This window comes from Dasypus novemcinctus, chromosome 22 (assembly GCF_030445035.2).
Source record: "Dasypus novemcinctus isolate mDasNov1 chromosome 22, mDasNov1.1.hap2, whole genome shotgun sequence".
NCBI lineage: Eukaryota > Metazoa > Chordata > Mammalia > Cingulata > Dasypodidae > Dasypus > Dasypus novemcinctus.
Window position 1 is genome coordinate 58,729,405 of NC_080694.1, and position 72,089 is coordinate 58,801,493.

Sequence of the window (72,089 nt, forward strand, 5' to 3'; positions counted from 1 at the left end):
CCCCTCCTTAAAGTCAGTGGTTGCTATAGACTATCTCCTCTCTCCTTCCCTCTAGTTGCTGAGACCAGCAGGGCCTCTGTCCCCTGCGGCCACTCACTTCTAGATTGCTCTTGAGGAGAGCAATGAATTTCTACTTTGTTTGATACATTTATCCTGGAGACCCTCACCACAGTTTAGCTTTGTGCTATAGCTAACAAACTGCCAAAGTATTTAGAGAAAAGTAGAGAAGCAAAACTGAAAGTAAATGAACTGGACATCCAACTCCAGAAAGTAGAGGAAATTAACAATTTTAAAGTCATAAAAATGAATGAAGCAGGTAGAAAAGAAATAAGGAACTGATACAAGTAAGAATTTTTTGAAAAACTAGGAAATAGATATGGTTTGCACCAGTCTTAGTAAGAAGAAAGAAATCACAAATAAAAAGAGTTTGGAATAATAGAGGGACTGCAGGAAGAAAAAATGATTAGAGATTTCAAGACAAATAAGAATGGCACTAATAATAAAAATAGATGCAAATGTAGGGAAATAAAGTTGAAGTTTGAAAGGATATGAATGACAAAAAAAATGTAAATTACTTGAGAAGCAGCAGGAAATCACTGAGTCCAATGACAAGAAAGAGACATGAAAATGAGGGATCTGGAAGGCCTCACCAAAAATATTTTTACATGTACAAATCACATGCCCTTTCTATCTTTCTCTTTTTTTAAAGCAGTAATCCTTTTGATAATAAGCATGAATGCAATGCAATAGGGCGAATGCAATGGAGATTTGCCTCCCTGGCAGGGAAAAAGAAGGAGTGGAGTGTTTAGGAGAGTTGGAGTCCTCCCGCTCCCTGAGGGACACAGTGAGCCGCACCCACTGAGGGCCTACTGGACGTGTCTGGACCAAGGGGGAACTGACATATACAAGAGGCTTGAAATACTCCTGTGGGTGCCTTCCTGATTTTGTCACATTGGTCTAGATTTTCTTTATGCTTTCATCTTTTGTGTTCTTTTTCCAAACACTAGAGCTATGTTTGCCTATTTGTGGTTTATGTAAATGGCATTTTACTGTACTTTTTTGGGGGGGTCTTTCCTTCAACATTATATGTGTGATATTGATTCATGATGATGTGAGTAATTACAAAGAAAGTAACTCTAATGCATTCTTTTTCATAGTAGCTTGAATGTACCACAGTTTATCTTTTCTATATTTGGTAAGCATGTGGACATATTTATTTCATAGTAGATTTTGGTGCTCATGAGTAATCCCACTAAGAATGTTCTTTTACTTGCATCCTGGTACACACACAGAAGTATTTCTCAAGGTTTTGTATTGAATAGTGGAATTTGTGGATCAGCCAGCATGTGTACTTTCCACTTTATCAGAAAATGTCAGACCTTGACCTGAAGTAATTATACCAATTTGCAATTCCATCAGCCACATGAGCGTTTCCTTTTGATGTACATGATACAGTAGTTTTGACAGATTTTTTAACTTGTCAATCTGACTAGTGCAGTTTGCATTCTTTGCTTACTAGTGGATTTAAGATGGTTTCACATAGTGCGTGGGCATTTAGATTTCTTCTTAAGTGTCATATGAAGTCTTTGCCCATTTTCTATTTCATCACTTGTCTGACATTTTTAAAATTCTTCTGCAGAAGTTCTTATATATTCTGGATACCGATCTTTAGTTAATTTTACATAAGTAAATATCTTCTGATATCCTCTCCCAATGTGTCTCTATTAATGGTAAAATTATCATTTTTAAAAATCTCAAATATAATTTAATTCATCAATCTTTTTAAATGCAGTTTTAGAAGGGATATTTTTCTGTATTAACTACTAAAAACTTTATACTCTGTCTTTCACAATTGCATGTTTATTCTTTAGTCCAAGTAAAATTGGTTTCTGAGGATGCTGTAAGGTAGGAAAGTCAAATTTGCTGATGATAATGATGACGATGATGATTGTGTGTTTTCTGTGTCAATGCCAAAATACTTTGGTGCTGTTCTGAAAACTTCCATGTTTTCTCAAGTTTGAAGTACTGGCAAATAGTTTTCCAAAATAATTGTACCAATATGCACTCACACCTGCAATATGAGAATTCAGTTTGCTACACCTTGCCGTATTTCCTATCTTTTTCATTTTAACCATTCTGCCTATCTGAATGCAACATTTCTTTTTTCTTCTGGTTGCTTAATTTTGAGAGTTTTCACTGTCTTTGGTTCTCAGCAGATATACTATCAGTATTTTAAATCTTCATATTATCATGCTTGAGTCTCACAGAGTTTTTTCTATGTGTGGTTTACTGTCATTTGTTTTCAGGATATTTAGGGCTGTTGTCTCTTAAAATGTTTTTTATGTTCCTTTTCCTCTCTACTTTCTTTCTGGTATCCTGATTTCAGATATGTTAGCCTTTTAACTGTGTTCCATATTTCTCTTATTCTCTTTATTTTCTGTTCTCTCCTCTCTATATACTTCAATTTGGATGTTTCTTTATGATGTGTTTTCTGGTTTTCCAATACTATCTTCTGTTATGACTAATTTGTATTTATGCCTATACTAAGACCCTTATTTGGGGCATTTTATTTTTCAGTTCTAGAACTTCCATTAGATTGTTGTTAGATATTCCAATGGTTGTCAAAATGTACCTTATGTATTTTCATCAGAGTGCCCAGGTTTCTTGGGTATAATTAAATCACAGCTCTTTTAGAGTTCATGTTTAACTCTAATATCTGTATCAGTCATGGGGTTATGACTTACGTAACTTTGTTGGTAAAGTTATTTGGCTTTTGATGACATGGCCTGGACCTTTGGCATGCCTAGTAATTTTTAGTAATGTTTGACATTGTGAATTTAAAAAGCTATAGAAACTACAGAAAAATTTGTTATTTTTTGCCTGAAAACAAATGACACTTTTCTCTAATAGATTTGAAGATGAGGGGTCTGACATTTTAATCTAATTATGGAATGAGTTGAGAAAAGCCTAACATTTAACTTTGGTAAGACTCCATTTTCTGGTTCTCCCAGCTCTTTCGAAGAATCTCTCCATGGATCACCTGGGTCCCTCCAGGTCCTGGTGGCTCTTATCACCACAACAGAAAATAGTATGGGAAATTCTGCCATGCTTCTCAGTGGTTCTCAGCTGAGTTTTTTAATTCATTTCTGTTTCTGGCCTCTTACCCCATTGACCTCCAATCCAACAACTATCTCAAGGAGAAACTGACATTGTTTAAGGTCACTCAAGTTTTCAGTTTTATCACTCTAACCCTGCACAATTACCAAATGTTTGCTGATTTCTCTCTCCACACCAGCAGCTTTCTTCCAGGGCCTAAACTATATCATCAGCTTCCTGCCAACCCTTATGATTGGCAAAGTAACAAAGGAAGTCCTGGTGGGGATTGTCAGCTCATCTCAGGTGATGCTACCTTCAGGAGTCCTGGCTGCCTCTGCTGCTCCCAATGCTTGTTGCTGGATACTTTGGGATTTTATCTGGCCTTTCCTAATTGTTGTTCTTTGTAAAATCAGTTGGCCACAAACTGCCCCATCCTATCTGGAGGTTCAATACTGATGTGACTCTGGGAAAGGATTTGATCTTTTATTTTTACAAAAAGAAAGGCTTTCATTCCAAGGTCAGAGAAGTTAGCAGAATCCCCAGTGTCAAGAATCCTGAGCGCCATGACAATTCCTCTGAAAACATCCACAGGATGCTGCAGCTCACTGCTCTTAGGATAATAAGGTAAGAACTTTCTATGCCAGATCCTCCCTACAATCGATATATGAAATAGACATAGAAACAGCCTTGAAGTTGTTCTAATGCAGTACAGTTCTATATATAAAACTTACCTGAAATTGCGTATTCAGCTACAACAGACTATGGTAATATATTTGGTTCCTTATTTTAGTGGAACTCAGACGTCTGAATGTAGCTCAGTCCCATATGGAAGAAAATTCAGGTATCTACAACCCATCATTCACAATCATTCAAAGCAATCTAAATCTCTAGTGAAGCCTCCCTGTAAGAATGTCAAGGAGGTAACAGTGCCTTCCTAATTACCACTGACCATGTTGAGAAGCCAGTGTTTTTCCAGTCTTCATATACCGGTGATGCTGTCCACTTCACCCCATGCTTTCTCTATCTCACTCATTCTCTTCCCCAAAATTTTCACAAAGTCATGCTTGACTCTTCTTCCTTCCACTTTCTTGCCACTTCTGTTTTGCTCCAGCAGGTGCCATCCCTTTGTCCCACTATTAAGTTCTAACAAAGACCCAATTCCCCAAGGAGGACATTTTAAAAATTTGACCCCAAAGGCATAAGGCCAGAATTCCCTTTAGTAGGCAAGAGAGGTATATAAGGAACATTCATTCTTAAAGATGTTTTGTCTCCATTCACTAATAAAAACTAGTTTGAGCTTGAGAAATCAATATACTTGAGGCAACACATAATGCCCTAAAGACTGACATTAAATTAGCTTCAGAGAAGAAGAATTTTTTCCAACTTGTACATATACTGTCTCTGACTCTTGAAAAGTACCTGGCAATAGTGTCTTTGGGCTACTACTATGATGCAGCTCAGGTCAAGTCAGATGTTTGCAACACCTCTGCTGGCAGAGGTATTTCACATCCTACTGAGCAGGTGCTAGTAGGTATCACCAGTAGTGAGGAAGGAACTACAGCTAGTCAGCATTGGCGGCAGGCATACCTACACATGAGCCATCAATCGTCTTACTGCTGGCCATGCGACTTTACATCAATTAACTTCCTGGGACTTTGCTTCCTTGCCCATCATATGGGGACAATAGTCTCACACTCAAACTGGGGCATCCCAGGCACATAAAAAGTACCCCATAAATGTTAGAATTTATAATTTCCCTTATCTATTTGTTTATAGTCCCTTATATGACTTGATTTTTGCAGGAAATGTGCCTCGCTGGTATTGTGTAGTCTTTTCAAATAATCAGAACCCCTGCAGACATTTGTAAGGAGGGCCTGTGAACAGAATACATCTAATCTATTCATGTCCTCGTTGCCTTGGCACTCACCTTGCATACATCTGGTGGGCAGTATTCTTTACAGAATTATGAGAAAGAGCATAATGCTTGGTTGACTTGGGTTCTCTAGCCCAGGGCCACTACTTAACACAAATTCAGAGAATACTGTACATATTGAATTTGTGTTCCTTATGGAGTGCCAGCCCCCAAATTAAAATGTGCACAGCCTCACCTGGGGTTGTAGAAATGCCAGGGCTACATCCATTAGTCACCCTTCTTACCTCTTTAAACAAGGTGAAGCAGACTGGAAAGAATTAAGTCAAACAAACCTGGATTCAGATCCCAAGGAAAATCCAAACCAGGGGTCAGATCTTGGGTTGACAAGTATCTGAACCACAGTTTCCTTATGTGTAAAGAAAAAATAACTAACATTGCTAGGTTGACATGATGAAATTATGACTTAATCATACATACAATGGAGAAGCCAAAACTTGGAAAAAGCTTGCTGAGTGGCAAACACAACTCCATGTACTTGAAGTGAACTCTTTAATTTTCATAGCCCTACGAGGGAAGGATTTTCTTCTTCCTTTCATTTTACAGGCAAGAGGGCAGGCACAAAGAGGGAAGTAACTTGCCAGAGATAAATGGCTGTGGTGATGCTGAAACCCAACAGCAAGCTGTGCTCTTGATTCCTAAACTGTACATGTTCATAAGTACTTGAGAGGCTCATACATGTACACGTACTAATATATACAGAATTAATTCCTCCATTATGTGCCTGACCTGCAGAGATGCTGCTCCAGAAGTTTTGACCTGCTGGCCTTAAACTTCAAAGTGAATTAAATCTTCAGTCTGTCTTGAGAGTTTGCATGGAAGAAAGAAAGGGACTTTTACAGACCCTACATGAGAGCGATATCCAAGGCATTCAGCTGTGTTCCAACCATACTGAAGCTTCCTTTTGCAGTAATCAATATCAGGAAAATAATAGTGCTGAGAAAGCTTGAGCTCAAATAAAGGAGGCACACACTGAAGGGGGCAGGAAGGAGAAGTCCTGGGGAGAGGAGCAGAAGACACAGTCAGGAGAATCCCCCTGATGGGGTAAAGTGACTCCCTCCATCCTGTGTTGAAAGTCCTGGCTGGTCCTTACCTAGAGTGGTGAAGAGTTTCTGAATGGTGAGTAGGCTGAGAATATTCCTGGACTGGAAGAAGTCTGACATCTGGCCTGTGAAGATGCCAAAGATCCAGGCAAACAAGTGGGGGAGGTCAGATAGCCACCCATTCTGGCGAGGAAGCATGTAAGAGTGCATATGACAGGAAAAATAGCACTGATACACTAATTCCTGCACTGAAATTCAGTATTTAAAGCTGACACACTCTTCCAGGAATCTATCAACATGCAACCCCAGAATTACATTGGAACTGCACCACCCAAGAGAGAAAAATAGTTTTGAGGTCAATTACAGTTGTCAAAATCTGTCTAATATCTATTTTAGCTCCAGGGACCTGATAGCACTGGGCAGCAGGGAGGAAGAGGGTGTTGGGAGTGGGAAGTGCTGGCCCTGGAAACACAGAAGAGACAGCAATAACCTTTGCAAAGTGCCTGCTGTTCATCTTTCCAACAATTCCATGGTTTCATGGAAGAGAAAATGGGTCAGAGAGAGCTCAGATGATCAAACTGTTATACTGGGCTTAGGCTGGGTGACTGGAAGTACATTGCAGAGTGCCCCAAATTGCAAACCCAGATTTCATTTCTAAAGGTTCTCTCTTTTACCCTTCACAATGCAACAGAAGGGCCCATGTGTCAGTGCTTCTCCAAGTCACAACGGCAATGGGGTTGTGATATGAGATGTCGGTCCTTGGAGAACAAGAACCGAGTCAGGGCTTGGTTTACTAAGAGGTGGGAAGCGTGACAAAGCTATTGATGGGGTTTTCAGGAAAGGAGCCCAGAACCAGCAGGGAATGGTGGTGTCGAGCCTTCAGTAATGTGCAAGAACAGTCAGAGTGAAAGGTGGCAGTGATTGCGGGGCACAAAGGGGTGGGATGTCAAGCATGGTATGTGGACACCTGTGCCTTTTTTCCAGGCTGTGCTGGTTACAAAACTGGAAATGATGAATCTCGAGGTAAAGACCATCAGCTAAACAGTACCGCTGTGACTCCAGTACCAAAGGCAGAGAAAGCAGCACAGATACAGGTAAAGGGAGAACAGAAGTTTTACTCACCTCTCTTACATTAACTTGAAACATGGAGTTGATAAACGTTGGGATGTACAGACTCATGAGGTTAATTCTCCAGAAACAGGCAAAATTCCCAATGGAAATGGCACAGAGTGGAAGAGACTTAAGCATAGCCTTGATGGGCAGAGTTTGTCTCCTTGATTTGAACTGGAAAGGAATCCATGAAGAATTAGCACAAACAAACCTGCCATAAGATGTATGGAGCAGAACCGGGGATGGTGTGTGACTCAGAGAATCTGGGTTCTACCTGCTGGACAGTGGAGGAGGTGAGGTACTCCTTCTCAAGTATGCTCATGCAGGGATGGTCCTTTGGGTCATTGTAAACCAAGACGACCCACAGAAGACACAGAGCACAGCCACAAGTGCCTGTCAAAGTGGGACAGTTAGAATTGGAATCATTTCAGTCTGTGGTAGGACTCTTTCCTAAATGACATTTTTCAGTGTATGATCTGAGAGCTTGACTTCTTTCTTTTTTGAAACTTTGTGAAAAAGCTCTCACTTTTCACAGGTGTCCTGCATCCAGCTGTCCATCCCTGCAAGATGAATTTTATGGAAATGGTGCTAAGCGCCTGGCCTCACCAAGCCTTCATTCATGACAGCTCAGCTTCCCACCCTCAGCCCTCGTCTCTAGACTCCTACACCTTCCATCACACCAAGTCCAGGCCAGCCACACAGCTGATCCCATGGGCTGCCCAATCAGCATCTCTGGCAGGGGGTTGCCTTGTTCCTGAGATCCAGCCCAGGCCTTGAGCATTGCTCAAATGTTAAAAGATTTGGCTTGCTTATTATTTTTGTTTTTGTTTTTACTTCAACTGCTTTTATTCAACAGGTTTTTTGATAATATACTATGTCCTGGCAAGGCCAATTGATAAACACATTAAAAAGTGTATAAGATATTTATACATAAAAACTTGTGTAGAATGACAAAAATATAATCAAATATAAACAATGATATGACAATACTTCATAAAATAAGTCTGAAAATTAAACAACTTTGAAACAGAATACAAATAAAATGACGAAAACAAACCAGAATCAAAGCATAAAGAGAATGAAAAACTAGATAGATCAGTTTAATGCCATTGAGATCTATAAAACATAATTGAAAGTAATTGTATTTTTTGCATAATTCTTAAGAATAATATGATTGGCCCTTAAGTTTGGAATTTGTGTTCCTGAGTGTGATAGACTTGGACTCAGATGTGATCTCTCTACACAAACTTTTTTCTGTCACTTTTACTGAACCTATGGTTGGTGCTGGGGTTGGTTATGCTCAGGAGACTCGAATCTCTGGACCGTCCATGTGCCAGCTGGGCCCTGAGCCTCAGCAAAGTTGTAACACCTATAATCCAGTTCATTGGATTTACCCAGGTCAGCTAACAGGGAGGTGAGGATGGTCAATCACCACACCAGTTAACCAAGACAGTCTATAACTGCTAGCAGGAGAATCCCATCCATCAGTCATTTGGGCTCTAAATCCCCATCTCGATTTAGAGGTGGTATGGTCATCACTATCCCAGGGTCCACAGGATAGAGGAATAAAATATGGATTAGGGTGGACTTACTCTTATTCCACTATGGAATTACTATGACTCTAGCAATGGAAGAAATTGTGTCATTGATGTAGAGATAGTGGCCACGGGAGTTGCTGAGGGCAGGGAGAAGGAGGAAAAGGTGTGATATGCGGGCATTTTTGGGACTTGGAGTTGATAATGCAGGGACAGATGCAGGTCATTATGTATCCTGCCACAGCCCACTGAACAGACTGGGAGAGAATGTAAAATACAATGTAAACTATAATCCATGCAGTGCGGCTGTACTCCAAAATGTATTCACCAAATGCAATGAATGTGCCACCTTGATGAAGAGGTTGTTGATGTGGGAGGTTTAGGGAGTTTAGGGAGTGGAGTCTATGGTAACCTCTTATATTTTTTAATGTAACATTTTGTGTGATTTATGTATCTTTAAAAAAAAAGACAATAAAGATTTTTAAAAAAATTTTCCTTTATATATTCTTTTATGTGATGATGGTTTGAATGCTTATTTAACTCTCAGTCTTCTGTATTATTATTGACCTTAGTGGATGGCAACATACTGGCTAGATTGCAGCCATCCCAGACCAGCTCTCACAGATCACCTAGATAATAAGTCTCTACTGTCTTCCATCTTATGGTTCCAAATAGGTGGTGTTGAGTAGTGATGAATAGTTTATAGTTTATAGCTGAGGCAACATGACTACAGTGCTTAATGACTTACTACACTGATCTGGCAAGTCAGCCGGAGAAGCAATAAATGAAACACTAAAAGGAGCAAACATTCATGCTTACATTTGTGTGTCTGTTTGTGTACAGTCCTTTCTTGATAACAGCCTTAAGATTTTGTCTTATTTCTGTGTTTCCTGTACAAAATACCTGGGCTTAGGGAACTCTGGCTTAGGGCATGGTGTAGGTGGAGTTCATTGGTCAGTATTCCGGAAATCCTTTCATTTGTATAACAAATATTGATTCAACACCCATTATATGCCATGCTCTATTATAGGTTCTGGGAATACTGCTATGGATAAAACAGTCAAAAATCCCTGCCTTCAAGGAGTTTGTGTTTTAGTGGAAAAGAGAGAGAGACAATTAAAAAAATGAGTGAAATGTATTAAATGTTGGACGGTCGAGGAGGTAAGCTAAAGGGGAAAGAGAGTGATGATGGGTGCCTTGATTGGGGAAGTGGGGACACAGCTTTGGCCCTTGGATCAAGGGCCCTTCAGGCAGGGTGAGGAACAAGCGCCAAGGCCCTGAGCCGGGGGCAGTGTAAGGGGTGGAGGGTGGGAGCAGGTTGGGATTAGAGAGAACAGCGTCAGACAAGGAGGAAAGGTGGAGCATGTTGTCAGATTTTAGGCTTTAAGACACCCTTTATCAATGGTCAAAGGAAACTATGATTATATACTCTTTTTTTTTTAATATACATAGATCACACAAAATGTTGCATTAAAGAGCATAAAAGGGAAGAACCAGCAAGATTGCAGCAGAGAACGAAACTCCTAGAGTCATCTCCTGCTACAGAGCAGTTAGTAAACACCCCAAGCTATCTGGAGGTAGCTGAAGCACCTATTTGGAGGCTTCAGCAGGCCAAAAGAGCATCCTGCAACATCCTTAAAGGAATGGAAGGAGGAGACTGCCCATCTGCAGAGAAGATTTGTAAGTAGAGTGTTCCACTCCACAGAGGCCGGTGCCCATCCTCCTCTGGAGGCACAAAACCTCCTTGGGAGCTCTTCTGCAGCTGGAATTGAAAGCTCCACTTCCCAAATGGGGAAGGAAGAGATGGTTGGGCACCAACTTCAGCTACTGATGAGTAAATTCAGAGGGCTAAACTATGATCCTAAGAAAAGCTAAAATTTGAGCCTGTCCAAGTCAGAAAGAGACCTGTAGCTGCCATCTTAACTCCATGCCTGGCCGGAAGGGAAATAAGATGGATTGGAAATGACAGTGCTGGTGGGGACCAGCTTCATTCCATCCAGATAGGCCTCTAGCCCAGGCCCCAGCCCCACCTACAGCAGGAAGCAAGCTGCAGGGTCCTGCTCCAACCTCTCCAGGAAGTTGCCAGCAAAGCCATGGAGGTCTGTGATTATCCCACTCTGGCAGCACAAATTGCCCCAGGAGCTATTCTGTGGCTGGAATTGGAAAATCCATTTCCCAAAAACAGGAGCAGAGGAGATGGTTGGCAACCAATTTTTGCTATTGATTAGTAGACTCAACTGGCTAAGACATAACCCTAGGAACAGTTAGGGTTGAATCTGTTCAAACTGGAAAGAGACTGGTGGCCACCATTGAGACTCCACCCCCAGCATGAGGGGTAACCAGGCTGACCAAAAATCACAGTCATAGTAGGAAGCAGTTTCTTTCACCCAGATCAGCCTGCAGGCCTAGACTAGGCTTCAGCCTCACCTCTGGCAGAGGGGAGGCTAGAATGCCCTGCACCAGCCTATCCAGGTAACAGCAAAAATAGTCTAGGCCTGCATGACTTGGATTATTACACACAGCTGTGTCTCTGTCCCTACTCCTGGCAAAGAAGAAAGTGGGAGAAGCTTCAGTGGTCCCTGGGGCATTGAGTGCAGCTTCTAGTGCCAACAACATCCTTCACTCCTACTATACAACCAACAAGGGAGAAAGGGCAGGAAGCCCTACACTAAAGAGAAAATCTGCACCCAGAATAGATACTCTAGTAATCCAGATGCCAAGACACCAACAAAAAATTACAATCCACACCAAGAAACAGGAAGCTATTGTACAGTTAAAGGAACAAGGTAAGCCTCCAGTTGACATAAAGGAGTTGAGACAACTATTCATAGATGTTCAAGCAAATTTCCTAAATAAATTCAATGAGATGACTAAAGAGATTAAGGGTATTAAGATGACACTAGATGAACACAAAGAAGAATTTGAAAGCATACATAGAAAAATAGCAGATTTTATGGGATTGAAATGTGCAGTAAATGAAATTTTAAAAACTTTGGAATCATATAATAGCAAATTTGAGGAGGCAGAAGAAAGGACTGGTGAGCTTGAAGAAATGGCCTCTGAAAGTGAATGGACAAAAGAACAGATGAAGAATGGATATGTGTCATGGGTGTCCCAGAAGGAGAAGAGAAGGGAAATGGAACAGAAGGAATATTTGAAGAAATAATGGTAGAAAATTTCCCAACCCAATTGAACCACATGGATATCCATGTGCAAAAAGCATAATGTGCTCCCATCAGAAAAAATCCAAATAGACCTACTCCAAGACACATACTCAGCAAGATGTCAAATGCCAAAGACAAAGAGAGAACTCTGAGAACAGCAAGAGAAAAGCAATGCGTAATATATAAGGGATACCCAATATGATTAAGAACTGCTTTTTCACCAAAAACATGGAGGCAAGAATACAATGGTTTAATATATTTAAGATACTACAAGAGAAAAACTTCCAGGGAAGGATTTTATATCCAGCAAGACTGTCTTTCAAAAATGAGGGTGAGATTAGAATATTCACACATAAAAAGAAACTGAGAACATTTCTAAGAGACCAGAATTTCAGGAAATATTAAAGGGTGTGCTAGAGCCTGAAAAGAAAAGACAGGCGAGAGGAGCCCAGAAGAGGGTCTAGAAGTGAAGATGGTATCAATAAAAGTAACTAAAAATGTCAAAAGAGTGGTGAAAATAAAATATGACAGATAAAATCAAATAGTCAGGAATAAACGTATCCAACAATGTAAAGCACTTATATTTAGAAAACTGCATCTCAATGTTAAAATAAATCAAATAAGTCCTAAATAAGTGGAAAAAATTCCATGCTCATGGATTAGAAGACTAAATATCATTAAGATGTCAGTCTACTCAATTTGATATAGAGATTCAATGCAACTGTGAGAAAAAGTACCCCGGTATTTTTTTTATTGAAAACATGGTTATCAAATATATTTGGAAGGTTGTGGGGTCCTGAATAGCTAGAAACATCTTAAAAAGGAAAATCAAACTCTCATGTCCAGACTTTAAATCATGTTACCTAGCTATAGTGGTAAATACAGCATGGTACTAACATAAAGACAGATACATAGACCAATGGAACCAAACTGATGGTTCAGAAACAGACCATCACATGTATGGTCTTGACTAGCTTGTCAATCCCACATGGCTTGGGCAGAACAGTCTGTTCAACAAATGGTGCTGGAAGGACTGGTTTTTCACAACCAAAAGAAGGAAAGAGAACCCCTATCTCACACCTTATCCAAAATGAATTCAAAATGGATAAAAAATCTAAAAGTAAAAGCTAGAAACATTAAGCTACTAGAAGAAATTGTGGGAAAATATCTTTAGAACCTGTAGTAGGTGGTGGATTCTTAAAGGAAATATGAGGAGGACTGAGATGTACTACAGATGCTTAATATATATAGATGTTTTAATTAGCTTTACTAATATATAGAAATATATAGAGAATATATAGAAAGTGGATGGTAAGACATAGTGTATAACAGCTAGTTTATAAATGGGCAAGTGACTGAAAATGGTAGTCTAGGGATGTAAAAGTCATTGACAGAATGCTAGAGAATAATCTAGGAACAGAATAGCACAGTAAACCAAGAGGTGGATGAGAATTGTGGTTGATGGTATAGATGCAAGAGTGTCCTTTGTGAGCTAGAGCAAATATACATCACTACTGCCGGGTATTGGGAATGTGGAGAAGCATGGGAAAAATACAGCTGGAGTGATCTATGGACTGTATAATATAATAGTCTTTCATCTATGCCAAAGATGTACTGTGTTGATAATGGGACAGTATGGAAAATTCGAGCCAAATGTACATTATGGATGTGGTAACAATCAGATTATATTCTCTTATCTGTAACAAATGTCCCACCACAATGTGGTGTGTTGATAGAAGGGTGTTGTTTAGGAATGCTGCACATGTGAATGAATGTTTTATAAGTTCACAACTTCTGTCATAAAAATTTTATTTAAAAAAATAATAGATGTGTTGGGGGACAAAACACACCAAATCTAAGATAAGGACTATGATTAGTAATAAGAGTTTGACAATATTCTTTCATAATTTGGAACAAACATCTCAAAAATGCAGGTGTTGGTGGAGGGTTGTGCGGTCACCCCTCGGGCTGAAGTGTGGTTTGCTGGCCTGGCGGGGGAGCAGCCGCGGCAGGCCAAGCCGCTGCCCCCATAATAGGGTGGCTGGTCGGACTCACCGCCACCCCTGAAGGGAGCTCGGCATGGGCGCAGAGTGCCCTCGGGTCTCCCCTTCTCAGCGGCCATGCTTCCGCGGCCGCCCCCCCTCCCAGATGGTGCCACCCGATGCCTTGTGGGGCGGCACCCTTCTTCTTCCTTCTCCCTGCGCAGGCGCAGGGCGGAAAATTCCAGTCTGCCCTTTTCCCCTCCCCCGACAGCAGCAACAGCCAGGTGTGGGCGGAAAAATCCAGCCCGCCCTTTTCCCCTCCCCCAACAGCACCAACAGCCAGGCGTGGGCGGAAAAATCCAGCCCGCCCTTTTCCCCTCCCCCGACAGCAGCAATAGCCAGGCGTGGGCAGAAAAATCCAGCCCGCCCTTTTCCCCTCCCCCGACAGCAGCAACAGCCAGGCGTGGGCGGGAAACTCAAGTCTACCCTCCACCCCAGCAACAGCAGCCACCAATCCCTAAACCCTGCCCCTTCCCCCAGCAACAGCGACAGCCAATCCCTAACCACCACCCCTCCCCCGTCCAGTACCGCCCACTGACCTTTCGCCGGCAACCAATCAGAACAGGGCGTGGCTTCGACCAATCAGCCTTCCCCAGCCCCTATAAAACTGTTGCCTCTCCCTCAGTAAAGTGGACTTGCGTGTTTACCTTGTCTCCGCGGTAGTTCTTCTGCCGTGCGCCCTCCAGTCCTGAGAGCCCCCGACAAGGGCCTGGCCTCCCTTGTCCCCAGTTCGTCGCCTGCTTCTCCGGGCGACCCCTTCGTCGCCTGCTTCTCCGGGCGACCCCTTCGTCGCCGGCTTTGCCGGGCGACCCCTACGTCGCCGGCTTCGCCGGGCGACCCCGTCAGCCGAACCGCGCAACCCCTTATGAGACCGATCCCTCGTCTGCTGCCGGACCGACCCCTCGTCCCAGGTGGGACCGACCCCTCGTCCCAAGCGGGACCGACCCCTCGTCCAGAGCTGGACCGACCCCTCGTCCGCAGCCAGACCCCACCTCTACCGACCGAGCAAGCCGCCGCAGTTGGCGCCCAACGTGGGGCAAGGCAACCCCACCACAGCACAACGTGGGGCAAGGCAACTCCACCACAGCCTCACTCCATAACCTGGCGGCCCCCCCTCCTCTCTTCTCACCTTGAGACTTCTCTTGTGCAACATTGCTGCTACCTGAGCCTTGGCTACCTCATTCGATCCATGGCGGTCTGGGAGAATCGCTGGATGGCTTTCTCCTTCCATGTCGGGGGCTTATACCGACCCGCTATGATTAAGAGGAACCTTGGATTTCTCGGGAGCGCGCGCTTGCACGTCTGAAGTAATCCTACCACAGCCCTACACCCTCCTCTCTTCTCACCTTGAGACTTCTCTCGTGCAACATTGCTGCTACCTGAGCCTTGGCTACCTCATATGATCCACGGCGGTCTGGGAGAATCACTGGATGGCTTTCTCCTTCCATGTCGGGGGCTTATACCGACCCGCTATGATTAAGAGGAGCCTTGGATTTCTCGGGAGCGCGCGCTTGCACGTCTGAAGTAATCCTACCATAGCCCTACGCTCTCCTCTCTTCTCACCCCTATCTTTTCGCTCTGCATTGCTGCTCCTGAACCTTGGTGACCTCATATGATCCACGGCGGTCTGGGAGAATCGCTGGATGGCTTTCTCCTTCCATGTCGGGGGCTTATACCGACCCGCTATGATTAAGAGGCGCCAATAAAACTCTCAGGAGCGCGTGCCTGAGCACCTCCACCCCTACCTTCACCTCTGCCTCCTCCCCTCCGTGCTTGCTCCCCTTTGCCTTGCGCCACTGCTCGTCGTCCCGCCCTCCCCTCGTCGGGGCCTTCCTTTGGCCTGCGACCACCGTCGGAGTCCCACCGGCTCCGACCCCTCGTCTCACCGCGCACCTCGGCTCCCATCGCCGCACTCTCAAGGTAAGGGCCCCTTTTCTTATCGGCTCCAAAAGGCCATTAGCGATGGGTAACATCCTATCTGCTAAGCAAGCCCCACAAGTTCGGGCCCTCGCCGGTCTCCTAGACACTCACCGGTGTAAGATCTCTCTGAAACAGCCCCAAGTCTTCTGTAACCGCGGCCCCCCATGCCGCCATCGCTCTCAAGCAGCTCCAGCCCCACTAAACGGCCCGCAACCCACTTTCCCCAGCCCACGGCCTGCTTTCTAGCATCTAATAACGTTTCTGCTTTTGCCTCCCCATACTTCTGCGGAGCTTCCTCCTGTCTCGACCTCACTCCTCTTCTCAGCCATCCAAAGCGTCCTTTCTCGTCCCCCGCCCCCCTCCTTTTTTGCTTGAACTCCCATTGCGTTGCAGATTGGGCCGCCCCATGTCGGCCCGCCCCGTTAACATCGGCCTCTCTCGCGCCCGTGGAGACTTTGACCTTCCTGTTGTCCTTGCCTACATCTCCACCACTCCTGACGCTGCCGCCACCATCACCGCTGGTGCCCTGACGCGACTTGTCCTCACAGCTGCGATCCTCCAGACCATCACACAGTCTGCCTCTACCGCTCTTCGCCGCCAAGAAGAGATCAACTACCTGTAACGCGCTGTCATTCGGGACTTTTAACAACAGATAGACCTTATAGCCACCGAGATCAACGAGAATTGGACATTGGCCACCCTTGCTTGCAACGGCAAGATACCACCCCCCAAATTGTACATTTGTATCCCCGTCATACTCACCTCCCTCTTCAGCTCCGCTTCCCTCATTGCTTACTGCCTCTTGGGCCTCAGCTACTTGTTGCTGCTGCCATCCTGGCCCATATTTGAAAAGAAGGGGGAAATGCGGTCACCCCTCGGGCTGAAGTGTGGTTTGCTGGCCTGGCGGGGGAGCAGCCGCGGCAGGCCAAGCCGCTGCCCCCATAATAGGGTGGCTGGTCGGACTCACCGCCACCCCTGAAGGGAGCTCGGCATGGGCGCAGAGTGCCCTCGGGTCTCCCCTTCTCAGCGGCCATGCTTCCGCGGCCGCCCCCCCTCCCAGATGGTGCCACCCGATGCCTTGTGGGGCGGCACCCTTCTTCTTCCTTCTCCCTGCGCAGGCGCAGGGCGGAAAATTCCAGTCTGCCCTTTTCCCCTCCCCCGACAGCAGCAACAGCCAGGTGTGGGCGGAAAAATCCAGCCCGCCCTTTTCCCCTCCCCCAACAGCAGCAACAGCCAGGCGTGGGCGGAAAAATCCAGCCCGCCCTTTTCCCCTCCCCCGACAGCAGCAACAGCCAGGCGTGGGCGGAAAAATCCAGCCCGCCCTTTTCCCCTCCCCCGACAGCAGCAACAGCCAGGCGTGGGCGGGAAACTCAAGTCTACCCTCCACCCCAGCAACAGCAGCCACCAATCCCTAAACCCTGCCCCTTCCCCCAGCAACAGCGACAGCCAATCCCTAACCACCACCCCTCCCCCGTCCAGTACCGCCCACTGACCTTTCGCCGGCAACCAATCAGAACAGGGCGTGGCTTCGACCAATCAGCCTTCCCCAGCCCCTATAAAACTGTTGCCTCTCCCTCAGTAAAGTGGACTTGCGTGTTTACCTTGTCTCCGCGGTAGTTCTTCTGCCGTGCGCCCTCCAGTCTTGAGAGCTCCCGACAAGGGCCTGGCCTCCCTTGTCCCCAGTTCGTCGCCTGCTTCTCCGGGCGACCCCTTCGTCGCCTGCTTCTCCGGGCGACCCCTTCGTCGCCGGCTTTGCCGGGCGACCCCTACGTCGCCGGCTTCGCCGGGCGACCCCGTCAGCCGAACCGCGCAACCCCTTGTGAGACCGATCCCTCGTCTGCTGCCGGACCGACCCCTCGTCCCAGGTGGGACCGACCCCTCGTCCCAAGCGGGACCGACCCCTCGTCCAGAGCTGGACCGACCCCTCGTCCGCAGCCAGACCCCACCTCTACCGACCGAGCAAGCCGCCGCAGGGTTGATATACGGGACCCCATATGATGATATGCATGTTTGCTTTGTAAGTTCACAACTTTTACTATACATATAATTGCTTATATATGTGCATATATAAATGTTAAAATAATAATAATAATAGGGTGTATTGGGGGAAAATACTTTGGTGACTAGTACCATTTTTATTATCATCCCTTCCCCCTTGTGACTTGCTTTCTGTCTGCTCTCTGTCAATTCACAGTGTGTTCTTCTGTGCCCCCCTTGTGGCTTGCTTCTTGTCTGTTCTCTGTGTCCATTTGCTGCGCTTTCTTCTGTGTTTTGGATTTTCTCCCTTTTTTGTTGTGTCACCTTGCTGAGCTGGCTGTCCGCGGCCCTTGCAGGCCAGGGGCACTCTGCAGCGTGCAGGCCGGCTGCTCTCCACAGCTTGCTGGCAAGCTTGCCTTCACAGGGAGGCCCTGGACTGTTAATTCAGGGTCTCCCATATGGTAGATGGGAAGCCAACCAATTGAGCCACAGCTACTTCCTAGTAGTACTATTTTGACAATGCTCTTTAATCATTAGTTAAAAAGATTTAAGAACAATGCAAGTTAAGTAGGGTGTGTTATGAGAGTCCTGTACGTTGTTATATATGTTGGTTTTGTAAGTTCACCACTATTACTATAAACTTACTGTTTATGTTTATGTATGAGTGATATACTTCAATAAATTAAAAAAATATATAAGAAGTTCCTGTATACCCCAGTCCCTGCCACTACCACTCCTCCTACTTTAACAACTTCTTTCATCAGTGTGACACATTCATTGCATTTGGTGAATACATTTGGAAGCACTGCTACAGTGCATAGATTATAGTTTACATTGTACTTTACACTCTCCCCAGTCCATTCAGTGTGTTATGGCAGAATATATTATGTACTGCATCTGTCCCTGCAGTATCATTCAGGACAGCTACAAATCCCCAAAATGCCCCCATATCACACCTCTTCTTCCTTCTCCCTGCCCTCAGCAACATCCATGGACACAGTCTCCACATCAATGATACAATTTCTTCCATTGCTTGAGTCACAGTAGTTCTATAGTAGAATACGAGTAAGTCTACTCTAATCCACATTTTATTCCTTCATCCTGTGGACCCTGGGATGGTGATGTCCACTCTTACTCTAAATCAAGAAGAGGCTTGGAGCAAACATCACTGATGAATGAGATTCTTCTGCTTGCATTTGTAGACTCTCTCAGTTCCTTGGTGTGGTGGTTGACCATAATCACCTCCCTATTAGCTGACCTGGATAAATTCAATGAGCTGGAAAGTAGGTGCGGCAACTCTGCTGAGACTCAGACCCCAGCTGGCACATGGATGGACCAGAGATTCATGCCTCCTGAGCACACACCAAACCCAGCAACAAACATAGTTTCAGTAAAAGTGACAGAAGAGGCATGTGTAGAGAGGTCACATCTGAGTCCAATTCCATCACACTCACAAGCACAATTTTTAAAGTAGGGCCCACTGGCAAGGCACCAAAATCCAGCATCATCTGCCATGACCGTAGGACCTGGATATCTCTGTAGCCCTCAGGAGCACCTCTACCTGGCATTGTATCTACTTTGGCTGTCTCTGTGATCCTGCAGTGATCACAGAGAGGTTCTACTATGGCAGGGGAGGAGCACTGATGTGGGGTGTTATTTATGGGGGATGCATGGGTAGGAGGGAGTTCTCCAGGGCATGCATACAGGGCATATAAATATGTTCAGATACTCATTGTATATTGTCATAATAAGTAGAGTTACACATGACAACAGAGGGAGGGCTGTGTTCCTAGTAGAGGGAGTTCTGTCTCATTCCCCAGTAGAACAGCAGCAATCCTCCAAGGGCAAGGGCAAAGACCAGTGAAGAAAGATGGTTCAATGATGAGTCCTTGATACTGTTTACGATGTTTAAGAGCCCGTGTCCTTGAAATTCCAACTAGGCCTAGAGCTGCAGGTGCCTAAGAGTTACCTCCTGAGAGCATCCATGTTGCTCAAATGTGGCCACTCTCTAAGCCAAACTCAGCATGTAAATGCACTGCTTTGCCCTCAATGAGGTATAATATACTCTTTTAACTTCACGTTGTATCCCCAGAGCCCAATCTCTAAGAAAAATGTAAGTGGAAAGACGTGAGCACCTACTCAAAGCCTGTGCATGTGGATATCTCTATCTAACCCTCAAAAAATACATGTGATACAAGCAGCAGCCCATTGTCAAAGGGAGAGAACTGAGGCTCAGAAAGGCCAAGGTACTTGCCCAGGGACACACGGTAGGTGACAATTGTCCCTCAGCACAGATGAAATTGTCTAGGGAGGGAATACAGCCCTGGAGGAAAAGGAGCCAGGGGAAAACTCTGAAGACAAGGGGTAGTGAGAAGTGGAAAAGGACAGGTCTATAGGGGATGAGGCTGAGAAGGAAGGGTCAGAAAGATGAAGCCCAGTGCTGAGAAGGCACAGAAAGACATGGGAAGTTCCTTGCACAATGCCTGGCTTTTAATTGGAACTTCATAAATGCTGATTTCTTTCTCTCCTTTCAATAAGGTTTATGCATCTTAGCATCACTAACTTCATAGGAGTATTTTTCTTATATTAGGTTTTTATTTTTGATGCCTTAATTCTGAATAACACCTGAGTTTCTCTAGAAAATGACTCACAGCAAATAAAGAAAACCATTGGCCAGCCCAGAGACTGACAGATTAATCCAGTCACCAGCAGAGCAATGAAGGGTCCCAGTACAAACCCTAGTCAGAAGACAAAAAGAGAACCCCAAATTAATGCAGACATCTGCAGTTGGAGAGAGTATGGCCTCACTGCAGCAATGAACCACTTCCTGCCAAATAAATGAGTATAGAGTAACAATGAGCAGAAGAGAAGAAAAAATTTGCTTTTCTCTCTTTTTCTCTGCTGCTTGGGATAAGAAAGCCCCTTTTCCATCCTAGACAGTTTCTGCATGCTTGATTGAAGGATTCTGGAATAGATGATTTCTAAGAACATTGGAGTTCAAAACTTGTTTCCTAAGGTTCAAAGGAAGAATATGACATCATGAAATGAAAGTGTGATTCCAGTATTCAAGGCCCTAAGTCCTTACCTGATGCACTTATACTGGTAAGCCGGCCTCTTTCCAAGTGGGGTGCCCATCGGAACCATATTTCATGCTGACCTGACATTGCTGTACTCTGAAATGAGAAGTGTCAGGTCAACTGATCTCTGGTACTTCCAGGAACTTAACCTCATTTCAGTTTCTGCATGACCTTGATACCTGGGCGATGCCATGGAGTAATCAGCACATGATGATTGCAGTTTTTCCAAGGTCAGCTGCCAGTGGGATGAACAGGCAGAAAAGCGAGTTGAGAAGCATTGCATAGCCAACCATTTTTTTTATAGAGTATTTCCGGAGAAGTATGCAACAGGAATTTGGGCTAAAAATATACCATGTAAATTGGAATTGAGGATGATTCCCTGAATGTCAGGGCTCCAATCGTACACGGGGTTCTGAAAGAAAAGAGGAGACTCATCTAAGTTCTCTGAATACAGGATATTTACTGTTTCATTAAGGGACTGCTCTTCTATTCCCTAGGTAGTTAGCTCTCTACTGCCCAATATTCTCTATCATGGGACCTTCTTTCTTCCTTTATAACATTCAGTTTGAGTACTTCTTTACATTTTATCATTGGTAAGCTCATTATAATGTGAAGTCTCACAGTCGAGGGCACAACCTGTTCCCTGCACAGAGGTTTAGTCAATATCTGTGGTGTGAATGCCTCTAAACGTCAGATAAAGTCTCCTGTAGAGTACTGCATAGTAATACATGCCCTGCAATGGTTCATTTCCTCTTGTTCTTCCTCTAAGTCCTTCATTAATTTGAGCTCATTCACCAAATGACATCCTCCAACATACATCCTGCTCCCAAACAGAAAATCCACAGTAGAACAGGGTCAACCATAAAGAGAAGTCCACAGGCTGAGTTGTGGAAATAACGTGATGGGACCGTGAAAGAAAAGGCCATTTCTTCCCCTTTGCTCTGCTCTACGTGGCATGCTCTGTTGTCTTTCTCAGCATTCATCTGTTAATTCAAAGGTCGTCGTCCTTTTACGGTTTTCTCATTTTATTAAAGCTGATAAAAGACATTCTGAACATTGCACTTATTGTTGGGGCTATGCACTAATTTTGGTGAAATTTGCTAATGAACTAGTACATTCATTATGCCCATTTTGCCACCTTATTTCCCTCTGCATAATTACTTTGTGACTCATCCATGTGGTTCAGCGTATCGCTAGTTCATTCCTCTTTGTGCTGAGTAGTATTCCATTTTATGCCTGAATCCTAGTTTGTTTATTCATTCACCTGTTGGTGGAGATTTTGGTGGTTTCTAGGTTTGTGGTTATTACAGATAAGGCTCCTATGAACAGTTATGTACAAGTCTTTGTACGGATTTTTGTTTTTCTGAAATGAAGTTATTGGATAGGAGTATGCTTTATTTTTTTGAAATGTCAAACTATTTCCAAACATTCACACCAGCAGTATGGGAGGGTTCCTGTTTTTCCACATTTCTGCCAACTCTAATCTACCCAGTGTTTATAATTTTAGCCATTTGAGCCAGTTTATACTAGTAATATATCTATGTGGTTTTGCTGTGCTTGTTCCTAAGGGCAAATGATATTTAACATGGTTTCCATGAATATTTTCCATGTATAGTATCCTCTTCAGTGAAGTTTAGGCCCAGATTTTTTGCCTGTATTTTCATTGGGATTTTTTAAAATTGAATGTCATAAAAGTCCTTGATCAGATATAATTTGCAAACATTTTCTCCCAGTGTCTAGCTTGTCTTTTCACTCTCGTTGCACTGTCCTTAGATTTTGATGTAATAAGAGTTTACATTTCTTCTTTTGTGGTTTTATCATCAGGATTAAGACATGCCCTGGCTCAGCTGGGCCACACCTTAATCAGAGTAACCTCCTCACAAGGTCTCCTATAGGAGAGTTCCCTCTCACAGGAATGGACAAAGTCTAAGAACACGCTTTTCTGGGGTACATAGCTCCACACTATCACCATCGCACCTGGTATATATTTCTTCATCCCTTTATTTTTAACCTCTATGCACCTTCATATTTGAGGATTTCTTGTAGACAGTGCTTTGGGGGTCTTGCTTTTTTTTTTTTTAATGCAAATTTGGTCATCTCTGTCTTTTAACTGTAGTGCTTATCCACCTTCAAATAACCCTAGGCTACTACATGTTTAGTTCAGTCACCTTAGAACCGAGTATTACCATGTTTCGCTCCCATCTCTGTGACACTGCTGTTAATCATTTCACTTCACATTTGAAGTGATTATAGGTATAGCTGGATTAAAATCTGCCATCATGGAAATGGTTTGCTATTTTTGACTTCTGTTCTGTTTCCTTTTTTATCCTTTTACTCCCTTCTCTGCTTTGAATAGAGCATTACATATAATTTAACTTTATCTCCTCTCTTGGTGTATCATTTGTACTACTAAGACAACTTAGAGGTCTCCCCAAGGACTACAATTATATTTTTAAAACTTATTAAAGAAGTTGTGAGCTTACTGAACAGTCATGCATAACGTGCAGTATCCTCATACATCACCCCTTGCATTGTTGTAGGAAATTCGTTACAGATTATTGAAAGAACATCATCAAATATAACTATTATTTATGGTCCATAGCTTACTCTAGGCATATTTTTTCATACATCCACTATTAACATATGTTATAGTTCATGAGGAAATGATCTCATATTTGTACTGTTAACCCCAGTCCGTCATTCACCACATGATTCACTGTATTATACAATCCCTGCCTTGACTATCCATCCAAAATGGGCAGTGACTCTTCCTTTTATCACAGATGTGTTCAGGCATCACATCAATAAATTTTTGAACTGAACGTTTCCTTACTTCAAAATAAAAAAAGCACATAACCCCCTATTATTGGTCATTAGACTGATATAGTCGCTTTCAACATGAAAACATGAATATTACAATACTGCTGTCAAAAATAGTCCATAAGTTCCTTTAATTGTATTCCCCTTGCACCACTATATTCTTACCACCTTGCAATTTTGACATACATTTGTTTATTTTCCTAGAAGAACATTCTTGTATTTATACTATTAACCACAAGCCCCATCCACCTCGGGTTCACAATGTTATTTAGTCCCTGAATTATTCCTCTAGCTTTCTTTCAAATGATATTTACATGCTTAGCCTCCCCCATCAGCCACAATCACATGCATAAACCAGTCATGTTAGTTATACTCACTATAATGTGTTACCATCAACGCTTCTCATTACCACACTTTTACAATCAAGATAATTAAAAATTCTATATATATTAAGCATCAGTATCTCTTCTCAGCCTTCATCCTATCTCCTAGTATCCTATATTCCAGATTTTAGCTTCATATGTTTATTCTTTGCATGAACTTCATATTAGTGAGATCATAAAATATATGCCCTATTGTGTCTGGCTTATTCCATTCAGCATAATGTCCTCAAGGTTCATCCATGTTGTCCTATGAGTCTCAGTTTAATTTCTTCCTACAGCAGCATAGTATTCCAACCTAGGTATAGACCACATTTTGTTGATCCATTCATCAGTGGATGAACAGTTGGATTGTCTCCATCTTTTGGCCATTGTGAATAATGCTGCTATGAACATCAGTGTGCAAATGACTGCTTATGCCCCTACTTTCAGTTCTTCTGGATATACTCCCAGTAAAGGGATTGCTGCATCATGTGGCAGTTCAGTATTTAGCTTCCTGAGGAATAGCCTAACTGTCTTCCACAGAGGCTGCACCATTCTACATTCCCACCAACAATGAAGGCGTGTGCCTATTTCTCCACATCCTCTCCAGCATATGTAGGTTTCTGTTTGTTCTTTTTTTTGTTGTTTTTAAATAATGGCCATTCCATGAGGTGTGAGATGACATGTCATTGTTGTTTTGATTTGCATTTCCCTAATAGCTAGCGATACTGAACGTTTTACCATATGCTTTTCCTCCATTTGTCTTGGCAGATCATATGATAATTCCACATGTGACATTTTGTGAAACCACTGCAGGTTTGCACAGTGGTTGTACCCTTCTGCCTTCCCAAATACATTGTATAAGGGTCCCAATTTCTCCAAATCCTCATTAAAAACTATTTTCCATTTTAAAAATAATAACCATCCTAGAGAGTATGAAATATTATCTCATTTTGATCTTCATTGGCATTTTCTTTAAGACTGATGATGTAGAGCATCTTTTTTTTTTTTCCTTTTTATTCTTTTCCTTTCACTCTTTTTTTTCTCCCAAATCATCCCATGGATACACACTAACAAAGCACAAATCCATCCAAAGAGTACAATCAATGGCACTGGGTGGATCGCACATTTGTGCATTCATAACTTCAATCATTCTTAAAGTACTTTCATCAGTCCAATAATAATAAACAATAAAACAAACTCACCACATCTCAATCTCTCTGTGCTTCCTCTGCCATACATAACTGCTATTCTTTTCCCTTATTTCTAGTGTATTTGTCATTATATTTTGTAATAACAGACTTATACATGTAAAATCACCCAAATTCATGTTTTACATGAGATTTTACTATCTTATATAGTCCATGTTACAATTTTTATCATTCCTTCTAGCAATATACATGACCATGTACTTTCCTTTTCAGCCACTGTCATACCCATACAATAGCACTGCTAGTTACAAACACCATGACATACTTTCACCATTTCTATTCATTTCCAAAGATTCACAAACAACCTTTCTACCAATAATACATAGATTAACCCTCAACTTTCCATTTTCTACCCTCCTATTCTATGGTGTCCTGCATTCTAACTAGTAACTCCATGAGTGTACACAATATATTTAATTTATAATGGTGAATCATACAGTATTTGTTCTTTTGGGTCTGGCTTGCATCATTCAATAAAATGTCCTCCAGGTTCATCCATGTTGTCATATACTTCATGACTTCATTTCTTCCGACAGCTGCATAATATTTCATTGTGTGTATACATCAAAACTGATGGATCTATTAATCACGTGGTGGGCGCCTGCATTGTTTCCAACTTTTAGCAATCGTGAATAACACCACTATGAATATTGGTGTGCAGATGTATGCTCATGTCTCTGGTTGAACATCTTTTTATGGACCTATTGGTCCTTTGTTGGAAACTAAGTCAATGATCTCATATGGAAAGACAAGCTGTTTCCCTAGTAACGCTTGCAATATAAGAAGTTCGGCAGTTGGGAGTGTTGGGAAAGAACACTTCAAGCAGGACGAAGCTGTGATGGGCTACAAGAATAATGAACATATGTACTTGGTAGTTATATAGAACATCTAGAGTTTGTAATCCAAGATAAGATCTTTTAGTTCCTTAGGATGGATGGGTAACTTGGAATAATAGTTGATTGAATTCCGTAGGTTATAGGTAATATTAATGATTAACTACATGTAGCTGCTTATTTGCACATATGCTGGGGTCTATATAGAAACCCCTCTGAAGCAATAAATTTGTCTAATGAGTTTGTGCTCTCAGACCCCCTGATCCCAGTCGTTTCTTTGTCTTTCATTCCCAATACCCTTTGGGTTTACGATTCCGACAGTCCTTTACATTTCTTCTTTAGAGAAATATCTCTTCAAATCCTCTGCCTTTTTTCAAATTGGCTTAGTCATTTTAATGTTGAGTTTATTGTTGAGTTTAACTTATGGAAATTAAACCCTTATAAGAGATATGATTTGCAACTGTTTTCTCCCATTCTGTAGGTTGTCTTTTTAATTCTTTGATAACGTTCTGTGATGCAGAAAAAATTTTTCCCTTTGATGATGTCCATTTACCTATTTTTCCTTTGCTGCTCATTCTTTTTCTGTTATACCTAAAAATCATTGTGAAATACAAAGCTCATGAGGTTTTCCTCTTTCTTGTGTAAGAGTTTTATGGTTTTGTTTCTTAAGTTTCAGTATTTTATCCATTTTGAATTAATGTTGATATAGCATGTGAGGTAGGGGGTCAATTTCATTGTTTTGAATGGGGGTATGCTGATTTCCTAGCACCATTTGTTGAAGAGACTATCCTTTCCCCTTCCTTGGCACCTTAGACGAAAAACAGTTTGCTGAAATCTATATAGGTTCATTTCTAAATTCTCAATTCTAGCCCATTGTTCTATATATCTATCCTTATGCAACTAGCACACTGTTTTGAATATATGGCTTTGTGGTAAGTTTTGAAAGCAGTGAGACCTACTTCCTTCTTATTTTTCAAGATTGTTTTCACTATTCAGGCTCCTTGCAATTCCTTAAGAATTTGAGGTTCATCTTTTCAATTTTTACAAAAATGTTTCTCTAATATTTATTGAGATTTATCAAAATTGCAGATGGCTTTCATGAGCATTGACATCTTAACGATATTGTCTTTCAATCCATATGGATGTCTTTCTATTTCTTTAGGCCCTTTTTATTTTTTTCCAACAGTTTGTTTGTACTTGCCAGTATATAAGTCTCTGCATCCTTGGTTAAAGTTATACCTAAAAATTTAATTGTTTGAGAAGCTATGGTAAACGGAATTGTTTTCTTAATTTCCACATCAGATTGTTCATTGTTGGTATATAGAAAAAAAAACTGGTTTTTGCATGTAAATCTTTTCCCTTGCAACTTTGATAATTTGTTTTTTAGCTTTAATAGTTTACTTGTGGATCCTCTTAGGATTTTTATTTTCCTGTATGTAGGATCATGTAAGCTATAAGATAGTTTTATTTCTGCCTTTCAAATTCAGATGCCTTTTATTTCTTTTTCTTGCCAATTTCTCTGCCTACAACATCCAGTGCAATGTTTAATGGTAGTGGTGAAATCAGGCACCCGTTTTTTCTTCCTGGTCTTAGGGGGAAAGCTTTCAGTTTTTCTTCATTGAACGTTATTAGTTTTTAAAATGCATCTTTCCACCATTTCTTAGTCCCTGCTTTTGTTCTAAATCAGTTTCAATAGATTGGATTTTCTCCTCATTGTGGATTGTGTTTTCCACTTTACATACATGATAACATTTTTATTAGATTCGATTCCTTGTGAAATTTATCTTTTTTTAAAAAAGATTTATTTATTTATTTATTTGTTTGTTTGTTTATTTATTTATTTCTCTCCCCCCGCCCACCCCTGGCCCACTCCCCGGCCGGCCCGGTTGTCTGTTCTCTGTGTCTATTTGCTGCGTCTTCTTTGTCCGTTTCTGTTGTTGTCAGCGGCACGGGAATCTGTGTTTCTTTTTGCTGCATCATCTTCATTGTGTCATTTCTCCGTGTGGGCAGTGCCATTCTTAAGCAGGCTGCACTTTCTTTCACGCTGGGCGGCTCTCCTTATAGGGCGCACTCCTTGCGCATGGGGCTTCCCTATGCGGGGACACCCCTGCGTGGCAGGGCACTCCTTGTGCGCATCAGCACTGTGCATGGGCCAGCTCCACACGGGTCAAGGAGGCCGGGGATTTGAACCGTGGACCTCCCATGTGGTAGGCAGATGCCCTAACCACTGGGCATCTGCTTCCCATGAAATTTATCTTGATAGATGCTGAATACTTTTGTATTCTTCCACATATTCTTATGCTTTTTTTTCCTGTGATTCAGTTAAGCTACGTTCAAACAGTTTGGTTCTTTTGGATCTTTATTAGGTAGATCATGTAAAGCCCTCATTCTAGAACTAATTATTTCCCACTAGTAAGACCCTTCTGAGTATTATACGCAGTGCCCTATTAATCAGCAGCTTTGTCAAAGTGGCCGGGGGACTGGTACTACTCCCAGCTCTGTGGGAGCCTTAGTCACTCTCCATCTAATCATTACAATTCATGTTTTCTCCGACCTCAGATTTTCCTCACATGAATCTCATGATCTATGTTCTGTCGAACATTCTATGGCACCATCTACAAATGTTCAGGGTTCTCTGTCTGGAGTTCTGTTTCCTTCACAGTGTACCCTGTCCTGCAGATCCTAGTTAGCTACCTTGGCCTCCCTGGACACTCAGCTCCAGTCCTCAACTTAGGGGTCCCAGTGGGATCTGCTTGGGTACCACCTGTTTGTGTTGTAGCTTGGAAACTTTCTCAAGTCATTCAGCTGGAGCCATCCTAGAGCCATCCTAGAGCTACCTCACTTATTTCCCTTTGCTTAGTGAATGCTATTCTTTATTACCCAATGTCCAGTGTATTAGTCAGCCAAAGGGACACTGATGCAAAGTACCAGAAATCTGTTGGCATTTTTAAAGGGTATTTATGTGGGGTAGAAGCTTACTGTTACCAGTTGTAGACTCTAAGTCAAAGTTCCATAAGAGGTACTTTCTCACCCAAAGTTTGTTGCCATCTGTTGACACAGATAGATGATGATGTCTGAGAGGGTTCATCCTTCCTCCTTCCTCTTAAGGCTCCATGGTCCTAGATTCTTCTGATCTTAGCTGTAGCCTTGCATAAGTCTTGGCACTCTCCCTGGGCCATGCTTCTTTCATTGCTCAGCTGCAGCTTTCTCTCTTCCTCTGTGTTCTTCCTCTCTCTATTTACTTCCCAGGACTCCAGCATGAAAAACTCAAACTCTCTCCTCTTCCTGTGTTTTCCCTGTGAGTTCCTGTCTTTCAGGGCACAGGGACTCAAAGTCCTCCTGATATGGCTTAATCAAAGCCTTAACCATTATTTAATCAAGTAAAAGTGAAAACTCCAGATCTAATATGCTCTAATACACTGAAAGGAACAAACCAGTTGATAAACACAATCCAATGTCTACTTTTGGAATTCAAAAACAATGCCAAACTGCTACATCCAGTGTCTTGAATACCACCCTACCATACATTTCACTTGTTTCTTGGATGTTTAAGGTAGGAAATAATACAGTCCCTGTTACTTCATTTTGTCCAGAAATGGAAAACTAATAAAAGGACATTTAATCTATGTTTGGAAGAGACACTCTCAATTTTTATTCTCTTTCTTCCTGCTTTTGGAATTTATATGTCTATATCTATTGTCCCATCCTTGTATGTTGGGAGAGTTGGGGGTATATTATTTGTATTTTTAGTTTCATTGGCCCACATAAGAGAGGAATTTGTGTGCCACAATGGATTATTCCCACTCACCTCAGAAGATTGATCTACACAGTATAACTTAGTAATATCAAAAGACAAAATCACATTTGAGGAGAAAAAAATCAGTTGGCATGAAAATTCTTAATGACAATACTCACTGTCAGAAAACTGGACCAACACAAATAGCCCAGCAATACCTTCAAGTAACTCAAGGAAAGTGTACAGAACCCTCAGATTTTGTTTCCAGCCACATTGTCCTTTAGTGTCAAGGTCAAACAAGTGTAGACAGTATTGTACTCACGAGTTTTTCCTGAGAATTTGCCTACGTAGAAGCTTTAGTCAACAAAACATAATTAGGCATTATCTAAAGGACTAACTATAGAACTAAGAATAAAACTGTGGTGGGATAAAGGTAATAGAATTTATGTAATTACCATATGCTTTTACAGGGTAGAAATAATTCAAGTAACAAAAAGTGGAATGAAAAAAGGAGAGAAAGTATGATGGACAATAAGCTCCCAGGTCAAATCTTACATAATAATTGGGAAAGAAAGGATAAAAGCATTTTTTTATAAAACAAATAAAACCAAGATGTAGCACATCATATCTAGTATGTTATCCTTAATATAAAATGGAGAAAATAAGAAAGTATATTCATATTTGCATCATATTAATAATGGAATACAGGAAGAATATAGTAAAAAAACAATCCTTCCACCTATTTCCATTTTTTCCAATACCTATGTTTTCTGATGAGTACCAACACATTACCTTCCAGAAATAAAATTAATGGAACATGTAAATACACTGCATAATTTAAAACTTAAATAGAAAGAGAATGTGTCTTTACCCTCCACTTCTGGCTTAAAATACTTCCCCATTTTTCTCTTCATCAAGCTTCTCAATTCTAAAGTGGGGCTAAAGTAACGCTAACTCTTGGGTTTTATTCTTCTTGACCCAGAAGTGGTCACATAACACAGCCTTTCTCAATAATTGAGGCATATTTTAATCATGGTTCATATTTATTTAGGATCCTTACAGCAAGGGTAATCAAGACTTGAGCTTATTTCTCTAAGTATAGTTATAGTCTCATGTCAAGTATGAAAATGCTCAATCTCTTCATAAATTAGCATGCCAGGGTTTTGTGAATGTGGATAATGTATTTGAGATACCTTCACATGAGCCAGGAGCTGGTTTGCAGAGAAGTTGGTCAAACAGTGTGGCTCCATGTGGTTCACCATCACCACCATCGTGAGGCTCAGACACATGTTCCCAGCCACGACCACCACATTACAGAAGTGCAGGAGGAAGGACAATCCATAATGGAAGGAGCAGACACCTGGAACTGGATAATACAACAGGAAAGAGCAATAGTTATCCCAACAAAGGTCAAGACACACTTCAGCATTAGAGCACCTACTCAGAATTTGGAACACTATGTAGGAATTTAAAAAGTATTTATACTTAACAGATTGGCAGAAACTATGATACAAGAGGAAAATGTTTGACTGATTTTAGCCCCTAAAATATAATCCCAACTCAAATGCTCCAGAAATTTAAGGCAGTCCTCCAAGGACTTTCTCTCATGTCTACTTTATTTTATTTTATTATTTTTACATTTTTTTGTATGTTTAAGGAAGCTTTAAATTACATACATGATACATTTTAAATATAAGGCATTCCCATAAGGCCCACACCCTCTCCTCCCACACGTTTCCACACTAACAACATCTTTCATTAGTTTGGTACATTCCTTACAATTGATAAACACATATTGAAGCATTGCTCCTAGCCATAGTCAATAGTTTACACTTTGCACCACATATTTTTAAAGGTTTTGACCAAAGGTAAAATGGCCTGTACCCATCATTGCAATAGCATGCAGAACAATTTCAATGTCCCTATCATGCCCCATGTTATACTTATTCTTCCCTCTCCCTCCCCTCAGAACCTCTGGTGACCACTACCATTTTATCAATGTTACACGATCTACCATTGCTAGAATAATCATAAGTCTATTTCAGTTCATATTTACATTCCCCCCTTACGTTTGTTCATTCATCAGTCTTGAGGATTTTAGGATGGTGATGTCCACTTTGCTTCTGATTGATAAATTAATCTGACCCCAAAAGGGAGGTCTGTATTAGAAATCTAAATTTATCTTTTTTAATTTGTCCTTTCAATAAATATGATACACAATAATCAGGAAAGAAAGTACTGAAAAAGTAGCACATGCTCCTGAGGGCTCTAGGGACATCTAGACATTAAGGCAGAGTAGGCAATCTCAGGAATTCAGAACACTGTCAGTGGGCCTTACCTTTGATTGTATGTTCCCCAATGAAACAGTTAGGCTTATTTATAATTTCCCAATACGTGGGTATTCTGCCACTTTTATTTGAACCCTATAATTAGAGCTATCCTCATTAAATATATGTACCAGGGACTTACAGCTTCAGTCTGTTCATATGGCAGTTGGGCCCTGAATCTCAGCAGAGTTGCAGTGAACATCTACTCTCCAGTTCATCAGTCTCGCCCAGGACAAGGAGCAAAATGATGATGATGGACAGCGCCCATCCCCCAAAACAGAAGATATCTGCTACTGCAAGCAAGACAGTTCCAACCATCTACCCCATGGGATCATGTCTATTTAAAGGAATACTTTACATATATTCTGGATTACTGTTGAACATAAGTTCCCGTACAAAAAACAAAGACTTTTTCTCAAGGAGGCACTTCCACTCTCCAAATTTATGAGAATGTACCAGTTGAGAAATGTTTGTGTGCACAGTGCAAAAAAAAAAGCATTTTAAAAATTGTAACCTATATGTGGAGGTAGTATAGCACTAAAGTACTCACTCGTATAGTGCTGTTTAAGTTCAGACAAATTCATTACTTGACAGAAGTAAAGGCTAGAAAGAGATGCACTTATATAAACAAATGCTTCTGAATAAAGGCATCACTGCATTTCAAAGGGGGAAGTAAAGCCTTTTGAACAAAGGGCATTTTCCCAAGAGAAATAAAAATATGCCCCTACAAGAAGACTTGTACAGAAATGTTTATAACAGTTTTAACCAATTTGTGGCCTTTTTAATTACATTTTAAAACTGACTGCTCTCATAGAGAAATGAATTTGACTTCCAATATTGATGCCATATACCGACAAGGCTAAAACTTATTATTAATTCTAAAAGTTAATTCTGTTAATTATTAATTCTGTTAATTTGGGGAGGTTTCCTTTTTAGGCAATGAGAAAAAAATGATTTTTATTTCTTATTTTCCTGTGCATATATCTCAAATTTCATTTTCACATTGGATCAGAACTACCAATGTGTTATTTTTTTTTAAGATTTATTTATTTATTTATTTATTTATTTCTCTCCCTTTCCCCCCCACCCCCAGTTGTCTGTTCTCTGTGTCTATTTGCTGCGTCGTCTTCTTTGTCCGCTTCTGTTGTTGTCAGTGGCACAGGAATCTGTGTTTCTTTTTGCTGCGTCATCTTGTTGTGTCAGTTCTCCGAGTGTGTGGCACCATTCCTGGGCAGGCTGCATTTCTTTCACGCTGGGTGGCTCTCCTTACAGGGCGCACTCCTTGCGCGTGGAGCTCCCTTACGCGGGGATACCCCTGCGCAGCATGGCACTCCTTGTACGCATCAGCAGTGCGCATTGGCCATCTGCACACGGGTCAAGGAGACTTCCCATGTGGTAGATGGATGCCCTAACCACTGGGCCAAGTCCGCTTCCCCAATGTGTTATTGATTAAACTGAGCATCAATGCTTTTACCACATAGTTCCTGATTTTACCCCCAGTGATGCTATTGTTCCTACATTTCAGACACTGTATTAGTCAGCGAAAGGAGTTGTGATGCAAAATACCAGAAATTGATTGTTTTTCATAAAGGCTATTTATTTGGGGTAGGAGCTTACAGATACCAGGCCATAAAGCATAAGTTACTTCCCTCACCAAAGTCTATTTTCACATATTGGAGCAAGATGGTCACCGAGGTCTATGAGGGTTCAGGCTTCCTGGGCTCCTCTCTTCCCATGGCTTACTTTCCCCAGGCTTAGGGTTCCTGCTTAAGGCTTCAGCATCAAACTCCAACACGGAAGTTCCTACATCAAAACCCTTAACTCTGCCCTTTGCCATGCCTTTACCTGTGAGTCCCCACCCACCAGGAGTGAGGACCGAACGCCCTACTGGCACAAGAGGTTTTCATAATTACTTAATCAAGTAAACCTATGAATCCAATATAATCTAATATGCCCAGAGTTTAAAACATAATCCAATATTTCTTTCTGGAATTCATCAATAATATCAAAAGTACTACAGACACTATATGTGAAGGTTTTTAGGTGGTATGTTTCACAAAGTTTACTAGTTTTCTATTGCTGTGTAACAAATTACCAAAAATGTAGTGACTTAAAACAAAACCCATTATCCCATTCATAATACCACAGTTCTGTCTGTCAGATCTAGGCATGGTCTGGCTGGGTCTCTGTTCAGGGCTTCAGTGCTGGAATCAAGGAATGGACTAAGATGAGTTCTCATCTGTATACTCTACTGAAGATCCATTTCCAAGGAGATTCATATTGTCCACAAAATTAATTTTCCTGTGGACGTAAGACTAGGGTCCCTATTTCCCTGAAGACTGTCAGCCAAGAGCTCTTCTCAGCAACTGGATGATATTGACATTGCTTATTAGGTGGCTGCCTCCATCTCCAAAGCTAACAATAGAGAATATCCCTTATGCTAAATCCTTCTCAAGCATCAAAGCTTGCTAGTTTCTCTCTTCCTGACTTCTACACCCATATTTAATGAGGCCATGTGATTAGAGCCGCCCCACCTGGATAATTTCCCTATTATATGACCAACTGATTTGGGATTGTAATTACATGTGCGAAACCTTTTAAAACAGTTACTAAATTAGTATTTGATTGAATAAATGGGAGGAGGTGAATGCCCATGATCTAGGCATTGAGGGGGCCTTAATCATAGAATTCTGCCTACCATAGTCCACACTGTGGCCCAAAGATTTATGTGAGTCTTACAAACAAAATACGTATACCCCATCCCAAGGTCTCAGGAGGTCTCCTAAGGTATCTCTTAGTAATACAATGGCCTGTGATGAAAGTCAATGGAAAACTGCAACAGCACAACCCAAGCAGGACTAACAAAAGCCCCGACCTTCAGGCATGAAGGTTTGGGTCAGCCCACCAGCCAAAGAACCACAGCCAGGTGAGGTGCTTGCTATGGGCAAAGGGAATATGAAATAGGTAGTATAAGGTAGTGATAAATACAAATTTCCATACATAACCAGTGCATTAGTCTGCAAAAGAGATGCCAATGCAAAGTACCAGAATTCTGTTGGCTGTTATAAAGGGTATTTATTTGGGGTGAAAGCTTACAGTTACAGGGCCTTGAAATGTCCAACTCAAAGTTGCCCTCTCACAAAGGTCAGTTCCCACATGTTGATGTAATATGGTGCCAGTCTCTGGTTGGTCTCTGCCTTACCCTCTGGCTTTCCTTTTCCTCTGGAGGCTTTGTGCTTAAGTGAAGTCCTCTTCTGGCATAGAATTTGTTTTTTTCCAAGACTCCTATATCAGTCTCAGCTGTCTTCGAATCTCAGCAGTAATTTATCAGGCAAAATGACTCATGTCTCCCTGGGGCTTTAGCTGTTTGAGCCTTCTCCTTTCTGTCACATGGCAGTATCAGAAAATGACAGACCTCTCTCTTCCATGTATCCTGTTGAGGGAATGTCCATTTATATCAGAAACATCAAGGGGGTGGGACTGAACCTGAAGCATACACACTAATGTAGTTAAATCAAACAAAGCCCTCAGTCAACCTTAACAGGTAATCCAATCACAACACCGCAGGTGATGCAATCAAAGGGTATCACACCCAGAGGACTAGATTAGTTGTCAAACATAATTTCTCTTTTTGGGATTCATAAAATAATGTCAAACTGCCACAAGCAGTTACAGAAATGAGGACTGTAATGGTCATGTAATGGTTCTTCCTTGCTTGGTTTTGAGTATGTTTGTGTGTGTATATAAAACAAATATTTGTTTATTTCCCAATTTTTCCCCCTCATCATATGACATAAGTTTAACTGTGAATATTACTAAGGACTTTTACCCTATTGTGGCATGATTTACTGCATTTCTGGTTGGGTTCAGGTCAGGACAGTTAAATATGGGTAGACAAAATAAATATACATATATATATGTCTATTATTGTTTTTATTTAGAGATTAAGTATGGTTAAAGGTGACGTATATAGCTGCCAATTTGACAAGAGGTAGACTGCGATGGTTAGGCTAATGTGTCAACTCAGTCAGGTGATGGTGCCCACCTGTTTGGTGAAGCGAGCATTGGTCTAATTGTAATACAAGTGCATTTCATGGACTTTAATCATCAGTGAGTTGATTGTATGTATGGCTAATTACATCTACAATCAACTAGGGAGATTGCCTTCAACAATGAGTGATGTCTTATTCAATCAGATGAAGTATTTAAAAGGAGAAGGCATTTCTGCATTCGGAGAGAGAATCCCCATCCCTATTTCAGACAGCCACTTCTCCTGGGAAACTCATAGAGGAATTCCTGGTTTGCAGCCTGCTCTGTGGAATGTAGATTTGTGCATCCCCATGGTTGCATGAGACAATTTTATACAATCTTACATATTTACAGATATCTCCTGTCAGCTCTGTTTCCCTAGACAACCCTGGCTAATACAGACATTCTACTTCAAAATGTGGGCAAATGAGGATAAAAGGAGCCACTAATCCATAAGAGTTTTGAAGTCCAGCCGGACTTTTCTCAGAGCATGGGACTAATTTTTTGTGGCTGTTGGTCCCATTCTCTGGGTTCCCAGCTCCACCCTCTGCACTCTTAGATCTACCCTGAGTACCTCAGGGGTTGGCAAACTTGGGGGATGATCTTAGAATTCTGCCTACTGCACATTCAAGTTAATGAAGAGTTTTTTTGTGTGCATGAGCATTACATTTGAAAAAAAGATTTTTCCATATTTATTGCAATGATCAGTTTTCCTCTTTTATTTAATTTGTGTTGAATGATATTTATGTATTTCCTAATATTACACAGCTCTTTCATTCCTGGGAAAATGCCCCTTAGGTTGGTGTTTTTTTTTCATATTTTTGTAAATGGCTAGGATTCTTTTGCAATGTATTTATTTGTGATTTTTTTATTGCCTTTTATACTTTATCTTATATACTGGTGGGTATTTTATTGCTGCTTCTGTTGAAAGGAATTTTTATATAATTCTTTTTTTTAAAAAATGACATATTCATGTTCTCCTTGTTAATACAGAAAATTTTAAAAATAAAGCCTGATCATATTCACATCATAAAATTTAATCCCATATTGTGTTTGAAACTTCAGTATTGATATACTACCTGCTTAGCTTTAGATATAATAATATTATTATAAGACTGCAACTATAATCTATAGGTTATATTAGTTATATTTTTCCCATGTACCACCATATTCCTAACACCTTGAAATAGAGGAACATTCTTGAGTTTCTATTATTAAATGCAATCTTCATACGCCACTGAAAACATTATGCTACACAGTTCCTAGATTATCCTCTAGTTGTCTTTCAATTAACATTAACGTCCCTAGACTATAATCACATTTATAAATCAGCTGTGTTAGTTATACTCATTACAATGTGTTACATATGTATTTCTTAAAAATGAATTTTATATCACTAAGCAAAATTCTTGGATAATTGTTTAAAGTAAAGTATTTTACACAAATTAGATGTTTGTAAATCAATGACTCATTAATCAGAGATGACTAAAAATGGTTGAGGAAGTTTTTATATACAATTGTGAACTATTCCCTCAGTTATAGTCTTAAGAGGGGAAAAAAAACGAAACATTGGTGCCTAACAAACTAGTTACCTAGTTACCTGGATTGATCTTGTATTGAAAACTAATATTACATCTACTATGAAAACACATCAGATAAGATGAATTTAAAATTCACACTTCATTAAAAGCATGGATGATCTGGCAGAAAAGAGGACACATTCAGGGCACATCCAGGGAAAGGGCCTGATGTAGACAGGTCCTCAGACATACGCAGAGCAGTGGATGCAGATTGGCTTGAAAGAGATTTGGTCTAAGATTTTTTTGTTTTGTTTTGTTTTATTTTACCTCCCAGGTCATAAGGACATCAGGAGTCAAATCCCAGGGATCTGACAATGGAGGATTTGAGTGGGAATCCTATCCCAAATGGTTGATGCCAAAGACCTACCAGGACCCCACTTTGCCTGGGACAACCAAAAAATTTTGCCCTGTGTTAACCTTGTAAGTGAGCAGAAGAAGGAAAAACAAAGCCCCTGAGTAATCTTTGCCACCAGCCAGCCCTTGCTTTGCTTTGCAACCTTAATTCACTCTACTTGGGCTATCTAAAGACATCTCAAACCAAGGAGCTGTGTTTAAATGGAATCACATGCAGACACACAGACACTAGCAAATATTCAATACGGCCTCCCCCAAAGATTCTAAAATATAACCGTCCAAAGGAAAAAGGAAGAAAATAAACCTGGAGAGTTATCAGACATCCATGAAAACTGCTGGGGGAGTGAATAAGGCCATGAGTTGGAGGGGGATGGAGAAGAAATCCCTAGGATGGGCAGAGGAGGGCTGGATGTCATGGTCCAGTGACTGCCTAGGGGTGGCCTTTGACTTCTGTTCATTTCTCTTCTCCACATTGCTCAAGGAAGACCACAAACTACTTCTAAGTAAGTTTTCAGTTAAAAATAAAATCACAGGGAATTCTAAAGACTTGGAAATGAATAAAAGTAAAATACTATATGTCAAACTCATGGATTTCAGTTAAAGGAAAATGTGTGTCACCAAATACGATTATCAGAAAAGGAAAAAGAATTTTAAAACTTGGAAAAGGAATAAACCCAGAGAACCAAAAGAGGAATGAAACACTAAGTAAAAGACCAAATTTCAATGATATATAGAACAAAATTTTATACATAAATGTATGTGTGCATATATATAGACTTGAAACCACATGAAATGGAAAATTAAAAGTATAAAAATAATTAAATATCAAAGTTGATGCAAGAAGAAATATAAAATTAGACTCTTCCTCTTCATATAAATTGCAAAAGTATTTAGTCCATTGCCCCGCCCTTCTTTCTGGAATTTTTCCCCATGTGTTGGTTAGGCTGTTGTGTCAACTCAGTCAGGTAATTGTGCCCAATTATTTGGTCAAGGAAACACTGGGCTAACTGTAACATAAGTGCCTTTATGGACTTTAGTCACCTTGACTTTACTGTAGCGGTAAATCATAGATAGCTGGTTACAATTACATGAAATCAGGGAGATTTCCATCAGCAATGAATGATGCTTTAACCAATAGTTGAATGCCATTAAAGGAGAAGTGATTCCAGCATTGAGTGAGAATTTCCCAGCTCGTCTTTGGACAGCCAACGTCTCCCAGAACTTATCAAGAACCTTCATTGGATTTTCATTGCAGCCCCTGGTTGCAGACTGCCTGTGGAGCTTTGACTTGTGCATCCCCACGGTCACATGAAAGACTCTTCTAAAACTGCATACTATTGACAGACATCTCTTGTTGATTCTGTTTCCCAAGAGAACCCTGACCAATACACCCCATAACAAGGACATGACTCTGGGCCTATAGCAGTAATTCCTCATTGTCCTTCCCCTCTACCGCTTAAGGGAAAAGTTTCTTTCAAGAAATGGTCAATGAACATCTATTGTTCTTGCTCTTGTGCAAAGATGCGAGGACTCAAGAACATTGGTCCTGCTCATTTCCGTCTACTGATCTGTCTCCTTTTCCTTGAGATGACACAGTAATAGCCCACCTCTTTCTATATTCACCTCCAAGTGATAACAGACAAGTGAACAGACATGGAAAAAGCTTTTAAAAATGTGAGGAGTCAGGGCACATGGATACTTTCATTTGGGGTTCTTCTGATGGAAAACCATAGCAGGACTGATTTTTTTCCACCTCCTTTCCTAAACATTTCTAAGACTCTAATGTGTTTCCATGGAAAATCTTCTCACATGGACTCTGTGAGGTCATACTTGAGTAGAATAAACCCTGTGAGATGGGCAGAGAAGAGTGTCACCTTTCAGGGGAGGTCACTGGTCCTCCATTTGGAAACGGGCTGCAGCTGCTCTCTCCTTCCCAGAGGGGTTTCTCCATTCACTGAGAGTCAAAACACATTCGATGTCAGCAAATTGTGGGAGGGAACTGTGCCTCCTCTGCCCCGCACTCCTCCCCGATTCAAACATGCGGCAGGCGCTGAGCAGCCTGGACCTCCCCCGCTGAGGACGCCCACTGAGGATACCAGTGCCCGCAGGCCCATGTGGCCACGTGTGTCTCATGAGACAGCTCGCCGAGCAGTAGGATACTCTGGAACTCAGCCCAGGCTGCTGTTTACTTCCAGAACACACACACAGCACACACACACACAATACACGTACCACACACATACACAACACACAAAGCACATGCACACTGAACATACATGTATACCACAAAGACTCATGCTCACTGTACATATGTACCACATGCATACAAACCATACACGTCACAACAGCACATGCAAACCACACACACCACACACCTCATCACACTCACCACTTACACCCCGCGTGTACCCCACACTCATAAATACATATACAGCCCCCACATCACAGACATATAATACCACTTCTAAGTACACGAATGCCCCCCTACACACATTCACTCCCTTCTCTTTCCTTGAGTATCCATGCAACTCCCCAATCTTCATCCACCCCAGGAATGCTTTCTTTCCTCTCTCCCTTGTGAAAAGCCTCTAAAAATAGGTATGCATATTTTTTTTCCAAAAGATTGCCCCAAATTGTTAAATTCCTTTGATAAGCTCTTTGCCAGAAAAGGCTTCTTACCATCCTATGCGGAGTTAACTGACTAAAAATTTTCACTTAACAAGTAGCTTAAAACTAACCTGACTCAGGACAGAAAAGAGTCCTTCTACTGTGAAGACTTTCTCTCAACTTTGCAAAATATTCAATTTCCACAGAAACTAATTCTTGCCTGTTAAATCTTTCACTAAATCATTTAACCTCAGAATATCTTAGTTAAAAGTTTAATTTTTAATTTCATGTTAACCCTTGTCCTGACTCTTCAGAGAAGAGAGCAAGGATAAAGCGCAGAGATGGACTGGAAACTTTCTGGGAATCTGTGGATAATTTCATGGCTGCATTAATTGGGCCCACTGGTTTCCCTGCCCAGAAGGTAGAACCTGCGGCTCCACATGTGCTCCCAGGATTTTTTCTCCAGACATTTTCCCCTGAGGATGGCTCTGGATATACTATTCTATTCTGATAAGAAATGCTACGATTTCTAAATATCCTATAAATGCCCTATTAGCTCTTTCTCCTTCCCCTTCTCCCTTTCCTCTCCTCCTCTCCCTTCCTTTCCTTTCCCTTCCCTCCCCTTTATCCCCTTCTCCTCTCCTCACTTCCTCTTCTTTCTCTCTCATAAGGGTCACATGTGCCTGGCAATAAGCATACTCAGGGAGAAGTGCATTTTTTAAACCATGTCCCCTGTACAGATACTTCTACAAATACTCCATAAGCTCTTCTGGTCCAGCCCTTTGTCCAAACCAGTGCCTTGGAGGACTTCTAAGCTCAAACTCTTAGAAGACAATCTGTTGTCAATTAGGAACCTTTCAACCCATGAATTAGTAATTTTGCACTATAAATAATTAATTCAATCTTTGTTTTTTAACTATTATTTTTCATTTTGCTTGTAAAGTGCCCAATAATCTCTTGGCACATGGCACATAGCACATGCTCAAGAAATGGAACCAGTTATTTTCTCCTTAAAGAAATATGGAAAACTTCTAACCCCTTTGCCCAAAAGAAGTTTATGTCTTGTTCTTCATTTGAATTTTTGTTCTTTTTCAGAAGTGCAGGCTCTGCTGAGAATCCTCTGGCTATCCCAGGCTATTGGTTCTGTTTGTCCTGTAGAACACTCGCTGGAATCAGGACCCTTTTACTGACCGAAAGCACCATGTCAGCAGGTGCTGAGTATCCATGTTTTAAATGAACTCAATATCCATCTGCTATCAGTGTCCCTGGATTACCCCCAGAGTGATCCATCTTTCTGTTTGCTGGCCCCAAAGTTTTCTGTCACTCCAAAAGACTCTGCAAAATCACTGCTTCTGGGTTCTGGATTCCTTACTAAGTTTCTACTTTAACATTTTATTACACAAATTTTCACATATACAAAAAAGGAGAGCAGACTAAAATAGTTGAGTGCCCATTAAACAGCTTCAACAATTCTCAATATTTTGTCACTCAAGTTTCCATAGATCAAACTGATGTTTTCTGTAGTATTTTAAACCAAATCTCAGATATGCTGTAATTTCTCTTATAAATAGTTCACCTTGACAATCTAATGGATAAAAGCTCATACAAACATAGTTACTATGCCATCATTACACCTAATTAATTAACAATAATAGGTTAATATATCTAAACCAGTCATAATGAAAAATTTTCTACTTACTCTAAAGTTGTCCTTGTATACTGGAATTTTAAAAATCAGGATCTAAACAGGATCCACATAAGGCAACCAATTGTGTTGGTTCTCATATCTCTTATTTTATCACAACACTTTCCCTCATTTTTTATTTCCTATCACTTAGAAAATACAAAACAAAGCAGGGTTATTTAGAGAGCCTCTCTTCACTGATTTGACTAATTTCTTCTTTTTAGTGCCTTCTGATATTGTTCTTCATCCCATTACATCTGTTGAGTGCTAGTTAGACACTGATGCTGGATTAGATTCAGTATGAGAATGCTCCATAGAGAGATACTAGTTAATTCCTATTCATTTGTCAGAAGTATTTGATAGCAGGTTGTCTCACTCTTAAAGGTGTTAAGATTGATCAATGGGTTCAGATATTCTCTACTTATCCATTAACAAAGTTCCCCATTGACCTTTCATCTAGCCATTTTAGTAGCTGTTAGTAAATCATTTCACTACATTGCATGGAGTTTTCAGTCATTTTCTCATGAAATTTTCTTGTGCTGCCTGGACCTGATCCAATCAGATCCCAGATAAACTATTTCCATTGTAGGATGGATTGCTTCTGAATCTGCTTGATCTTGCACCTTGATGACAGCATCCAGCTCTGGGTACAAAGTAACTTCATCTCCCTTGGGCAGATGCTGCTCTTTATTGGGGATTGGTAGCATACCAGGAGCTTCCTTGTGAATGGATTATGTGCTTTTTTCAGGTGTCAACCTTGCTACTAAATCCCAGGGATCTGAGCTTTGACTCTCTGACCAGGACTGGCCAATGCCCTTACATGACACAATGGAGTCTGCCACTTGTACTGATGTTTGGTCCTGCTACAAGCCCTTTATTTTTCTAGACCCCTTTCAAACCTGGCATCCTTTCTGAGTCATCTGAGCTGGACAGTGAAGTTGGCCCAATTGCAATATATGCTGCCTTCAAAACCTGGTGGGACTCATGCATTTTGCTACTGAACGTTGTAGTTCTTTCTTTCATTGTGGTAGGAATATCAAGAAGTGATACCTTGTCCCTTATCCTGGAGAGGATCTCTGGGCATATTTCAGACAATTGGTCACAAAAACTCCACTTTTATGCAGGTCCCTGACATTATGTAGACTTACTCTTCCACACTCAAGAGTGTGTATATCTTTACAGGGCATCCAGAATCCTTGCCACTTCTTGCTGTTCTGGTCCAATTAACAATCTTTTTCATGTATATAGTGGGACAATGTAATGTTCTAGGTGATCAAAGTCCCCTCAGATTATATTTGAAAGGGACTGGAGAGGTTAGTTAGTCCTTGCAAAGATTGGTAATGGCTACTGTTGTCTATCCCCAGTGAAAGTGAACTAACTGCTTCTTATCCTCTTCTCTGAAGACTATTCCAAAGAATACATTCATCAGATGAGTACTACAAACCAGCTATGAAATCCTGTGTTGATCTTCTCTATTAAGGAATTCCCAGGTGGCACAGCATATGCAATAGAGCATACCTCGAATGAAGGTAGGCCTTGAAGCACATCTATTATTGGATTACTTCTATGATAATCCTTAACCATCTGCTACAGTCTATTTTTGCTGGACCCACACTGATGAGTTGAATGGAAACATGTTAGTCACCATCAGACCTGCAAAGTTTTAAGTCTATAAAAACGGCATTTTTCTCTTCTATTCCACGTGAGATACAGTATTTATTGCTTTTGAAATGATCATTTGATGGGATCATTTTGGGAATTCCAGTTTGACTTCATGACATAATATCTCCATCACTCTAATGTATCCCTGTATGGACAAAGTCTTCCTTGTCCAGTCTTATACTCTGACCTCAACATCCTCACTCCATACTCCAGGCAGGCTCTTCTTGTCTCTGCACCTGTTGGTGAATAATCCCTTCCATCCATTAGCAGAGTGGCCCTACACCAGTTGGACCATGCTATGACTTCACCTAATGATTTTTCTAGATGGTATTAGACAAAATGAGGGAGAGAACTCACCTAGGCAGATATTGTCTTGCAAGGCATCTACACCAACCGCACCTTCTGCATGGTCTTCTTGCAAAAGGAAATACTATCCCCCAGCATGGGGTATTGGGCTACTCCCTGCAGGATACAAAGCTTCAGGCCTACCTATGATTTGATTCTCTAGCATAAGAAAAGTACTAATTTCTTACCAGCCTTCTTTGATTTTCTACTACTTTTACAGGCAAATTCTGAGTCTGACCTTCAGTATGGGTTTGCCCTCTAACTATTAGCTGAAATGATATCTTGATATACTGCCACTGAAGTCTTTCTCAATTTCATACCATTCTCTGATGTAATAGGCGAGCCTAAATACATCATTGGAATTAACCAACAAACCACAAATTTTGAAGTCCTTGTCTGCCATTTACCTCCAGATTTCTTAACCTGTAGAGATATTGACCAAGCCAGTACACTCCTGCCATGCATTTCCCATTCTTAAGTACCAACTAATGAAAAGCGGTATATCAAATGATATCCTGGGAAACATTTCTGGTTGACCGGACACATAATATTGACATGGAAATGATTCAATACTCATAATACTAAGTTCCTTGTTGGGATCCCCAGGAATAATTGTGTTTTATTAGAGGCTGAAGTGTTGGTAAGGAAAGGCGGTTGCTAGAGTCAGATAAATGCAATTCTCTTCTAAATGGGATTCTTCCCCACCCCCAGGCTGCTAGTGCAGGTGGAAAACAGATTTCTCAATGCATAATGTGACTTCTTAAATATCACCTGAAAACTACCTGCCTTATGAAAAACCTCAATAGTTTAATTTATAGACAGTTCACACTCAGTACCATGTGGATTATGTCTGTAAAAACTTCACTTTCTAAACCTTTTATATGAAAAACACTGTACTCGAGGCTGTCTGTTTGCCTGGTAATGAATTAGTTGTAAACAAAGTCAAAGGAAGCTAGATCCTGAGCATCTAGACTTAAGGCAAGAATAAGGGAGAAGAGCAAACAGAAATCTGCTGTAAAAGTATGCATTTCTGAGCAAGAGTGGGTGCTCAAGTGGTGGAGGTCAAATGAGTAGATCTTTTTTTTCTGGTGGAAATTGGTTACTTCTGGTCAAATAATCAAAGAGCATAATTCAGAATATACTTGAGGTAAATCCCTTAGTTTTAAAAAAATCTACCCAGAGGGTCTCCTGCAAATGATGACATCTGGAGAGCAGCTTGCACCAGATTGCACATTTACCCTCATAACTGCCAGTTTACCTAGAGCCAAGGTAGTGAGTAAGTGAGTAAGTGGCCCACATCCTGAGATGACAAATTCTACAACGGTGGTGTTCAAGCACAGTCCTACCAATCCTCAATGTACCACCACACGCACACACCAACACCCAATTTGCTGTCACGTGAATAAATCAGTACATAATGTGCTCCCACGCAGGCTTACTCCCCAGTGCTCAGTCCTATACGGGAGAGAGTACCCAATGTGCTCCCCTTGGTCTCCTAATACCTAATGTTTCAAATGAAGCTACCAACTCCTGGTGGTCTGTGATTACAAGCCTATGAAACCCCAAAGTACTACCATATGGACCCATTCTAACTCATCTCTATGCTGTCATGTGTACCTATATGAACAGTCATGTGGATAGACCAACCCTTCAATCAAAAAAGCAAATCAACTCCCTAATCCCATCACATTTCTCTCCTCTCATCATATCATTGCACTATTTTTACTTATTTTCCTTCATTGTTCAAACAAAAAGCATTTTTTCCCTTACTTAGGAAGATTATAGTCACAAAAATCAAGCAACACAAAGCAACAGGAAGGAAACCTTTTTATGTGTTTAGGATTTCAGAGAAAACAAACAAATTTCTTTTAAAAACTCATTGCAGCAACAAGAGAAAAGTTTGTGTCAAACTTAAATTGTTCTCATTGGGTAATTCATAACTTAAAAAATAGCTCACCTGAAAACAGAATCATTTCATTCAAACCCCCTTGTCTACTGCAACCCAACCCTAAGCAAATGCTAATCAGGTTTCTGTCTATATAGATGTCCCCATTTTGGGCTTTCATTTGAATGGAATCATATAATATGCCATCTTTTAGACAGACTTCTCCCACTTAGCATAATGATTTCAAGCTTCATCTACATTGTCGCATGTATCAGTTGTTCTATCCTTTTTATGGCCAAATGCTATTCCACTGTATGAATAAACCACCTGTAAAAACAGAACATTTTTTTTATCTTTTCATCTGTTGATGGACATCTGCATTGTTTCCACCTTTTGGCTTAATACATAGTGCTGCTATAAACTTCTGTGTGTAAGTTTCTGTGTGGACATATGTTTTTATATCTCCTGGGTACATGCCTAGGATGGAATTTCTCCCTCATATTTATGGTATCTCTATGATGAACCAGTTGGGAAACCGCCAGATGATTTTCCAAAGCAGTTGCACCATTTTTACATTCTTCCTAGCAGTATGTGAAGACTACAGTTTGTCCACGTTTGTCTACACTTATCTGAGTTTTGTATTCTAGACACCCTAGTGGGTACAAAGCAGTATCTCACTGTGGTTTTGATTTGTACTCCCATAAAAGCTAATGATGTTGAACATCTTTTTGTGTGCTTTATGTGCACTGGTACATCTTTTTTGGAGAAATGTCTCTTCAGAGCCTTTGCCAACTTAAAAATTGGCTTGTCTCTTTATTTTTGGATTTTAGATTTATTTATGTATTTTAAATACAATTTCCTTATCATATACAGGACTTGTAAATATTTTCCCCCTTCCTGTGGGCTTTCTTTTCACTGTAATGGTATCCTCTGAAGCATAAATGTTTTTAATTTTTACGAAGTCAAATTATCTATTTTTTCCCTTGAAGCTTATGCTTTTGTGGCATATATAATTATTCTTTGTCAAATCCAAGGTTGTGAAGATTTACCCCCATGTTTTCATGTAAGAGTTTTATAGTTTAGCTCTTACATTTTGGCCTATGGTCAGTTTGAATCTGTGTGTCATTTGGGGAGTATTGCCATGGTAACAATTGTCAGATTTTAATCCATGAACGTGGGATATTTTTCCGTTTATTTAGATCATCTTTAACTTGGTTACACATTTTTTGTAGTTTTCAGAATATGTAATTTACGCTTCTTTTAAAGACTTCTTCCATATCCAAAGAATTCTATTATTTTTATGTTATTGTAAATGGAATTGTTTTCTCAATTTCATGGTCTGCCTTTTCATTACAAGTATAGAGAAATACAATTGCTTTTTGTCTATTCATCTTGTATCCTGCAACCTTGCTGTACTCATTATTAGTTCTAATAGTTTTTAGGTGGATTCTTTATAATTTTCTAAATACTAGATCATGTCATCTGTGAGTAGAGATGGTTTTACTTCTTCCTTTCCAATCCTCATAACTTTTATTCATTTTTTTTTACTAAATACTCTGGCTAAAACCTTCAGTACAAGGTTGAATAGATGTGGTAAGAGCAGACATACTGTCTTATTACTGATTTTAAGAGGAAAGTATCCCAACTTTCACCATTAGATATGATTTTGGCTGTGGGATTTTCATAGATGCTCCTCAATTTGAGGAAATTCTCATCTGGTTAGTTAGTTGCATGTTTGTTATCATGAAAAGATGTTAGATTTTGTCAAATGCTTTATGTGCATGTATTGAGAGGATAATGTGGTTATTTGTTTTTTATTCTATTGATTTGATCTACCACACTAATAGATTTTTAAATATTAAAATAAACTTGCCTTTGGAAGAAAACTCTCATTTGGAAGTGGTATATAATTCTTTTTATGTTTTTAGATTCAACTTGCTAGCATTTTGTTGATGATTCTTGCATCCACATTCAGAAAAGATATTGGTTTATAGTTTTCTTTTCTTGTCATGCCTTTGTCTGGTTTGGTATCAGGAAATACTGGCCTCAGAGAGTGAATTGGGAAGTGTTCCCTCCTCTATAGTTTTTGGAAGAATATGTAAGTAATTTGTATTGATTCTTCTTTGAAATGTTTGATAGACATCGTGGTGAAGCCATATAGGCTTGAGCTTTTGATGGTGGGTAGTTGGTATTATTATTATTATTATTATTATTATTGTTCTATATTTAATCACTTACTTGTTATACATTTATTTTGATTGTCTGTATCTCCTGAATCACTTATGGTAGTTTTTGTGTTTCTTGGAGTTTTTCCACTTCATCTAGGTTCTCTAATTTGCTGGTGAACAATTACTCATAGTATTCCTTCATAGTTCTCTTTATTTCTCTAAGTATGGTAGTAATGTGCCCCTTTTATTTCTGACTCAAGTAATTTAAGAATTCACTCCTTTTTCTTAGTCAATCTAGTTAAATGTTGGTCAATTTTCTTGATCTTTTCAAAGAACCAACTTTTGGTTTCCTTGATCATCTCTATTGTTTTTCTATTTTCAGTTGCATTAATCTCCAGTCTGACATTTGTTATTTCCTTCTGCCAACTTATATTAGATTTAGATTTTTCTTCTATTTCCAGTACCTCAAGGGGGAAGGTTAGATTATTGATTTGGGATATTTCTTCTTTCTTAATGTAGGAATGCACAACTATAAATTTCTTTCTAAACATGGCTTTAGCTGCATCCCATATGTTTTGACAGGTTGTGTCTTGATTTTCACTCATACCAAAATCATTTTCTGATTTATCTTTAGATTTCTTTTTTGACCCACTGGTTATTGAGTGTGCTGTTTAATATCCACATATTTGTAATTTTCACAAATATTTTCCTTTTATTGACTACTAATTCTATTCCATTGTATCTGAAGAACATACTTTGTATTATATCTTCCTGAGAGATTGACCCTTTTATAATTTTAAATATTCTTCCTATGTTCAGTAATATTTTTTGTTTTCAAGGCTATTGTCTCATACTGGTATAGCCACTCCAGCTTTCCTATGATTGCTGTTTGAGTAATGTATCTTTGTTCATTCCCTTACTTTCAGTCTATTTGTTTCTGTGACTCTAAATTGTGTCCTCTTAGAGTTCTTATAGTTTGATCATGTTTTTAAAATCCTGTCTGAAAAAATCTGCCTTTCATTGGATTGTTTAATTACACACATTTAATGTTATTAGTGATACAGTTGGATATCTGTCTGCCATCTGACTTTCTTTTTTCCATATGCCTTTTTGTTCATCTAGTCTTCCTTTACCTATTCCTTGTCATGGAGTGAATATTTTCTAATGTAGCATTTTAATTTCATTAATGAATTTTTCTCTCTATTTCTTGATTTTATTTTTAGTGTTTGTTCTCAGGTGTACTACATGCATCTTAAATTTGAGAATCAGCTGCAAATTTATATTAGCTTAATCTCAAAATATGTGTCTCATATTATTCAGTGTATCTCAATACCCGATTTTAATGGGTTCTATGAAGTGTGAGCATACCACAAATGAGTAGCAAACAAAATTTTCCCATAAAGAATAATGTAAATAAATTGAGTGCATTCCCAAACTAAAGACAATGACATTTTTAAGGCAATATATAAAAAGATAGTGTTGTATATCACTTCTTTACATGAGAAATTAACCTAAAAGTTAATAAATAATTTATTAAATAAAATAAATCCTTCACTTGACCTGTACTGAGAAGAGTCCATGGCCTAAAGAAAGTGGTGAGGAACAGAGGTTACATGGACTGTGGCTTGGAAGGAGAGTCCTCTCCAGTAGAGCATCGGCCACTAGCACTTCAAGTGTTCTTCCTCTTTTTTGCCTTTTTTCAGCTTGCACCCCCAGTTCTGACACACTCTTTGTCACCTTCACTGAAAATTTATCCAATGATGACTGCTTCTGTCTTGTTTTCAGAATTCCTTGAAAGTGTCAAGCTGTTTGGTCATTTAATGAATTCGTATTTGTGCTTGTCTTAAATTTGTCTGGATGGTATTAGTCCACAAAATTTGAACTTATGCCCATATTGCACACATTCCTTTTTCAAGGGACTGAGGATAGCCTCCCTTATCTCCTCCTCACCTGAACAAATCTCTACAGTTCCTCTTGTTGCTGTTCCTTCTGTAGTTCCTGAGCTCCTCAAAGCTGAGCTCTTCACCGTGTTCCTCCACTAACTCCTCAACCTAGGCAGCACTGACCTCCAGACACATGGATTGGCCCAAAAATATAATATCCTGCACAACTGTACCCTATGTACCTGCTGGCTTGTGCTCAGCCTCGAACCCTTCAAATTCTGTGTGACTGCTTCCTGCCACAAATTCTTCTGTGCCAAATTCATTGTCCTATAAGAGATTTCATTACAAGCCTTATCAATAAGGTTAAGGCAGTGCAGGATATTGAAATGCTCATTTCAGAATTCTGTTGAGTGTCAGAGGTGATCTCAAAGCACCTCTGGAAAAGCACCTTGATGTACAATTCTTTGAAGATTGAAATGACCTGTTGGTCCATGGGCCGGAGGAAAGGAGTAGTTTTGGGGGGGCAGGAACCTGAGAGTGATGAAGCTGAACTCCTCCAGAGTGGCATCCTCCAATCCTGGAAGGTGGTCAGGCTCACTGTCCAAAAGTAGGAGAGCTTTCAGAGGCAAAGCTTTCTGCAGCAAATAGTTTTTCACTGAGGAACCAAACAAGTCATTTATCCACTCAGTGAGAAAGCGCCTTGTGACCTTTGCTCTTTGTCTTCCACATCACAAGGAGTTTGTTTTTGTGATATTATGCTTCCTGAAAAATCTTAGGTTTTCACTATGATAGACTAGAGAGGCTTGAGTTTAAGTCCCTATTAGCATTCCCACATAAGGATAAAGTGAGGCTGTCTTTCATTGCTTTGGGGTTGGTAATGCCTTCACCTCTTTTGTGATACACTGTAGACACTACGAGGCATTTTTTCCCAAAAACCTCTGGTCTCATCACAAATAAAAACTTGGTGGGGAATAAATCCCTCAGCTTCTACTTAGTCTTGAAATTCACTGACGAATTCATAAGCAGCCTTTTAAGAGGACTTGCTGCCTGGCCATGCACACAACACTATGGATACTGGTCCTCTTTTTAAAATTCTAAAACCAGCTCTGGTTGGCCTTAAAACCTTCAGCAGTCTCATCACTTGGTCCCGGTTTGTTTTTCCAAAGATCAGCATAGAACACTTTTGCTTTTTCACATATCATGGCTTTGGACACACTGTTGCCCTGTAATTTTTTTTCGTTTACCCAAATTAATAACATCTTTTGAACTTCCTCAAGTGCTTGGGAAAGCTGCTTTGTTACTCCTTTAACTCCTTTTGCATTATCAGCCTTTCTTATCACTTCTTTCTTCATAATGAAGGTGGAGACTGTTGTTCCAGACATACTGTATTTCTTAGCAAGATCAATAATGTGAATGCCACTCCCATAGATACCTATTTTTTTTTGCTCAGTAGTGATGCAAATTAATTTTCTTTATTGCTCAGCACTATCACTTTTCATTTTCCTATGACCCATGTTGAAGAAAAAAATACAAAAGTAAACAAAATGACTACAGAAGCTAAGACTGCAATGGGATGTGCACAGGCCAAGAGCTACCATGTAGCTAATGAGTGACCCTTTGTTTCAGCTGGAAAGGGTAGCTAATAAGGAGGCAACCAACACCAACAGTTTCCAGCTTGCCTGTCGAGGATCAAACAAAGGATGAGTACCAGGACAAAATTTTCACAAAAAAATGCATTGAGTACCAAATTTGATATGTATGAAAGCAGTCAAATAAGCAAACTATGACTGTCTAGGTAAATGTCAGAGATGACAGACCCTTCAGGTGCAGTTTCAGGAAACTTCCACACCCACACAGGACACACTTCTTCAAATGGGGACCCACCAAGGTACAGGGGAGATACCTTGGTGTCTGGGGAGTCAATGTCTCATCCAGTGAGGGGTCTTTTATACCCAAAACAAGGCTGCAACCCAGGCTCAATAACAGAAACCAAGAGAACACATATGCCAGATGCTAAATTACCAACCTGTAATTTTCTGTAAACCATGTAACAAGCTGTCTTTTGGAAGTGTCAGACCCTAGCCCAGCATTTGACAATCACTAGTTAGTCCAGGTCACTCAGGTTTGGCCAAGGGTCACCAGTCCAGTCATCCCAGGGAACAGCATGGAGTTGCAACAGAGCTGTTGAGATGAACCCTTTGCTTACAAAGGAATGCCTCTCTCCAGGTGCACCAGCTTTCTCAAGGGAATAGCACAGAGCTCACATTCTCGGCCAGAGCCTTTCGCCCACCTTTGCTGGAGTTTTCATCAATCTGGTGAGGTTGTAAGTTCTGGTACAAACATTTGTAAGGAAGACCTCAATGAGCATAGGCAGGATCTATAGATGTCACCCCGCAGAAGTCGGAGCAAGGGAGTCTCTGTATCTTCCCCCACATGGTTCAACTCAAAGATGAAGTATCCTGAGTGCCCAGGAGTTCTCTCCCCACCCCAGGCTCAGCTCCTGCAGGGAAATCACCACATGCCTTGAGTGTGGGACCCAGTAGAGTGCTCACAGTTAAATATTTGCAAGTTCTTATCAAGTGAGACTCTCATGCTCATCATCACATTTTCTAGCAAGAATCAAGGCATTTCCCTGAAAGGACAGGGCAGCCAAACATCCTGGTTTGCTGGGAATGAGGGATTTCCCAGGACACTAATGCCTTGGAAGTTCCCAGCAAACCAGGATGAGTTGGTCACTCCACAAATATTTACCAGATGAGTGAGGTGTTGTGTGAATGGCAGAGTGAAGCATCCACCTACATCTCACCTTTTTGTTCATGAATAGTTGGCCTAGAAGGTTCTCTGAAAAGTACTGCTTGCATGGTGTTTGTATATTCATATAGCCTTCCAACCTAGAAGGTATATTTAAAGTTATTAGAATAAAAAAAATTACCTGATGACTGAGCATTTCCTAAGAATCTTATTCATACAGAATTTATATTAAGAAAGATGTATATGACACTCACATGAATCTCATTCTTTAAGGTTGCCATGGTTTTCAACCCATCATTAGGGAAAATAATTGGAAAAAAGTAAAAACAAAGAAAGGGCATTCTTTATGACGTAAAATCCTTTCTTTTTTCTGAGATTTCAATCCCCTTCTAGTCACTAACACATTGTCAGGAAATACTTGTTTAAAATGGAAGTTCTCAAGCTGATCTTGTCTCCCCTGTCATTCAGTGTTCATCCACTCATTTGTTGGAGAAATATGTGCTAAGCAGTAGCATTTACCAAGCACTATTAAGTATTAAAATAAACAAAAACCCCTGCCTTTGTGAAAACAAGTGTATTATCTGGTAGATGAGATGGTGTGAAGTGCTAAGAGAAGAGTCAAGCAGGAAAGAGGAATGGGGCACATGAGACAGGGATGAAATTTCCATTTGAAATAGTGCGGTCCTGGGAAGCTCACTGAAAAAGGAATGTTAGAGCCAGGACTGGAGGGAAGTGATGGGTGGTCCCAGGGGCTCTATGGGGAAGAACTTCCAGCCCAGGAAACACAGAGGCCAGCAGCCCCCAGGCAGCAATGTGCCTGGGAGATTCCGAGAGCAAACAAAAAATCCACGTGGCTGGAAGAGAGCTGGAGGAGCCGGCAGGAGACTGCAGAGAGGGCGTCCTGGTTCTCCAGGCTCTAACACACTCCCAGTAGGCTCGGTTCAGCACTGGAATTCACTGGCTGCTAGTTTCAGAGCTGGAAGGCTGGCTGCCTGCCTGCCGGGATCGTGGTGCTCCAAGGGCCAAAAATCCTTGTGTCCCTCAGCTTCTGTATAACATGGCAAAGGTCTGTTCTGTCTCTTCTGGGTTCCCACTGATTTCTGGATTCCTGCTCCTCCCGATGGCTTTTTCTTTATAAGGCCTGCAGTAATAGAATTAAATACCCTTCCCCTCCAATTAGCCTCAATGTGACTAAAATACAACATCTTCCAGAGGTCCTATTTACAGGGTTCATACTCAAAGAAATGAGGAGAAAAACATGTTTCTTTGTTTGTTTTCTGGGGGACCTAATTCTACTTACCAAAGAGAGCCACTGTGGATCAGGAGGGACAAGAACTGAGTAATGGTTAATGACTTGTAGGTTCCTGGATTCAGTTTGGTTAGAGAAAAACCTTCTTGCTCTTGGCTGCCACTGAGGTGTCAGGCATGGTCTTCTACCTCTTCTTTGGCCAAGGGGATGTCCAGGACTGGGCTGAAGAGTTGACAGCCACCCACTTAGGGGTAAATCAAGGGATGTGATAGAGCCCATGAGTGTTGTTCATTTTTTCCTTCATGCCTCCTTGGCTGATTAGCTGCTCAATTTGAGTTGCCTTTGCTTATAGGGCCTTCTCAGGTATCTTGGCTGTGTGATACCAAAGATTCTGCATGGAGAGTTTATAAGAATTTAAAATTTAAACAAAAGAAAAATGCTAGTTATTTAGCTTTTTTATAGTCCTAAGTGTGTCTGAATTTCTTTGTGTTTTCCAACACTTTTTAGTCTTATTTTGGTAAAATCATCAGGGGTGGATGATAGTTTCTCAACCAAGCAAAAGAGGGAGCTGGAACCATGGAAATAGGATCTCAGAATCATAAGGGGAGTTGTGTCCAAACACCCATAAGATGAATTCTGAGAGCTGTCCTAAAAAGAACGCCTAGAATACAGAAGCCACAGTGTGCCCACCTTGAAGTCCTGGATCAGGAGGCCAAAGCTGGCAAATCCCTCACTTCAAGAGAGGAGGACTGCGCTGAGGCACTGTGTGGGTGGTAGGTCTGCGTGGAAAATGTCCAGAAGGGAAAGTACATACAAATCCTATCATTTGTCTACAGGATTTACAAATTTGTGCTTCTACCCAGTTTGCATTCTGCATTAACCAGTTTGGTACTAAGAGATAAAATTAAAGCCCCACTTTGTGTCATGCCCCAACCACACACTGGGACCCTGCCTGAAAGCATCACTGATGGGTTTAATAACAGGTAGCTGTCACTGGTGGTAATTTGGGAGGTTCTCTCTGGCAAACTGGACTAAAATCCAATTTTCCTGGTTATCACATACCCAGATTTACTAATGTGGCATCATATTCTCCAAACCTAAAAGTTGCCAAGACATTAATGGAGTGTCATCCATTACCTTCTACATTGCTTGGGGTTGCAAGGTAGAAGCGCAAACCAACTTCCTTATAAATTGAAAATTGTATTCCTATTTTTATTTGAGCTTTATTAGTTATTAGAACCAGGGATCCATTCTAACAGATATCTTTTGTATTTCTAGTAAAAAAATTGACTTTAAAATATTTGCCCAATGCTTGCATAATTGCCTAATGACTATCGTTTTGTTTCTTAGATGTGTTTCTACATGTTAGCTAAATGAAGCATTCCTTTCACGTAGTATATCATGATGCATTTTATCCCCAGGAGGGGAAGGCTACAACAGGTATTTCACCAACTGCTGAGAGAATGTTTGATATTTTTCAACCAGCAGTCACAGCTGTAAAAACAGACAATTCAGCTTTTCAAGAAAAATTTATTGTGCAGTTAGGATCTCAGAGGTCCATTACTGTGATGAGCTCTAGTATTCTACCCAAGGCTAAGCCCTGCGCTGGGTCCTGAACTTCCTCCCCTCTGGGAGACTCAAGTGCTTCAATACCACTTGTGCCCTCTCTCCTACACCACGACTCTTCACTGTCGGATCATTCCATCACCAGAGAAACATGCTAGTATATTTGTCTTCAGAAACAAGGAAACACTCAAAAGACACTCCCTAATTTCATGTCCCTAAAGCTACCTGCCATTTCTCTGCTCACCTTGATAGGACCGTCTATACTTGCTTCTCCATTTCAACTCACATTCTCTTTTTTTTTTTTAATTGTAAAAGCAGAATTTATTTGACCTGTTCCAAATACACCAGTAATTTCCTCTCTTGCAAGTACACTGAGTGCTTTAATATCAAGTTTTCCCATCATAGCTGACTGTGTGTACAGTTCTAGAGAAGGCCAAATAATAACAGCTTCCCATTGTCTCCCAAATTTAGAATCAATTTAACAAAAGGCTTTAGAATCAAGCTTTCTCTTTTTTCCTTAAAATTTTTTATTGTAAAATGAAATAGCAATACAGAAAATGTCACAAGACAAATGCATGTCTCAGAGGAGTATTGCAAGGTAAACACTCTTTTAATCACCACCACCTAGGTATGAAAAGTAGACTACTGCCAGCACCTTAGAGGTTCTCCATGGGCTCCACACTAATCCCTACCCTCCTTACCCCTAAAACTGGCAACTCTCCAGTTGTGGCAATTCACAATTCTCTTTATTTCTTTGTAGATTTGTCACCAATGTGGATACCCATATAGCATTTATTTAGATAATTATTAAAAATTTGGTTTATCATTTAAACCCCTTTTAATCTACTGGCATTCCTTTATCCCTATTTTTTTTTTTTCCCTATGATTTACTTGTTAAAGAATCTGAATTGGTTAAACCTGTAAAATTTCCCACAGTTTGGATTTGCTGATGATATCCTCAGGATGGAATTCAACATGTCTCTGATGTATTTCGTATAAAACAAATACTGTATCTAGAGTACTGATGAGATTAGGTTTGATTTTCTTAGCAAGACATTGGTTGAGGTCTAGCTATCATCAGAAGGTAAAAAACGTCTCTGTGCCTCTCTTTTTGTGATGTTAACAGACACATTGGGACCCTTAATTCACTGGTAGTTGCAACATGAGATATCTTATTTCTATCCATTCTTATTCATATATTAGCTGAAATACTTTTACAAGGAGACCTTTCCTTTACTATTTATCACTGGTACAGTTAATAGAACAAAGACACAATATCAGATTCTCTTGAGCCCATTGTATTGGACTCTTTGTCTCCATCATTCAGTTGAAAACCATTTTGTCACAGTCACTTTTAAGATATCCATTGTCAAACCCATTAGGAAATTCTTAGGCCTTAAATAATCTGACCCCCTGATGCCCTTTGCCACAGGTCACCACTGCCACCTCAGAACCTTCTTTTCACCTCCCTTCTGAGACACCACGTTCTCCCACTGTCCTTCCCCACTCTTCCCAGGCCTTCCCAGCTCTCATCTCCCATAAGAACTAACCCTTCTCCTCCTCATCTTTCAATGTTAAAGAGGCCCAGACTCCCAAATCTGTGCCTCCATTCCCAACAGCTTCCTAGAATTTCAGACCAGTACCATCAGGATGCCTAAGATTTTCAGACTCAACATTGCCCTCCTTCTCCCCAAACCTGCACCCCTTCCTTCTCCACTGTCTCATCTTGAATTACTTTTGGATGAAGATGTGAGAACAGATTTTAAATGTATTTCTCTCGAGATGGGTTAGCCAGTACCCTTGTCACTTTGTTTTAAAAAAATCAAACCATCCCCTCTGGTTTGAAACGTATCTTCATCATATGGGATAACAACAGTTGCTGTGGCAGGCAGAAAGGGTGATTGCTCTTGGTTAGGATCATGGTAATGAATGGGGCGTTAATACTGAATGGGTACAAAGTTTCTGTTGTGGTGATGGAAAAGTTTTTAGTAATGGATGGTTGTGATGGTAGCAAGATGCTGTGAGTGTACTTAATAACACTGAATTTTGTGTTTAAATATGGTTAAAATAGGAAATTTTAAATTGGGCTTATGTTTCTGGATTAAAATTTTAAAAAGAACTGAAGGACTACAACACAAACAGTGAACACTAAGGTAAATGATGGACTAGAGTTAATAGTATAAATAGAATAATGTTTCATATATTGTAATAAAGGTATCACACTAATGATAATCGGGAAAGCTGTATGAGTGTGTGGGGGCAGTATATGGGAACTCTGTTTTCTATTTCTCCAATTAAAAACTTCATTTTAAAAACCTCACAATTCACCTCTTGCTGATATCTCCTCTGTATGTGTTTCATATGTATATCTTTATCTGTACAAGTAATATTTGAAAAATAACTGCTGAACTGATTAATGATGATTCCAGTCAGAGTGGAAGCAATTATTCCTCCCATTAATCGAATTACATTTGCAACTCCTTTTAAAAATCCATAGTATCTGTTCATAAAAATAATGACAATGAAAAGAGCTAAAGCAACTCAAATGCTGCAGGAAAAGCCAACTTAGTCAAATCAGATGTAAGAGAAATAACAGTTGACTTCATGGATTTACCATTGCTACTTCTCAAATTCCATTAAAATGTCAAATAAAATGTGTAAATACAAGCAACGTTCTAATAGTACTGACAAAGTCTCCAAGGTTTTAATAGCAGTAGAAAACATGAAGATATAGAGAAGAAGACATCATACTCAGGGTGAAACCCAGTAGAGCTGGGAAACCTACATGTGTGTTTGCAAATTCAGAAGGCAACATGTGCTATTAATGGGAACTGGATTAGGATTGATGAGAAAGTGAAGAGCTCTATTTCCTGGTTTAGTCCCACAGTCTTAGAGGAGCCTTGTTGATGCACAACTGTGATTGGTCAACTCCATCACCCCAAACCAGTCTTAGCTGGAAATGAGCTGCAACACCTATTCCAGCTGTGATGATGCCGAAACCCAACAACCCCTGACTCTGGAATCTGTGCTCTTGATTTTTATGCTATAATGTGTTCATAAGTACATGAGAGATACATGCATTACACTTACTAATGTGTACATAATTAATTCCTCCTTTACGTGCCTGACCTCCAGAGATGCTGCTCAAGAACCTTTGACCTACCTCCAAAGTCACTGAAATCTTCAGTCCCTCTTGAGAGTTTGGATGCAAGAAAGAAAAGGATGTTTAAAAACCCTACTTGGGAGCGATATCTAAGTCATTCAGTTGTGATCCAACCACACTGAAGCTTCCTGTTGCAGAAATCTGTATAACAGTGCTGAGGAAGCTGAAGTTCAAGGAAAGCAGGCACACACTGAAGAGGGTAGGAAGGAGATGCCCTGAGGAGAGGTACAGAAGACACAGTGAAGAAAATCCCCTGATGGGGTGAAGTGACTCCCCCACCCTGGGTTGAAAGTCCTGGCTGGTTCTTAACTAGAGTGGTGAAGAGTTTCCGAATGGTGAGTAGGCTGAGAATATTCCTGGACTGGAAGAAGTCTGACATCTGGCCTGCAAGGATATCAAAGATCCAGGCAAACAAGTAGGGGAGGGCAGACAGCAACACATTCTGGTGAGGAAGCACCTGAGAGTGCACATGACAGGAAAAGTAGCACTGATAACTGAGTAATTCCTGCACTGAAATTCAGTATTTAATGTCCACATTCTCTTATTGGAATCTATCAACATGCAACTTCAGATTTATACTGGGGCTGTACCACCCAAGAGAGGAAAATAGTTTTGAGGTCAGTTAGAGTTGTCAAAATCTGCCCAATTTCTATTTTTTTTTTATATAGAAGGATTTCCATTTTAATATTGAAAATGGAGATAAGTTCATAACCATAACCAAGTATTTATAATAAACTCTTCAGTATTTCCATAAAAGTTGATAAATTATGATTATCTTCAGTTTTTGCTATGTAATTTTAATAGTCACACAATTATGAAATAGGATAATTTATATAAGTAATATATTTTATAAAGAATATAAGTATAGCTCTGATTAACATAAGCTTTTTTTAAAGTTTCATAGGAAATGTATTTTTTTTCAAATTCTACTCAATTTATTCATTTTTTTAAAAAACATTACATTCAAAAAATATGAGGTCCCCATTCACCCCCACCGCCCCCACCCCACCACTTCCCCCCACAGTAACACTCTCCCCCATCATCATGACACATCCATTGCATCTGGTGAGTACATCTCTGGGCATCGCTGCACCCCATGGCCTGTGGTCCACACCATAGCCCACACTCTCCCATGTTCCATCCAGTGGGCCATGGGAGGACATACAATGTCCAGCAATTGTCCGTGGAGCACCACCCAGGACAACTCCAAGTCCCGAAAATGCCTCCACATCTCATCTCTTCCTCCCATTCCCTGCCCCAGCAGCCACCATGGCCACTTTTTCCACACCAATGCCACATTTTCTCGATTATTAACCACAATAGTTCATGAATAGGGTATCATTAAGTCCACTCTAATCCTTACTGTATTCCTCCTTCCTGTGGACCTTGGCTTGGTTGTATCCATTCCACATCTATGTCAAGAGGGGGCTTAGATTCCACATGGATACTGGATGCAATCCTCCTGCTTTCAGTTGTAGGCACTCTAGGCTCCATGGTGTGATGGTTGACATTCTTCAACTCCATGTTAGTGCCAGCTTATCATAGATTTCACCCATGTAGATGTCAGCTTACATCCTTCCTCTACCCCCTGATTTCCTGTAAGCCTATCTTCCAGGCTCTAGCTCTCTGAGACAGCTTGCTTATTTCATATCATTGAGGTCATGTAGTATTTGTCCTTCAATGCCTGGGTTGCTTCACTCAACATAAGGTTCTCAAGATTCATCCATATTATCACGTGTGTTTGTAGTGTAGTTCTTAAAGCTGAGTAGTATTCCATTGTATGTATATACAACATTTTATTGATCCACTCATCTGTTGATGGGCATTTGGGTTGATTCCAACTTTTAGCAATAGTGAACAATGCTGCTATGAACATTGGTGTGCATATATTGGTTTGTGTTCTTGTTTTCAGTTCTGCTAGGTATATATCGAGCAGTGGTATTGCTGGGTCATATGGCAAATCTATGGTTAGGTTTTGAGAAACCGCCAAAGTGTCCTCCAGAATGGTTGGATCCTTCTGCATTCCCACCAGCAGTGGATGAGTATTCCCATTTCTTCACATCCTCTCCAGCATTTGTATTCTTCTGTTTTTTTCATAGCTGCCAATCTTATGGGAGTAAGGTGGTATCTCATTGTAGTTTTGATTTGCATTTCCCTGATAGCTAGAGATTTGGAACATTTTTTCATGTGCTTTTTAGCCATTTGTATTTCTTCTTTGGAGAAGTGTCAGTTTAAATCTTTTTCCCATTTTTTAAATGGGTTGTTTATCTTTTTATTTTCAAGATATAGGAGTTCTTTATATATGCAAGTTATAAGTCTCTTATCGGATATATGGTTGCCAAATATTTTCTCCCATTGTGTAGGTTCCCTTTTTACTTTCTTGACAAACTCCTTTGAGGTGCAGAAGGCTTTAATTTTGAGGAAGTCCCATTTATCTATTTGTTCTTTTGCTGCTCACGCTTTTGGTGTGATGTTCATGGAGCCATTTCCTATTACAAGTTCTTGTAGATGTTTCCCTACACTGCTTTCCAAGGTCTTTCTGGTCTTGGATCTTATATTTAGGTCTTTGATCTATCTTGAGTTGATCTTTGTATAAGGTGTGAGATGGTAATCCTCTTTCATTCTTCTACATATGGATACCCAGTTCTCCAGGCACCATTTGTTGAATAGGCCATTCTCTCCCAGTTGAGAGGGTTTGGTGGCTTTATCAAATATTATATGGCTATATATATGAGGTTCTATATCAGAACTTTCAATTCGATTCCATTGGTCTGTGTGTCTCTCCTTATGCCAATACCATGCTGTTTTCACTACTGTAGCTTTGTAGCATGTTTTGAAGTCAGGTAGTGTGATTCCTCCAATTTCGTTTTTCTTTTTCAATATGTCATTGGCTATTCGGGGCCTCTTTCCTTTCCAAATAAATTTCATAGTTGGTTTTTCTAGTTCCTTAAAGAAGGCTGTGTTGATTTTTATTGGTATTACATTGAATGTGTAGATCAGCTTTGGTAGGATAGACATCTTAATAATATTTAGTCTTCCAATCCATGAACAGGGAATATTCTTCCATTTATTTAGGTCTTCTTTGTTTTCCTTGAATAGTCTTGTATAGTGCTCAGTGTATAAGTTTTTTCATCTTTAGTTAAATTTATTCCTAAATATTTGATTTTTTATTTACTATTGTGAATGGTATATGTTTCTTGATTTCCTCCTGATCTTGCTCATTATTGGTGTAAGAAATGCTACTGATTTTTGCGCATTGATCTTATAACCTGCAACTTTACTAAACTCATTTATGAGTTCTAGAAGCTTTGTTGTAGACCTCTCAGGGTTTTCTATGTATAGGATCATGTCATCTTCAAATAATGAAGTTTTGACTTCTTCCTTTCCAATTTGAATGCCTTTTCTATCTGGTTCTTGCTTCAGCGCTCGAGCAAGTACTTCTAAGACAATGTTAAATAGAAGGGGAGACAGTGGGCATCCTTGTCTTGTTCCTGACTTTAGAGGGAAGGATTTTAGGATTTCTCCATTGTAAATGATGTTGGCTGTGGGTTTTTCATATATACTCTTTATCATGTTCAAAACTTTCCTTGTATTCCAATCTTTTGGAGGGTTTTTTATCAAGAAAGTGTGTTGTATTTTGTCAAATGCTTTTTCTGCATCTATAGATATAATCATGTGATTTTTTTCCCTTCAGTCTGTTTATATGATGTATTACATTGATTGATTTTCTTATGTTGAACCATCCTTGCATACCTGGAATGAATCCCACTTGATCGTGGTGTATAATTTGTTTAATGTGTTGTTGAATACAATTAGCAAGTATTTTGTTAAGTATTTTTGCGTCTAGGTTCATTAGAGAAATTGGTCTGTAATTTTCCTTCCTTATGGTGTCTTTGTTTGGCTTTGTTACTAGGGTAATGTTGGCATCATAGAAGGAGTTAGGCAATGTTCCTTCTGTTTCGATTTTTTGGAAGAGTTTCAGCAGGATTGGTGTTAGTTCTTTCCGGAATGTTTTGTAGAATTCACCTGTGAAGCTGTCTGACCCTGGGCTCTTCTTACTTGGGAGGTTTTCAATGACTGATTCTATCTCTTTACTTGTGATTGGTTTGTTGAGATCATTAATTTCTTCTTTTGTCAATATAGGCTGCTTATGTCTTTCTAGGAATTTGTCCATTTCCTCTAAATTGTCATTTTTGTTGGAATATAGTTTTTCAAAGTATCCTCTTATGATAGTCTTTATTTCTGTGGGGTCAGTGGTGATATCTCCTTTCTCATTTCTTATTTTGTGTATCTCCATCTTCTGTCTTTTTTTCTTTGTTAGTCTCACTAAAGGTTTGTCAATTTTATTGATCTTCTCAGAAAACCAGCTCTTGGTTTTGTTTATCTTTTCAAGTGCTTTCTTATTTTCTATTTCATTTAGTTCTGCACTCTTATCTTTGTTATTTCCTTCCTTCTTCTTCCTGTTGGATTACTTTGTTGTTGTTTTTTTCTAATTTCTCCAAATGTGCAGTTAGTTCTTCAATTTTTGCTCTTTCTTCTTTTTTGATGTATGAATTTATGGCTATAAATTTCCCTCTCAGTACCGCTTTTGCTGCATCCCATAAATTTTGGTATGTTGTGTTATCATTATCATTTGTTTCAAGGTAGTCATTGATTTCTTTTGAGATTTCCTCTTTGATCCACTGTTTTTCTAAGAGTGTGCTGTTTAATTTCCATATCTTATTGTGAAATCTGGGCCTCTGTCCCTTGCAGATTTCCAGCTTCACGCCACTGTGGTCAGAGATATTATTTTGTATGATTTCAATCTTTCTGAATTCATTAAGCCTTTCTTTGTGGCCTAGCATATGGTCTATCTTGGAGAATGATCCATGTGCACTTGAGAAAAATGTATATCCTGCTGTGTTTGGGTGTAATGATCTGTATATGTCTATTAGATCCAGCTCCTCTAATATACTGTTCAAATATTTCATTTCTTTAGTGATTCTCTTTTGAGATGTTCTGTCCAGAGTTGATAGTGGTGTATTAAAATCTCCCACTGTAATTGTAGATGTATCTGTTCTTTCACTTAGTTTTTCCAGCATTTGCCTCACATATTTAGAGGTGCCCTTGTTAGGAGCATAAATATTTATGATTGTTCGTTCTTCTTGATGAAAGGGAAGATTGTCCCTTTCACTAATATGTAGTATCCTTCTTTGTCACTCACAATTGTTTTGCATTTAAAGTCTATTTTGTCTGATATTAATATAGCTACACCTGCCTTTTTTTGGTTATTATTTGCTTGTAAGATTGTTTTCCAACCATTCACTTTCAGCCTCCATGAGTCTCTGGGTCTAAGATGTGTCTCTTGTATATAGCATATAGATAGGTCATATTTCCTTATCCAATGTCCCACTCTGAATCTTTTGATAGGTGAGTTTAATCCATTGACATTCAATGTTATTACTTTCAAGGAATTATTTATGTTAGCCATATTTTGATTGGACTTGTGTTTGTCATATTTTGTTTGTTTGTTTTTCTCTTCTCTTTTTGTCTTTTTTTTGTTGCTCTTACACTCTCCTCCAACTCTGCCTATCCTGTTTTTTCCTTTCTTCCTGCAGAACTCCCTTTAGAATTTCTTGAAGGGGAGGTTCCTTGTTGGAATACTCTTTCAATTTCTGTTTATCTGTGAATATTTTGAACTCTCCATCATTTTTGAATGCTAGTTTAGCTGGATAGAGTATTCTTGGTTGGAAATTTTTTTCTTTTAGTACCTTGACTATATCATACCACTGCCTTCTTGCCTCCATGGTTTCAGATGCGAAATCAGCACTTAATCTTATGGAGCTTCCCTTGTATGTGATGGTTTTCTTTTCTCTTGCTGTTTTTAGAATTTTCTCTCTGTTTTGAGCATTGGATAATTTGTCAAGTATATGTCTTGGGGTGGACCTCTTGGGGTTTATGGTGTTTGGGGTGTGCTATGCTTCTTGGATATGTACATCTGTCTCTTTCAGTAGATTTGGGAAGTTTTCAGCCATTATTTCCTGCAACACTCCTTCTGACCCCTTTCCCTTCTCTTCTCCTTCTGGGATGCCTATAATATGTATGTTTGTGCATTTTGCATTGTCACTCAGGTCCCTCAGTCCTAGCCGGATTTTTTCTATCTTTTTATCAATCAATTCTTCTATCTGTTTGATTTCCGATGTACTGTCTTCCACATCACTAATTCTCTGCTCTGCCTCTTCTAATCTGCTGTTATTTGCTGCAAGTGTATTTTTGATTTCTTGAACTGTGGTATTCATTCCCATCATATCTGTTATCTTTTTGCATATGTCTGCAATTTCCCCTCCAATTGTTGTCTTCATATTGTTAACCTCTTCCTTTACTTCACTAAATTTGTCTGTGATATATGTTCTGAGATCTTTAATTACTTGTGCGAAGTTCTGCTCCCCTTCCTGGTTTTTAGTTTGTTCATTGGATTCAGCCATGTTTTCCTGATTACTGGTTTGGTTTGTAGATTTTTGTTGCTGTCTGGTCATCATTTTATCTTGATGGGTTTAATCAGTTCCTTAGCTTCTTTGTCTAGTCTTGGGAATTAATTAGCTGTTGTTTTTGCATAAGTGTTATATCTTCTCTTTGTCACTTTGTTCTTCTAATTCTAATTTCTTATTGCTGGCTGAGTTCACTTTGAAGGAAAGTATTAGGGCCAGGGAAAGGCAATTGTGTAAGAAAGGAAAATGTGTAAAGTAGTATTGGTGATAAATGTTAACAGAGCAACGATATTAGATCTGGGAGGATGGATATTAGATTCATGTAAGTTGTGTAGAGTTATAGCAGTAGGTAGAGTACCTATAATGAGGTAGTTGACTGAATATGGGAGGAATATGGTATGAATTAAAAAGCTAGAGTTTTCATGAGAGAGGGAAAGAGAAAAGAAAGGCAATAGTTTCAAGAGTGGATAAAAGACAGAAAAGAAAACAAAGGTATTAGAAATTAAGAGTTAGACAATTTGGGGATCAAAGAAAGGGAGGTGGAATATAGGAGAGACAGTAGATGATGGAGGATATCAAGATGTGGGGGAAAGGGGATAGTGTAGGTAGCCAAAATCAATTCACACAGAAATGAGGCAACGGAGGATGAGGAAACCCAGCAAATGTGAGGTGTTCCCTGCAGCACCTTCCTACCAAATCGATGTCCAGACACCTCCTGCCCTGCAAAATCCCGAAACAACCTGGTCCCGAAGAATTTCCAATGCTGCCCAGCCGCTTCTTTGCAGGAGAGATTATCAGGTGTGCTCACTCATCCACCATCTTGCCCCGCCCCCCTAATTTCTATTTTAAGCACCAGGGACCAGAGTGGGCAGCAGGGAGGAAGAGCATGTTGGGAATGGGAAGTGCTGGCCCTAGAAACACAGAGGTGACAACCATTGCCATTGCAAATGTGCCTGGTGCTTACTCTGTGCTGCTCATCCTTTCAACAACTCCATGGTTTTGTGGAAGAGAAAACTGCATCAGAGAGCTCAGATGATCAAATTGTTATGCTAGGCTTAGGCTGGGTGACTGGAAGTTCACTGCAGAGTGCCCCGAAATGAAACTCCATATTCCATTTCTAAAGATTCTTCTGTTAACCCTTTACCATGCAACAGAAGGGCCCAGGTATCAGTGCTTCTCCAAGTCACAACTGTAAGGGGCTGTGATATGAGAGGTCAGTCCTTGGAGAACAAGAACCTACTTAGGGATTGGTTTGATAAGAGGTGAGTAAGGTGACAAGGCTTAGTCAAGGAGTTTTCAAGGAAGGACAGACCCCACAGGGAAGTGTGGGATTGAGCCTTCAGTAATACCCAAGAACAGTCAGAGAGTGAACAGTGACAGTGAGTGTGGGGGACACAGGGGTGGGTGGCAGGCACAGTGTGGACAGCTGCACCTTTTGTCTTGGGCAGTGCTGGCATCACAACTGGAAATGGTGAGTCTCCAGGTAAAGATGATCAGCTAAACAGTACTGCTATGACTTCAGTACCAAAGGCAAGGGAAGTAGCACAGACACAGGTAAAGGGAGAACAGAAGGTTTAGTCTCCTCTCTTACATTAACATGAAACATGGAGTTGATAAACATTGGGATGTATAGAACCATCGTCTAATTTTTCCTGAAATAAGCAAAATTCCCAATGGAAATGACCCAGAGTGGAAGAGACTTAAGCATAGCCTTGATGGGCAGATATTGACTACCTGAGCTGAACTGAAAAGGAACCCATGAAGAATTCGCACAAACAAACCCACCATAACATGCTTGGAGCAGATCTGGGGGTGGGGTGTGATGCAGAGCATCTGGGTTCTACCTACTGGACGGTGGAGGAGGTGATGTACTCCTTCTCAATGATGCTCTTGCAGGGGTGGTCCTTTGGATCATCGTAAACCAGGATGATGCACAGAAGACACAGGGCACAGCCACAAGCGCCTATCAAAGTGGACAATTTAGAATTGGAATCATTTCAATCTTTGGTAGGACTCTTTCCTAAATGACATTTTTCAGTGCATGAATCTGAGGGATTGACCTAATTGTTTTTTGAAACTGCAACAAAACTCACACTTTTGACAGGTCTCCCTGCATCCACAACTCTCCCTCCATGTGGAATGAACTTTACAGAAATGTAATATGTCCTTGCCATGCCTTCACTCATGACAGCTGAGCCTTTCACCCTCAGCCCTCATCTCTACAGACTCCTACATCTTCCAGCACAGCAAGCCCTGGCTAGCGGCACAGCTGATCCCACAGGGCTGGGCAATCAACAGCTCTAAGAGCTGGGTACAGCCTTGTTCCTGAGATGCAGCCCAGCCCTCGAGCATTGCTGGAGTGCTAGAGGAGTTGGCCAGCTTGCCTCTTGTTTCTGAGTTTCCTGTACCAAATACCTGACCTGGGGGAACCCTGGCTTAGGACAGAGGATAGGTGGAGCTCCCAATGGTCAATTTCCAAAAAGGCTTTCATTCATTTGACAAATTCTGATTCAATACTGATTACATGTCATGCACTATTCTAGGTACTGGGGACACTGCTGTGAATAAAAGAGACAAAAGTCCCTGTCTTCAAGGAGTCTACATTTTAATGGAAAAGAGAGACAATAAAAAAAAAATTAATGAAATATATTGAATGTCCGGCAGCAACAGGAGGTGAGATATAGGGGAAAGAGGGTGATGTGTATCTTGCTTGGGGAAGAAGGTGTGGGCTTCTGCGCCAAGGGCCCTCCAGGCAGGGGGAGGATTAAGCACCAAGGCCCTGAGCCGGGAGCCAGTGTGATGGGTAGAGGGTGGAACCTGGTCAGGATGAGAGAGAACAGGGCCAGGCAAAGGGGAAAGGTGCAGCCCATTGTCAGATTTTAGGCTTTTACAGCACCCTTTAGCAATGGTCGAAGGAAACTTTGACAACACACTCTTTTTACCTCACACTGTGACCTCAGAGCCCAATCTCAAGGGAAAATGTAAGTGAAAAGATATGAGCCCCCATTGGTGACCTGTGCAACATGGATGTCTCTATCTAAACTTCAAAAATCCATATGGCATGAGCAACAGTTCATTGTCAAAGGGAGAGAACTGAAGCTCAAAAAGCCAGGTTACTTGCCCAGGGACACATGGTAAGTGACCACTGATGCCCAGCACAGATGACATTGTTTAGGGAGGGAAGAGAGCCCTGGAGGAGAATGAGCCTGGGGCAAAACTCTGAAGACAAGGGGTAGTGAGAAGTAGAAGAGGACAGGTCTACAGGGGATGAGGCTGGAAAGGAGGGGCCGGAAAGAAGAAGCCCAGTGCTGAGAAGGCACAGGAAGTTCCTCACGATGCCTGGCTTATCATCGCAACTTCATAAATGCTGATTTCTTTCTCTTTTCAATGGGGTTCATGCTTCTTATCATCATATCTTGTTAGGTATTTAATTCTGAATAATAACTAGGATTCTGTAGAAAGCAATTCACCACAAATATAGAAGACCATTGGCCAGCCCAGGGACTGAGTGTTTAATCCAGTCACCAGTAGGACAAAGAAGGGTCTGAGCACATACCCTAGTCAGAAGGCATAAAGAGGACCCCAAATTAATGCAGACATCTATAGGTGGAGATAATATGGCCTCACATAGCAATGAACCCCTTCCTGCCAAATAAATGTATGTAGAGTAACCATGAGTAGAAGAAAAGTATATATTTGCTTGTCTTTTTCTTTTTCTCTGCTGCTTGGGATAAGAAAGCCTGTTCCCCATCCTAGACAGTTTCCACATTCTTGAATCAAGGATTCTGGAAGAGATGATTTCCAAGACCTTTGGCAGTTCAAAACATATTTTCTAAGGTGCTAAGGAAGAAAATGACATAATGAAATGAAAGTGCAATTCTAGTATTCAAAACCCTAAGTTCTTACCAGATGAACTTGTACTGGTAAGTTGGCTTTGTTCCAAAGGGGGCCCATTGGACCCACATTTCATGCTGACCTGTTGTTGCTATCATCTGAACTGAGATGGATTAGGCCAATTGGTCTCTCGTATTTCCAAGAATTTAACCTCAGTTCAGTTTCTGCATGACCTTGATACTTGGGCAATGCCCTGGATTACTTGGCACTTGATGATTATAGTTTTTCCAAGATCAGCTGCCAGTGGAATGAACAGGCTGAACAGTGATTTCAGCTTGCACAGCCAACAATTTTCTTTTTAGAGTATATTCCAGAGAAGTATCCAACAGGAACTTGGATTAAGATCATACCACATAATATGGAACTGAGGATGAATCCTTGGATGTCAGGGCTCCACTCATACACAGCGTCCTGAAAGAAAAGAAGAGACTCATTTAAATTCTCTGGATACTGGACATTTTCTGTTACATTCAGGAATGCTGGGAAACTATTCTTTTCTTCCCTCAGGTAGATAGGTCCCTTTTGCCCAATATTCTCTATCATGGGACCTCCTTTCTTCTTTTGTAACACTCATTTTGCATACATATTTACACTTTATCATTGGTAAGCTCGAATATAATGCAAAGTTCTCACAGTTGAAGGGACCACCTGTACCCCCCAGTACCTGTCACTGCACAGAGATTTAAACAATATTTGTGGTGTGAATGTCTCTAAACTTCAGGTAAAGTCTCCCGTAGAGTACTGCATAATACTATATATCCTGTAATAGTTCATTCCTCTCGCCTCTTCCTCCCAAACCTCCATTAATTTAAGCTCATTCACTAAACGATACCCTCCTACATATGTCCTGCTCCCAGAGAGAAAATCCACAATAGAAAAAAGATCAAACATAAAGAGAAGTTCTCAGGCTGAGACATGGGATCTTGAAGGTAAAGACCATTTCTCTTTCTTTGCTTGGCTGTGATGAGGTATGCTTCATTGTCTTTCTCATGATTAATCTGTTGCTTCCTAAGTAGGGGCCCCTCTATCGTTTTGTCATGGTATTAAAGCTGATAAAAGAAATTCTGAACCTTGCCCTTATCGGTGGGACTATGCAGAAGAGGTCACATGTGCATTTGGATTTATTACAGAAGTAGAAACCTTAATTATAGTAGGTGACAACAAGGTTAAACTTCTTGGGAATCATCTAAGATTGTTAGCTCCATTCCCAAAATTTTCTGTTAGTGGCACAGGTGGGAGGAGCATCTTGAAAAATGAAGGGTTCTGCTGGATAGAGTGATCTTTTAGTGAAATGTGCTGATTGGTGTTTTGGGTTGGAACATGAAAGAAGGAAGTAGGTAGGAATTCATGGGTTTGTGCTCTAATCAAAGGTATCTTGTCACCTCTATTCCTCTTTTTCTTCCCCTTCCCAAGTCCCTGTCATTCCGTGGCTGGGATCTCTGTGTAGAATTGTCTCTCTGTGATGTAAAAGGAGCTCCATTGAGAGATATGTTAGGAGAACCTCTCCAAGGATAATAGATAATACGCAGTGAGGGGCATCTGTATAGTATCCAGGGGAAAGGGAAGCTCCAGATCTTTTCCAGTGGACATGGAGGGGCTACCCAGAGAATGGTGCAGAATGCTCCTCCATGTTTTATAAATCAGAGGAGCTCCACCAACGAAATCAATACTCACCCTTCTCCACATCAGGTGGGGCAGTAAATGTTCATTTAATTTTCCCCACGGATGTGAACAGAAACAATCTTTGGGTGTACTTCTTCTTAGCAGAGTGCAGAACAAGACCCCAACAGAGCTGGATTTAAACTACTGAACTCATCTGGAATTGCCCAGGCCAGGAGGATAAAACCTCAGCTGATATTTCCCTTTTCCATGCCTTCACTTACTATCATTAAACAGAGCACCCCATATATAAATTTCCCTATGTAAATCTTATGAATAAATACATACAACCTTGGATAAGCCACTTAAATGGACAAGGGGTATCAATAGATAATTTATGAGAGAAAAAAACCTGAATGACCAATAAACCAAAGTGACAAATATAAATTTGTGCAATCTCATTAATTTAAAAAATGACATCTATTTTAACATTACAGTAGAATTCCCTTGCTCTTCTTTCCTATGCACGGTGTCCCATCTTCTGTTCTCTGTGTTGTCTGTTCACCTCCATTCTCCTCTTTGATTGTCTTCTTTACTAAAAAGTTCCATCTTATTTTTTCATAATTATTTTCTGAGTTCTCGTGTCATTTTTAGAATCTTTCTGCTGTCTGGGCACAGCCTCCTGTCCTCTGACCATGTCTGCTTTGAGCTCCCGTTTGCACCACACCATGGTGTCCCTACCCTAGATGTACCTACTTTGCTAAATTTTAGGTTCCTTTTGTAATGTTAGGTTACAATTTAGATCTGCTTTGCAGAAACAATTTTCTGATGAGTGTTCATCGTTAGACCAATTTTATTGCTCTATGTCTTCATTTTTTTAATCTACTACCTTCATATAGCAGTAAACTGAATTCCTTTCTTGGGATTCATATTTGAAGAAAGTGGCTTTTCCTAGATTGGGGGAGGAGATTCCATAGGGAGGTAAATATCCAAGAGAAATGTTCCAAGTTCCAAAGCTCA

The 72,089-nt window shown here is 40.5% G+C and overlaps 1 pseudogene; it reads right to left on the reverse strand.

Annotated features, from left to right (window-relative positions):
* Positions 1-5,482: 5,482 nt before the first annotated feature.
* Positions 5,483-40,048, reverse strand: LOC101424482 (sodium-dependent phosphate transport protein 1-like; annotated as a pseudogene).
* Between the last annotated feature and the right edge of the window lie 32,041 nt (positions 40,049-72,089).